General features: G+C 52.3%; 1 protein-coding gene across 1 annotated transcript; it reads right to left on the bottom strand.

Moving 5' to 3' along the window:
- Window positions 1-19,269: 19,269 nt before the first annotated feature.
- On the bottom strand, window positions 19,270-53,052 carry LOC140103534 (guanine nucleotide-binding protein G(t) subunit alpha). Its single transcript, XM_072126629.1, has 9 exons — window positions 52,801-53,052; window positions 44,639-44,681; window positions 41,097-41,238; window positions 40,858-41,015; window positions 22,923-23,051; window positions 22,661-22,790; window positions 22,184-22,337; window positions 21,907-22,101; window positions 19,270-21,179 (listed from the first exon to the last, which is right to left on the bottom strand). The coding sequence occupies exons 1-8, from the start codon at window positions 52,904-52,906 to the stop codon at window positions 21,911-21,913; spliced, it is 1,053 nt and encodes a 350-aa protein (XP_071982730.1). The 5' UTR covers window positions 52,907-53,052; the 3' UTR covers window positions 19,270-21,179; window positions 21,907-21,910.
- Between the last annotated feature and the right edge of the window lie 19,037 nt (window positions 53,053-72,089).

Raw genomic sequence — 72,089 nt, 5'->3', positions numbered from 1 at the left:
CTGTACAGTCTCCTCTCCCCGGGGTGTAATGGCTGATAACAGAGAGTAATAGATTGTATCCCCCCCTGTACAGTCTCCTCTCCCCGGGATGTAATGGCTGATAACAGAGAGTAATAGATTGTATCCCCCCTGTACAGTCTCCTCTCCCCGGGGGTGTAATGGCTGATAACAGAGAGTAATAGATTGTATCCCCCCCTGTACAGTCTCCTCTCCCCGGGGTGTAATGGCTGATAACAGAGAGTAATAGATTGTATCCCCCTGTACAGTCTCCTCTCCCCGGGATGTAATGGCTGATAACAGAGAGTAATAGATTGTATCCCCCCCTGTACAGTCTCCTCTCCCCGGGATGTAATGGCTGATAACAGAGAGTAATAGATTGTATCCTCCCCTGTACAGTCTCCTCTCCCCGGGGTGTAATGGCTGATAACAGAGAGTAATAGATTGTATCCCCCTGTACAGTCTCCTCTCCCCGGGATGTAATGGCTGATAACAGAGAGTAATAGATTGTATCCCCCCTGTACAGTCTCCTCTCCCCGGGGTGTAATGGCTGATAACAGAGAGTAATAGATTGTATCCCCCCCCCCCCTGTACAGTCTCCTCTCCCCGGGATGTAATGGCTGATAACAGAGAGTAATAGATTGTATCCCCCCTGTACAGTCTCCTCTCCCCGGGGTGTAATGGCTGATAACAGAGAGTAATAGATTGTATCCCCCCTGTACAGTCTCCTCTCCCCGGGATGTAATGGCTGATAACAGAGAGTAATAGATTGTATCCCTCCTGTACAGTCTCCTCTCCCCGGGATGTAATGGCTGATAACAGAGAGTAATAGATTGTATCCCCCCCCTGTACAGTCTCCTCTCCCCGGGATGTAATGGCTGATAACAGAGAGTAATAGATTGTATCCCCCTGTACAGTCTCCTCTCCCCGGGATGTAATGGCTGATAACAGAGAGTAATAGATTGTATCCCCCCTGTACAGTCTCCTCTCCCCGGGATGTAATGGCTGATAACAGAGAGTAATAGATTGTATCCCCCCCCTGTACAGTCTCCTCTCCCCGGGGTGTAATGGCTGATAACAGAGAGTAATAGATTGTATCCCCCCCTGTACAGTCTCCTCTCCCCGGGGTGTAATGGCTGATAACAGAGAGTAATAGATTGTATCCCCCCCTGTACAGTCTCCTCTCCCCGGGGTGTAATGGCTGATAACAGAGAGCAATAGATTGTATCCCCCTGTACAGTCTCCTCTCCCCGGGGTGTAATGGCTGATAACAGAGAGTAATAGATTGTATCCCCCCTGTACAGTCTCCTCTCCCCGGGATGTAATGGCTGATAACAGAGAGTAATAGATTGTATCCCCCCTGTACAGTCTCCTCTCCCCGGGGTGTAATGGCTGATAACAGAGAGTAATAGATTGTATCCCCCCTGTACAGTCTCCTCTTCCCGGGATGTAATGGCTGATAACAGAGAGTAATAGATTGTATCCCCCTGTACAGTCTCCTCTCCCCGGGGTGTAATGGCTGATAACAGAGAGTAATAGATTGTATCCCCCCTGTACAGTCTCCTCTCCCCGGGGTGTAATGGCTGATAACAGAGAGTAATAGATTGTATCCCCCCTGTACAGTCTCCTCTCCCCGGGATGTAATGGCTGATAACAGAGAGTAATAGATTGTATCCCCCTGTACAGTCTCCTCTCCCCGGGGTGTAATGGCTGATAACAGAGAGTAATAGATTGTATCCCCCCCCCCCCTGTACAGTCTCCTCCCCCCGGGGTGTAATGGCTGATAACAGAGAGTAATAGATTGTATCCCCCTGTACAGTCTCCTCTCCCCGGGGTGTAATGGCTGATAACAGAGAGTAATAGATTGTATCCCCCCTGTACAGTCTCCTCTCCCCGGGGTGTAATGGCTGATAACAGAGAGTAATAGATTGTATCCCCCTCCTGTACAGTCTCCTCTCCCCGGGGTGTAATGGCTGATAACAGAGAGTAATAGATTGTATCCCCCCTGTACAGTCTCCTCTCCCCGGGGTGTAATGGCTGATAACAGAGAGTAATAGATTGTATCCCCCCTGCACAGTCTCCTCTCCCCGGGATGTAATGGCTGATAACAGAGAGTAATAGATTGTATCCCCCCTGTACAGTCTCCTCTCCCCGGGATGTAATGGCTGATAACAGAGAGTAATAGATTGTATCCCCCCCTGTACAGTCTCCTCTCCCCGGGATGTAATGGCTGATAACAGAGAGTAATAGATTGTATCCCCCCCTGTACAGTCTCCTCTCCCCGGGATGTAATGGCTGATAACAGAGAGTAATAGATTGTATCCCCCTGTACAGTCTCCTCTCCACGGGGTGTAATGGTTGATAACAGAGAGTAATAGATTGTATCCCCCCTGTACAGTCTCCTCTCCCCGGGGTGTAATGGCTGATAACAGAGAGTAATAGATTGTATCCCCCCTGTACAGTCTCCTCTCCCCGGGGTGTAATGGCTGATAACAGAGAGTAATAGATTGTATCCCCCCCTGTACAGTCTCCTCCCCCCGGGGTGTAATGGCTGATAACAGAGAGTAATAGATTGTATCCCCCTGTACAGTCTCCTCTCCCCGGGGTGTAATGACTGATAACAGAGAGTAATAGATTGTATCCCCCCCTGTACAGTCTCCTCTCCCCGGGATGTAATGGCTGATAACAGAGAGTAATAGATTGTATCCCCCCTGTACAGTCTCCTCTCCCCGGGGTGTAATGGCTGATAACAGAGAGTAATAGATTGTATCCCCCTGTACAGTCTCCTCTCCCCGGGGTGTAATGGCTGATAACAGAGAGTAATAGATTGTATCCCCCCTGTACAGTCTCCTCTCCCCGGGGGTTAATGGCTGATAACAGAGAGTAATAGATTGTATCCCCCTGTACAGTCTCCTCTCCCCGGGGTGTAATGGCTGATAACAGAGAGTAATAGATTGTATCCCCCCTGTACAGTCTCCTCTCCCCGGGGGTTAATGGCTGATAACAGAGAGTAATAGATTGTATCCCCCTGTACAGTCTCCTCTCCCTGGGATGTAATGGCTGATAACAGAGAGTAATAGATTGTATCCCCCCTGTACAGTCTCCTCTCCCCGGGTTGTAATGGCTGATAACAGAGAGTAATAGATTGTATCCCCCCCTGTACAGTCTCCTCTCCCCGGGGTGTAATGGCTGATAACAGAGAGTAATAGATTGTATCCCCCTGTACAGTCTCCTCTCCCCGGGATGTAATGGCTGATAACAGAGAGTAATAGAATGTATCCCCCTGTACAGTCTCCTCTCCCCGGGATGTAATGGCTGATAACAGAGAGTAATAGATTGTATCCCCCCTGTACAGTCTCCTCTCCCCAGGGTGTAATGGCTGATAACAGAGAGTAATAGATTGTATCCCCCCCTGTACAGTCTCCTCTCCCCGGGGTGTAATGGCTGATAACAGAGAGTAATAGATTGTATCCCCCTGTACAGTCTCCTCTCCCCGGGATGTAATGGCTGATAACAGAGAGTAATAGATTGTATCCCCCCTGTACAGTCTCCTCTCCCCGGGGTGTAATGGCTGATAACAGAGAGTAAAAGATTGTACCCCCCCCTGTACAGTCTCCTCTCCCCGGGATGTAATGGCTGATAACAGAGAGTAATAGATTGTATCCCCCCCCTGTACAGTCTCCTCTCCCCAGGATGTAATGGCTGATAACAGAGAGTAATAGATTGTATCCCCCCTGTACAGTCTCCTCTCCCCGGGGTGTAATGGCTGATAACAGAGAGTAATAGATTGTATCCTCCCTGTACAGTCTCCTCTCCCCGGGGATGTAATGGCTGATAACAGAGAGTAATAGATTGTATCCTCCTGTACAGTCTCCTCTCCCCGGGGTGTAATGGCTGATAACAGAGAGTAATAGATTGTATCCCCCCCTGTACAGTCTCCTCTCCCCGGGATGTAATGGCTGATAACAGAGAGTAATAGATTGTATCCCCCTGTACAGTCTCCTCTCCCCGGGGTGTAATGGCTGATAACAGAGAGTAATAGATTGTATCCCCCCTGTACAGTCTCCTCTCCCCGGGATGTAATGGCTGATAACAGAGAGTAATAGATTGTATCCCCCCCTGTACAGTCTCCTCTCCCCGGGATGTAATGGCTGATAACAGAGAGTAATAGATTGTATCCCCCTGTACAGTCTCCTCTCCCCGGGGTGTAATGGCTGATAACAGAGAGTAATAGATTGTATCCTCCTGTACAGTCTCCTCTCCCCGGGGATGTAATGGCTGATAACAGAGAGTAATAGATTGTATCCCCCCTGTACAGTCTCCTCTCCCCGGGATGTAATGGCTGATAACAGAGAGTAATAGATTGTATCCCCCCTGTACAGTCTCCTCTCCCCGGGATGTAATGGCTGATAACAGAGAGTAATAGATTGTATCCCCCCCTGTACAGTCTCCTCTCCCCGGGGTGTAATGGCTGATAACAGAGAGTAATAGATTGTATCCCCCCTGTACAGTCTCCTCTCCCCGGGATGTAATGGCTGATAACAGAGAGTAATAGATTGTATCCCCCCTGTACAGTCTCCTCTCCCCGGGGTGTAATGGCTGATAACAGAGAGTAATAGATTGTATCCCCCCCTGTACAGTCTCCTCTCCCCGGGGTGTAATGGCTGATAACAGAGAGTAATAGATTGTATCCCCCCTGTACAGTCTCCTCTCCCCGGGATGTAATGGCTGATAACAGAGAGTAATAGATTGTATCCCCCTGTACAGTCTCCTCTCCCCGGGATGTAATGGCTGATAACAGAGAGTAATAGATTGTATCCCCCTGTACAGTCTCCTCTCCCCGGGGTGTAGTGGCTGATAACAGAGAGTAATAGATTGTATCCCCCTGTACAGTCTCCTCTCCCCGGGATGTAATGGCTGATAACAGAGAGTAATAGATTGTATCCCCCCCCCCCCCTGTACAGTCTCCTCTCCCCGGGGTGTAATGGCTGATAACAGAGAGTAATAGATTGTATCCCCCCTGTACAGTCTCCTCTCCCCGGGGTGTAATGGCTGATAACAGAGAGTAATAGATTGTATCCCCCCTGTACAGTCTCCTCTCCCCGGGATGTAATGGCTGATAACAGAGAGTAATAGATTGTACCCCCCCTGTACAGTCTCCTCTCCCCGGGGTGTAATGACTGATAACAGAGAGTAATAGATTGTATCCCCCCTGTACAGTCTCCTCTCCCCGGGGTGTAATGGCTGATAACAGAGAGTAATAGATTGTATCCCCCCCTGTACAGTCTCCTCTCGCCGGGATGTAATGGCTGATAACAGAGAGTAATAGAATGTATCCCCCCTGTACAGTCTCCTCTCCCCGGGATGTAATGGCTGATAACAGAGAGTAATAGATTGTATCCCCCCTGTACAGTCTCCTCTCCCCGGGATGTAATGGCTGATAACAGAGAGTAATAGATTGTATCCCCCCTGTACAGTCTCCTCTCCCCGGGGTGTAATGGCTGATAACAGAGAGTAATAGATTGTATCCCCCCTGTACAGTCTCCTCTCCCCGGGATGTAATGGCTGATAACAGAGAGTAATAGATTGTATCCCCCTGTACAGTCTCCTCTCCCCGGGATGTAATGGCTGATAACAGAGAGTAATAGATTGTATCCCCCTGTACAGTCTCCTCTCCCCGGGGTGTAGTGGCTGATAACAGAGAGTAATAGATTGTATCCCCCTGTACAGTCTCCTCTCCCCGGGATGTAATGGCTGATAACAGAGAGTAATAGATTGTATCCCCCCCCCCCCTGTACAGTCTCCTCTCCCCGGGGTGTAATGGCTGATAACAGAGAGTAATAGATTGTATCCCCCCTGTACAGTCTCCTCTCCCCGGGGTGTAATGGCTGATAACAGAGAGTAATAGATTGTATCCCCCCTGTACAGTCTCCTCTCCCCGGGATGTAATGGCTGATAACAGAGAGTAATAGATTGTACCCCCCCCTGTACAGTCTCCTCTCCCCGGGGTGTAATGACTGATAACAGAGAGTAATAGATTGTATCCCCCCCCTGTACAGTCTCCTCTCCCCGGGATGTAATGGCTGATAACAGAGAGTAATAGATTGTATCCCCCCCTGTACAGTCTCCTCTCCCCGGGGTGTAATGGCTGATAACAGAGAGTAATAGATTGTATCCCCCCTGTACAGTCTCCTCTCCCCGGGATGTAATGGCTGATAACAGAGAGTAATAGATTGTATCCCCCCTGTACAGTCTCCTCTCCCCGGGATGTAATGGCTGATAACAGAGAGTAATAGATTGTATCCCCCCCTGTACAGTCTCCTCTCCCCGGGGTGTAATGACTGATAACAGAGAGTAATAGATTGTACCCCCCCCTGTACAGTCTCCTCTCCCCGGGGTGTAATGACTGATAACAGAGAGTAATAGATTGTATCCCCCTGTACAGTCTCCTCTCCCCGGGGTGTAATGGCTGATAACAGAGAGTAATAGATTGTATCCCCCCTGTACAGTCTCCTCTCCTCGGGATGTAATGGCTAATAACAGAGAGTAATAGATTGTATCCTCCTGTACAGTCTCCTCTCCCCGGGATGTAATGGCTGATAACAGAGAGTAATAGATTGTATCCCCCCTGTACAGTCTCCTCTCCCCGGGGTGTAATGGCTGATAACAGAGAGTAATAGATTGTATCCCCCCTGTACAGTCTCCTCTCCCCGGGGTGTAATGGCTGATAACAGAGAGTAATAGATTGTATCCCCCCTGTACAGTCTCATCTCCCCGGGGGTGTAATGGCTGATAACAGAGAGTAATAGATTGTATCCCCCCTGTACAGTCTCCTCTCCCCAGGGTGTAATGGCTGATAACAGAGAGTAATAGATTGTATCCCCCCCTGTACAGTCTCCTCTCCCCGGGATGTAATGGCTGATAACAGAGAGTAATAGATTGTATCCCCCTGTACAGTCTCCTCTCCCCGGGGTGTAATGGCTGATAACAGAGAGTAATAGATTGTATCCCCCCCCCCTGTACAGTCTCCTCTCCCCGGGATGTAATGGCTGATAACAGAGATTAATATAGTGTATCCCCCCTGTACAGTCTCCTCTCCCCGGGATGTAATGGCTGATAACAGAGAGTAATAGATTGTATCCCCCCCCCCTGTACAGTCTCCTCTCCCCGGGGGTGTAATGGCTGATAACAGAGAGTAATAGATTGTATCCCCCTGTACAGTCTCCTCTCCCCGGGGTGTAATGGCTGATAACAGAGAGTAATAGATTGTATCCCCCCTGTACAGTCTCCTCTCCCCGGGGGTGTAATGGCTGATAACAGAGAGTAATAGAGTGTATCCCCCCCTGTACAGTCTCCTCTCCCCGGGGTGTAATGGCTGATAACAGAGAGTAATAGATTGTATCCCCCCCTGTACAGTCTCCTCTCCCCGGGATGTAATGGCTGATAACAGAGAGTAATAGGTTGTATCCCCCCTGTACAGTCTCCTCTCCCCGGGGTGTAATGGCTGATAACAGAGAGTAATAGATTGTATCCCCCTGTACAGTCTCCTCTCCCCGGGATGTAATGGCTGATAACAGAGAGTAATAGGTTGTATCCCCCCTGTACAGTCTCCTCTCCCCGGGATGTAATGGCTGATAACAGAGAGTAATAGATTGTATCCCCCCTGTACAGTCTCCTCTCCCCGGGGTGTAATGGCTGATAACAGAGAGTAATAGATTGTATCCCCCCTGTACAGTCTCCTCTCCCCGGGGTGTAATGGCTGATAACAGAGAGTAATAGATTGTATCCCCCCCTGTACAGTCTCCTCTCCCCGGGATGTAATGGCTGATAACAGAGAGTAATAGATTGTATCCCCCTGTACAGTCTCCTCTCCCCGGGGTGTAATGGCTGATAACAGAGAGTAATAGATTGTATCCCCCCTGTACAGTCTCCTCTCCCCGGGATGTAATGGCTGATAACAGAGAGTAATAGATTGTATCCCCCTGTACAGTCTCCTCTCCCCGGGATGTAATGGCTGATAACAGAGAGTAATAGATTGTATCCCCCCCCCCTGTACAGTCTCCTCTCCCTGGGATGTAATGGCTGATAACAGAGAGTAATAGATTGTATCCCCCCCCCCTGTACAGTCTCCTCTCCCTGGGATGTAATGGCTGATAACAGAGAGTAATAGATTGTATCCCCCCTGTACAGTCTCCTCTCCCCGGGATGTAATGGCTGATAACAGAGAGTAATAGATTGTATCCCCCCTGTACAGTCTCCTCTCCCCGGGGTGTAATGGCTGATAACAGAGAGTAATAGATTGTATCCCCCCTGTACAGTCTCCTCTCCCCGGGATGTAATGGCTGATAACAGAGAGTAATAGATTGTATCCCCCTGTACAGTCTCCTCTCCCCGGGGTGTAATGGCTGATAACAGAGAGTAATAGATTGTATCACCCCTGTACAGTCTCCTCTCCCCGGGATGTAATGGCTGATAACAGAGAGTAATAGATTGTATCCCCCTGTACAGTCTCCTCTCCCCGGGATGTAATGGCTGATAACAGAGAGTAATAGATTGTATCCCCCCCCCCCCTGTACAGTCTCCTCTCCCCCGGGGTGTAATGGCTGATAACAGAGAGTAATAGATTGTATCCCCCCTGTACAGTCTCCTCTCCCCCGGGGTGTAATGGCTGATAACAGAGAGTAATAGATTGTATCCTCCTGTACAGTCTCCTCTCCCCGGGGTGTAATGGCTGATAACAGAGAGTAATAGATTGTATCCCCCCTGTACAGTCTCCTCTCCCCGGGATGTAATGGCTGATAACAGAGAGTAATAGATTGTATCCCCCCCTGTACAGTCTCCTCTCCCCGGGGTGTAATGGCTGATAACAGAGAGTAATAGATTGTATCCCCCCTGTACAGTCTCCTCTCCCCGGGGTGTAATGGCTGATAACAGAGAGTAATAGATTGTATCCCCCCTGTACAGTCTCCTCTCCCTGGGATGTAATGGCTGATAACAGAGAGTAATAGATTGTATCCCCCTGTACAGTCTCCTCTCCCCGGGGTGTAATGGCTGATAACAGAGAGTAATAGATTGTATCCCCCCTGTACAGTCTCCTCTCCCCGGGATGTAATGGCTGATAACAGAGAATAATAGATTGTATCCCCCCTGTACAGTCTCCTCTCCCCGGGGTGTAATGGCTGATAACAGAGAGTAATAGATTGTATCCCCCCTGTACAGTCTCCTCTCCCTGGGATGTAATGGCTGATAACAGAGAGTAATAGATTGTATCCCCCCTGTACAGTCTCCTCTCCCCCGGGGTGTAATGGCTGATAACAGAGAGTAATAGATTGTATCCCCCCCCCCTGTACAGTCTCCTCTCCCCGGGATGTAATGGCTGATAACAGAGAGTAATAGATTGTATCCCCCCCTGTACAGTCTCCTCTCCCCGGGGTGTAATGGCTGATAACAGAGAGTAATAGATTGTATCCCCCCTGTACAGTCTTCTCTCCCCGGGGTGTAATGGCTGATAACAGAGAGTAATAGATTGTATCCCCCCTGTACAGTCTCCTCTCCCCGGGGTGTAATGGCTGATAACAGAGAGTAATAGATTGTATCACCCCTGTACAGTCTCCTCTCCCCGGGGTGTAATGGCTGATAACAGAGAGTAATAGATTGTATCCCCCCCTGTACAGTCTCCTCTCCCCGGGGTGTAATGGCTGATAACAGAGAGTAATAGATTGTATCACCCCTGTACAGTCTCCTCTCCCCGGGGTGTAATGGCTGATAACAGAGAGTAATAGATTGTATCCCCCTGTACAGTCTCCTCTCCCCGGGATGTAATGGCTGATAACAGAGAGTAATAGATTGTATCCCCCCCCCCCTGTACAGTCTCCTCTCCCCCGGGGTGTAATGGCTGATAACAGAGAGTAATAGATTGTATCCCCCCCCCCCCCTGTACAGTCTCCTCTCCCTGGGATGTAATGGCTGATAACAGAGAGTAATAGATTGTATCCCCCCCTGTACAGTCTCCTCTCCCCGGGATGTAATGGCTGATAACAGAGAGTAATAGATTGTATCCCCCCCTGTACAGTCTCCTCTCCCCGGGGTGTAATAATGGCTGATAACAGAGAGTAATAGATTGTATCCCCCCTGTACAGTCTCCTCTCCCTGGGATGTAATGGCTGATAACAGAGAGTAATAGATTGTATCCCCCCCCCCCCTGTACAGTCTCCTCTCCCCGGGATGTAATGGCTGATAACAGAGAGTAATAGATTGTATCCCCCCTGTACAGTCTCCTCTCCCCGGGGTGTAATGGCTGATAACAGAGAGTAATAGATTGTATCCCCCTGTACAGTCTCCTCTCCCCGGGGTGTAATGGCTGATAACAGAGAGTAATAGATTGTATCCCCCTGTACAGTCTCCTCTCCCCGGGGTGTAATGGCTGATAACAGAGAGTAATAGATTGTATCCCCCTGTACAGTCTCCTCTCCCCGGGATGTAATGGCTGATAACAGAGAGTAATAGATTGTATCCCCCTCCTGTACAGTCTCCTCTCCCCGGGGTGTAATGGCTGATAACAGAGAGTAATAGATTGTATCCCCCTGTACAGTCTCCTCTCCCCGGGATGTAATGGCTGATAACAGAGAGTAATAGAATGTATCCCCCTGTACAGTCTCCTCTCCCCGGGGTGTAATGGCTGATAACAGAGAGTAATAGATTGTATCCCCCCCTGTACAGTCTCCTCTCCCCGGGGTGTAATGGCTGATAACAGAGAGTAATAGATTGTATCCCCCCCCTGTACAGTCTCCTCTCCCCGGGGTGTAATGGCTGATAACAGAGAGTAATAGATTGTATCCCCCCCTGTACAGTCTCCTCTCCCCGGGATGTAATGGCTGATAACAGAGAGTAATAGATTGTATCCCCCCTGTACAGTCTCCTCTCCCCGGGGGTGTAATGGCTGATAACAGAGAGTAATAGATTGTATCCCCCCCTGTACAGTCTCCTCTCCCCGGGGTGTAATGGCTGATAACAGAGAGTAATAGATTGTATCCCCCTGTACAGTCTCCTCTCCCCGGGATGTAATGGCTGATAACAGAGAGTAATAGATTGTATCCCCCCCTGTACAGTCTCCTCTCCCCGGGATGTAATGGCTGATAACAGAGAGTAATAGATTGTATCCCCCTGTACAGTCTCCTCTCCCCGGGGTGTAATGGCTGATAACAGAGAGTAATAGATTGTATCCCCCCCCCCTGTACAGTCTCCTCTCCCCGGGGTGTAATGGCTGATAACAGAGAGTAATAGATTGTATCCCCCTGTACAGTCTCCTCTCCCCGGGATGTAATGGCTGATAACAGAGAGTAATAGATTGTATCCCCCCTGTACAGTCTCCTCTCCCCGGGGTGTAATGGCTGATAACAGAGAGTAATAGATTGTATCCCCCCCCCCCCTGTACAGTCTCCTCTCCCCGGGATGTAATGGCTGATAACAGAGAGTAATAGATTGTATCCCCCCTGTACAGTCTCCTCTCCCCGGGGTGTAATGGCTGATAACAGAGAGTAATAGATTGTATCCCCCCTGTACAGTCTCCTCTCCCCGGGATGTAATGGCTGATAACAGAGAGTAATAGATTGTATCCCTCCTGTACAGTCTCCTCTCCCCGGGATGTAATGGCTGATAACAGAGAGTAATAGATTGTATCCCCCCCCTGTACAGTCTCCTCTCCCCGGGATGTAATGGCTGATAACAGAGAGTAATAGATTGTATCCCCCCTGTACAGTCTCCTCTCCCCGGGGTGTAATGGCTGATAACAGAGAGTAATAGATTGTATCCCCCCTGTACAGTCTCCTCTCCCCGGGGTGTAATGACTGATAACAGAGAGTAATAGATTGTATCCCCCCCCTGTACAGTCTCCTCTCCCCGGGATGTAATGGCTGATAACAGAGAGTAATAGATTGTATCCCCCCTGTACAGTCTCCTCTCCCCGGGATGTAATGGCTGATAACAGAGAGTAATAGATTGTATCCCCCTGTACAGTCTCCTCTCCCCGGGGTGTAATGGCTGATAACAGAGAGTAATAGATTGTATCCCCCTGTACAGTCTCCTCTCCCCGGGGTGTAATGGCTGATAACAGAGAGTAATAGATTGTATCCCCCCCTGTACAGTCTCCTCTCCCCGGGGTGTAATGGCTGATAACAGAGAGTAATAGATTGTATCCCCCTGTACAGTCTCCTCTCCCCGGGATGTAATGGCTGATAACAGAGAGTAATAGATTGTATCCCCCCTGTACAGTCTCCTCTCCCCGGGATGTAATGGCTGATAACAGGGAGTAATAGATTGTATCCCCCCCCTGTACAGTCTCCTCTCCCCGGGGTGTAATGGCTGATAACAGAGAGTAATAGATTGTATCCCCCTGTACAGTCTCCTCTTCCTGGGTCAGTACTGGTGGATTTGGGTTAGTACTGTGGGTTCCTGGGTCAGTACTGGGCATCCTGGGTCAGTTCTGGGCATCCTGGGTCAGTTCTGGGCATCCTGGGTCAGTACTGGGCATCCTGGGTCAGTACTGGGCATCCTGGGTCAGTACTGGGCATTCTGGGTCAGTACTGTTGGTCTTGGGTTAGTACTGGGGTGTCTTGGGTCAGTACTGGGCATTCTGGGTCAGTACTGGTTGTCTTGGGATAGTTTTGTGGGTCCCTGCGTCAGTACTGTGGGTTCCTTGATAAGTTCTGTGGCTCCCTGGGTCAGTACTGTTGTTCTTGGGTCTATACTGTGGGTCCCTGGGTCAGTACTGGTGGTCTTGGGTTAGTACTGTAGGTTCCTGGGTCAGTACTGGCGGTCTTGGGTTAGGACTGTGGTTTCTGGGGGAGTACTGGTGGATTCTGGGTCAGTACTGGAGGCTTCTGGGTTAGTACTGTTGGGTCCCTGAGTCAGTACTGGTGGTCTTGGGTCTGGACTAGGGGCACCTAGGTCAGTACTGGTGGTCTTGGGTTAGTATTGTGGGTTCCTGGGTCAGCACTGGGCATCCTGGGTCAGCACTGGGCATCCTGGGTCAGCACTGGGCAACCTGGGTCAGCACAGGGCATCCTGCGTCAGTACTGGGCATCCTGCGTCAGTACTGGGCATCCTGGGTCAGTACTGGGCATCCTGGGTCAGTACTGGGCATCCTGGGTCAGTACTGGGCATCCTGGGGGAGTACTGGGGGTTTCTGGGTCAGTACTGGGGGTTTCTGGGTCAGTACTGGGGGATTCTGGTCAGTACTGGGGAGTTCTGGGTCAGTACTGGTGGTTTCGGGTTAGTACTGTGGGTCCCTGGGTCAGTACTGGTGGTCTTGGGTTAGTACTGTGGGTTCCTGGGTCAGTACTGATGGTCTTGGGTTAGTACTGTGGGTTCCTGGGTCAGTACTGGTGGTTTCGGGTTAGTACTGTGGGTCCCTGGGTCAGTACTGATGGTCTTGGGTTAGTACTGTGGGTTCCTGGGTCAGTACTGGTGGTCTTGGGTTAGTACTGTGGGTTCCTGGGTCAGTACTGATGGTCTTGGGTTAGTACTGTGGGTTCCTGGGTCAGTACTGTTGGTCTTGGGTTAGTACTGTGGGTTCCTGGGTCAGTACTGATGGTCTTGGGTTAGTACTGTGGGTTCCTGGGTCAGTACTGATGGTCTTGGGTTAGTACTGTGGGTTCCTGGGTCAGTACTGATGGTCTTGGGTTAGTACTGTGGGTCCCTGGATCAGTACTGGTGGTCTTGGGTTAGTACTGTGGGTTCCAGGGTCAGTACTGGTGGTCTTGGGTTAGTACTGTGGGTTCCAGGGTCAGTACTGGTGGTCTTGGGTTAGTACTGTGGGTTCCTGGGTCAGTACTGTTGGCTTTGGGTTAGTACTGTGGGTCCCTGGGTCAGTACTGGTGATCTTGGGTTAGTACTGTGGGTCCCTGGGTCAGTACTGTGGATTTCTGGGTCAGTACTGGTGGTCTTGGGTTAGTACTGTGGGTCCCTGGGTCAGTACTGATGGTCTTGGGTTAGTACTGTGGGTTCCTGGGTCAGTACTGATGGTCTTGGGTTAGTACTGTGGGTCCCTGGATCAGTACTGGTGGTCTTGGGTTAGTACTGTGGGTTCCAGGGTCAGTACTGGTGGTCTTGGGTTAGTACTGTGGGTTCCAGGGTCAGTACTGGTGGTCTTGGGTTAGTACTGTGGGTTCCTGGGTCAGTACTGTTGGCTTTGGGTTAGTACTGTGGGTCCCTGGGTCAGTACTGGTGATCTTGGGTTAGTACTGTGGGTCCCTGGGTCAGTACTGTGGATTTCTGGGTCAGTACTGGTGGTCTTGGGTTAGTACTGTGGGTCCCTGGGTCAGTACTGTTGGTCTTGGGTTAGTACTGTGGGTTCCTGGGTCAGTACTGTTGGTCTTGGGTTAGTACTGTGGGTCCCTGGGTCAGTACTGGTGGTCTTGGGTTAGTACTGTGGGTCCCTGGGTCAGTACTGTGGATTTCTGGGTCAGTACTGGTGGTCTTGGGTTAGTACTGTGGGTTCCTGGGTCAGTACTGGTGGTCTTGGGTTAGTACTGTGGGTCCCTGGGTCAGTACTGTGGATTTCTGGGTCAGTACTGGTGGTCTTGGGTTAGTACTGTGGGTTCCTGGGTCAGTACTGGGGGATTCTGGTCAGTACTGGGAGTCCTGGGTCAGTACTGTGGGTTTCTGGCTCAGTACTGGTGGTTTCGGGTTAGTACTGTGGGTCCCTGGGTCAGTACTGGTGGTCTTGGGTTAGTACTGTGGGTTCCTGGGTCAGTACTGATGGCCTTGGGTTAGTACTGTGGGTTCCTGGGTCAGTACTGGTGGTCTTGGGTTAGTACTGTGGGTTTCTGGGTCAGTACTGGTGGTTTCGGGTTAGTACTGTGGGTCCCTGGGTCAGTACTGGTGGTCTTGGGTTAGTACTGTGGGTTCCTGGGGCAGTACTGGTGGTCTTGGGTTACTACTGTGGGTTCCTGGGTCAGTACTGGTGGTCTTGGGTTAGTACTGTGGGTTCCTGGGTCAGTACTGGTGGTCTTGGGTTACTACTGTGGGTTCCTGGGTCAGTACTGGTGGTTTCGGGTTAGTACTGTGGGTTCCTGGGTCAGTACTGGTGGTTTCGGGTTAGTACTGTGGGTCCATGGGTCAGTACTGGTGGTTTCGGGTTAGTACTATGGCTCCCTGGGTCAGTACTGGTGGTTTCGGGTTAGTACTATGGCTCCCTGGGTCAGTACTGGTGGTCTTGGGTTAGTACTGTGGGTTCCTGGGTTAGTACTGGACATCTTGGGTTAGTACTGTGGGTTCCTGGGTCAGTACTGGTGGTCTTGGGTTACTACTGTGGGTTCCTTGGTGAATACTGGGGGATTCTTGGTCAGTACTGTGGGTTCCTGGGTCAGTATTGGGCGTCCTGGACAGTACTGTGAGTTTCTGGGTTCGTACTGTGGGTTCTTGGGTTAGTACTATGGGTTCCTGGGTCAGTACTGGGGGATTGTTGGTCAGTACTTGGGGTTTCTTGGTCAGTACTGGTGGTTTTCAGTCAGTACTTGTGATTTTTGGTTAGGACTGTTGGTTCCTGGATCAGTACTGGTGGTCTTGCGTTAGTAATGTGGGTTCCTGGGTCAGTACTAGGCATCCTGGGTCAATATTGTGGATTTCTTGGTCAGTACTGGTGGTCTTGGGTTAGTACTGTGGGTTCCTGGGTCAGTACTAGGCATCCTGGGTCAGTGCTGGGATATTCTGGGTCTCTACTGGGGAGTCCTGCATCAGTACTCTGGGTTTCTGGGTCAGTACTGGTGGTTTCGGGTTAGTACTGTGGGTCCATGGGTCAGTTCTGGTGGTTTTGGGTTAGTACTATGGCTCCCTGGGTCAGTACTGGGCATCCTGGGTCAGTACTGGGCATCCTGGGTCAGTACTGGGCATCCTGGGTCAGTACTGGGCATCCTGGGTCAGTACTGGGCATCCTGGGTCAGTACTGGGGATTTCTGGGTCAGTACTGTTGGTCTTGGGTTAGTACTGTGGGTTCTTGGGTCAGTGCTGGGATATTCTGGGTCTGTACTGGGGAGTCCTGCGTCAGTACTCTGGGTTTCTGGGTCAGTACTGTGGGTCCATGAGTCAGTACTGGTGGTTTCGGGTTAGCACTATGGCTCCCTGGGTCAGTACTGTTGTTCTTGGGTTAGTACTGTGGGTTCCTGGGTTAGTACTGGGCATCCTGGGTCAGTACTGTGGATTTCTGGGTCAGTACTGTTGGTCTTGGGTTAGTACTGTGGGTTCTTGGGTTAGTGCTGGGATATTCTGGGTCTGTACTGGGGAGTCCTGCGTCAGTACTCTGGGTTTCTGGGTCAGTACTGGTGGTTTCGGGTTAGTACTGTGGGTCCATGGGTCAGTACTGGTGGTTTCGGGTTAGTATTATGGCTCCCTGGGTCAGTACTGGTGGTCTTGGGTTAGTACTGTGGGTTCCTGGGTCAGTACTGGTGGTTTCGGGTTAGTACTGTGGGTCCATGGGTCAGTACTGGTGGTTTCGGGTTAGTACTATGGCTCCCTGGGTCAGTACTGGTGGTCTTGGGTTAGTACTGTGGGTTCCTGGGTTAGTACTGGGCATCTTGGGTTAGTACTGTGGGTTCCTGGGGGAGTACTGTGGGTTCCTGGGTCAGTTCTTGTGGTCTTGGGTTAGTACTGTGGGTTCCTTGGTGAATACTGGGGGATTCTTGGTCAGTACTGTGGGTCCCTATCTCAGTACTGATGGTCTTGGGATAGTATTGTGGGTCCCTGCGTCAGTACTGTGAATTCCTTGATCAGTTCTGTGGGTTCCTGGGTCAGTACTGGGCATCCCGGGTCAGTACTGGGCATCCCGGGTCAGTACTGGGCATCCCGGGTCAGTACTGGGCATCCCGGGTCAGTACTGGGCATCCTGGGTCAGTACTATGGGTTTCTGGGTCAGTACTGGTGGTTTTTGGTTAGTACTGTTGGTTCCTGGGCAATACTGGGGGATTCTGGGTCAGTACTGTGGGTTTCTTGGGTTAGTACTGGTGGTTTCGGGTTCGTACTGTTGTTCTTGGGTTAGTACTGTGAGTTCCTGGGTCAGTACTGTTGTTCTTGGGTCAGTAATGTGGGTTCCTGGGTCAGTACTGGGCATCCTGGGTCAGTAGTGTGGATTTCTGGGTCAGTACTGTTGGTCTTGGGTTAGTACTGTGGGTTCCTGGGTCAGTGCTGGGATATTCTGGGTCTGTACTGGGGACTCCTGCGTCAGTACTGTGGGTTTCTGGGTCAGTACTGTGGGTTTCTGGGTCAGTACTGGTAGTTTAGGGTTAGTACTGTGGGTCTATGGGTCAGTACTGGTGGTTTCGGGTTAGTACTATTGCTCCCTGGGTTAGTACTGTGGGTTCCTGGGTCAGTACTGGGAGATTCTGGTCAGTACTAGGGAGTCCTGGGTCAGTACTGTGGGTTTCTGGGTCAGTACTGGTGGTTTCGGGTTAGTACTGTGGGTCCCTGGGTCAGTACTGGTGGTCTTGGGTTAGTACTGTGGGTTCCTGGGGCAGTACTGGTGGTCTTGGGTTACTACTGTGGGTTCCTGGGTCAGTACTGGTGGTCTTGGGTTAGTACTGTGGGTTCCTGGGTCAGTACTGGTGGTCTTGGGTTACTACTGTGGGTTCCTTGGTGAATACTGGGGGATTCTTGGTCAGTACTGTGGGTTCCTGGGTCAGTATTGGGCGTCCTGGACAGTACTGTGAGTTTCTGGGTCAGTACTGTGGGTTCTTGGGTTGGTACTGTGGGTTCCTGGGTCAGTACTGGGGGATTGTTGGTCAGTACTTCGGGATTCTTAGCCAGAACTGGGGGGTCCTGGATCAGTACTGTGGGTTTCTGGGTCAGTACTGGGGGTTTTGGGTTAGTACTGTGGGTTCCTGGGTCAGTACGGGTTGTCTTGGGTTAGTACTGTGGGTTCCTGGGGGAGTACTGGGGGTTTCTGGGTCAGCACTGGTGGTCTTGGGTTAGTTCTGTGGGTTCCTGGGTCAGTACTGGTGGTCTTGGGATAGTGCTGGGGGCTCCTGGCTCAGTACTGGTGATCTTGGGATAGTACTGGGGGCTCCTGGGTCAGTACTGGTGGTCTTGGGATAGTGTGGGGGGCTCCTGGGTCAGTACTGGTGGTCTTGGGTTAGTACTAGGGGTCCCTGCGTCAGTACTGGTGGTCTTGGGTCTCTACTGAGGGCAGTACTGTGGGTCCCTGTGTCAGTACTGTTGTTTCTGGGTCAGCACTGGTTGTCTTGGGTTAGTACTGTGGGTTTCTGGGTCAGTACTGGTTGTCTTGGGTTAGTACTGTGGGTTTCTGGGTCAGCACTGTTAGTCTTGGGTTAGTACTGGAGGCTCCTGGGTCAGTACTGGTGGTCTTGGATTAGTACTGGGGGCTCTTGGGTCAGTACGGGTGGTCTTGGGTCTCTACTGGGGGCAGTACTGTGGGTCCCTGTGTCAGTACTGTTGTTTCTGGGTCAGCACTGGTTGTCTTGGGTTAGTACTGTGGGTTTCTGGGTCAGTACTGGTTGTCTTGGCTAAGTACTGTGGGTTTCTGGGTCAGCACTGTTAGTCTTGGGTTAGTACTGGAGGCTCCTGGGTCAGTACTGGGGGCTCTTGGGTCAGTACGGGTGGTCTTGGATTAGTACTGGGGGCTCTTGGGTTAGTACTGGAGGCTCCTGGGTCAGTACTGGGGGCTCTTGGGTCAGTACGGGTGGTCTTGGGTTAGTACTGGGGGCTCTTGGATCAGTACGGGTGGTCTTGGATTAGTACTTTGGGTCCCTGCGTCAGTACTGGTGGTCACTGGGGGCAGTACTGTGGGTCCCTGTGTCAGTACTGGTGGTTTTGGGTCAGTACATGCTCGGTATTCGGGCTGTGGGGTGCACACGGCAGATGCTCGGACCCCCACGTCCACCACACGGAGATCTGCTGCCATCTACTGTATAAGAAAGGAATCATCTCCTTATGCAGGTGGACAGAGGCCTTGCTTGTAGAATTGAGGATTCTGGGTAAGGACTATGCAAATAAGCTTTCCCACGTCACCAGTCTGGAGATATGAAGCGAAGACAACCACCTCCACTTTACCGGTCAGACCCCCTGTGGGCCGGACCCCCATCAGTAACCTGTCAGTGTGAGGGCTTCATGTCTGAGAATTAGTTGCACCCAGTGTGGGCCCACAACACGTGTATCCTAATTCAGGGTCCGGTGCAGGGGTCCGGTGCCGTGTACATCAGGGACCCCTGTGTTCTTCAATCTCTTGTTATCGATGGTCGGAGCAATAATGAGACCGGCACGGGCGAGGTTCCGCCTAACATTGGCATTTACTGTATGTGAAGCCTGACAGCTACCGACTACCTGTACAACAGACATGGACCCCAAATAGGGGCAGGGGGTTACTTATAAAAATACATAAAGAGAGAAACCGCAAGGGGTTAACCTCTAGGGGAGGGCTGCCCCACCCAAGTGATGGATCGCTGGAGCCGGATAGTGATGGGGCTCCTGTAGTATAATGACCGCACCAGGGATGTCGGGGGCCACACCTGCAGACGTTCTCCAGGCTGCTAAACCGAAAAGTACATGACAGACAGACTGGCAGCCCCCGGCATGGAGGTGACGGCGCCTGTGGGTGGTCACAGCTCTGGGGAGGGATACTCATTGTGGACGGGGGGATGGACACGACTTCAGGGGACATGTCCTGTGGGTGGTTACGGCTCTGGAGAGGGATACTCTTTGTGGACGGTCATGACTCTGGTGGTATGGACACGACTTTGGGGGACATGTTCTGTGGATGCTCACGGCTCTGGGGCGACGTGTCCTGTGGATGGTCACAGCTCTCGAGGGACACTAACTGTGGACGTTCATGACACTGGGAGAATGGTCACCGGGGGGATGTGTCCTGTGGATGGCCAGGGCTCCGATGGGACATGTCCTGTGGATGGTTACGGCTCTGGGGCGACGTGTCCTGTGGATGGTCACAGCTCTCGGGGGACACTCACTGTGGACGTTCATGACACTGGGAGAATAGTTACCAATGGGACATGTCCTGTGGATGGTCACGGCTCTGGGGGTGACGTCTCCGGTGGATAATCATGGTTATGGGACGACGTGTCCTGTGGATGGTTACGGCTATGGGGCGACATGTCCTGTGGATGGTCACGGCTATGGGGCGACATGTCCTGTGGATGGTCACGGCTCTAGGAGGACATCTCTCATGGATGGTCAGGGCTCCGAAGGGACATGTCCTGTGGATGGTCTCGGCTCTTGGAGGACATCTCTCATGGATGGTCAGGGCTCCGAAGGGACATGTCCTGTGGATGGTCTCGGCTCTTGGAGGACATCTCTCATGGATGGTCAGGGCTCCGAAGGGACATGTCCTGTGGATGGTCTCGGCTCTTGGAGGACATCTCTCATGGATGGTCAGGGCTCCGAAGGGACATATCCTGTGGATGGTCATAGGTCTAGGAGGACATCTCTCATGGATGGTCAGGGCTCCGAAGGGACATATCCTGTGGATGGTCACAGGTCTAGGAGGACATCTCTCATGAATGGTCAGGGCTCCGAAGGGACATATCCTGTGGATGGTCACGGCTCTAGGAGGACATGTCTCATGGATGGTCAGGGCTCCGATGGGACATATCCTGTGGATGGTCACAGGTCTAGGAGGACATCTCTCATGAATGGTCAGGGCTCCGATGGGACATGACCTGTGGATGGTCATGGCTCTAGGAGGACATGTCTTATGGATGGTCAGGGCTCTGGGGGACATGTCCTGTAGATGGTCACAGGTCTAGGAGGACATGTCTCATGAATGGTCAGGGCTCCGAAGAGACATATCCTGTGGATGCTCACGGCTCTAGGAGGACATGTCTCATGGATGGTCAGGGCTCTGGGGGATGTGTCCTGTGGTTGTCACTGCTCTGCAGCCGTCCAATCTTCTGCTGAGACAATGATGGAGGCATCTACTGCAGGATTCCTGCGGCCCGGGATCAGCGATGCTACGTGGTGGGGGGGCTGTATATGTGACGTGGCGGCGGGTGCTAGTGAGCTGTGTCTTCTCTACACCCCTAACATTTTTGGATTATACAATATGACGTGCAGTTTGATTCCTCCTTCTAGGAGGGAGACGCTTGAGTGCTCCGATGTTTATTGGGGTTGATGGGGTGAGAGGAAGCTGTGGGCAAAACCCTCGAAACAAATTCCGTGTGGATCTAGAATGGAAGAAACAAAAATATTACAAGACTGATGCCTCCACCTCCAGACCTAAGAGGACACAGAGGATGGTGTATGGGTTGTTATGCTCCAGTCACATCCAGAGCTGCAGCGCTGTGGAGTGCACTATGGTTGGATTTGACTCACGGTCCACATGCCTTGTCACCTAAATTGTGTAAATGTGTCCGCAGTTAGCGGGCGGCTTGTGTAATTGTGTTTTTCCTGATAGAAGAAGCTGTCCGGATCATTGTGTACCCAGATAACTGTGTGACTACAGCTCCCGTCACGTTCTGTTTGGCAGGACAGGATATTTGTATAAGATTAAAGAGGCCTCACAGGTCACCTGGGGTGGAGCGTCCTCTGGCGGACCTCTGAATGTACAGGGGAGAAGCTACAGCAATGGTGGTCCCAGCCCACCGTCCACTCATTCTGCTCATTTATAGGGGGATGTTTAGTCTCTTCTCAAGATTAATTCTCATTAATATCTGATCACTGATGGTCCAACACCAGGTCCTGGTCCATGGTCAGTCCTGTGCGTGGAGCAGGTCATTAAAGGTTCCCACATAAGCGAGTTGTAGAGCGTTAGACATCTGCACAGCATTGCCTTGTACGTGAAGTATAAATTTAAGGCAATCTCCACTAGTGACCCCATCTCCAACCATGGAGACCTCCCAGACATCCCACCCTCAGAAGACCATGTGCCGTGGAGGACCTGTGAGCTCTCACCTCCTTAGAACAGGCCGCAGTCCTTCAGGTTTTCTTTGATGATAATGTCTGTGACCGCGTCAAACACAAACTTGACGTTCTCTGTGTCGGTGGCGCAGGTCATGTGGCTGTAGATTTCCTTCACGTCTCGTCGCATGTTTAGCTCCAGGAACTGAGTCTTAATGTAGTTCCCGGCATCTTCATAGGTGTTTGGACCTGGATCACAACAAGAAAAATGACATGAAGGTGTGGGGTCATGATGGCAGCGTGGCCCCGTGGCCCCTTCCTTGCCCCTCACCATCATAGTCTGGGAAACAGATGCTCAAGTGGGCCTTTTTGATCTTCTCGGTGAAGACGTCTTTCTTGTTGAGGAAGAGTACGATGGAAGTGGTGGCAAAGTAGCGGTGGTTGCAGATACTGTTGAAGAGGTGCAAACTTTCGTGCATTCTATTCTGCAAGGAGAGAAAGAGAGCAGCATCTGGGGGGTTATCCACAAGGGTCCTACCACCAGGACCACTTCCACCAACACGTGGTTGTGTGCAGGACTCTCGCGCTGTGGGGTCTTTTAAACGGTTTGGTCATTTATGGCGTCCTTTCATGGACACATCTAAAACCATCCTGTGTGTACGGGCCTGGGGTACGGGAGGGAGTGGTTGGGCTGACTACACACTTCAGAACACATGCACACTCTGCCGCTCCCTTCAGGCGTGCATGTATGTAAGGGGAACAATCTGTGTAACATGTTTGGATCAGGACTTATAATCTGGTCATTTACCACTTCATCGTCCTCCACCAGGACCATATCGTACGCACTCAGGGCAGCAATGAAGATGATGCAGGTGACGCCTTCAAAGCAGTGGATCCACTTCTTGCGCTCGGATCGCTGTCCTCCCACATCAAACATCCTATAACAATGCCAAACATTGAGGGTCAACAAGGAACCCCCCAATAGTGGTTATCGGTGCCAGGGCTTGTATTCTGACCCGGGTGTCATCTGCCCATATTCTGTTCTATCACCTTCAATGTTGATAACCTACCTGAAATTGAGATCTTTGAGTCCAAATTGTGTTTCGATGATACCAGTGGTCTTCACTCTGGACCGGAGGACGTCCTGCTCTGTGGGAACATATCCTGGGGTAACCAGTCTTTCCAAGTCATTGAGATAACTGAAGAAGAAGAAGAAGAAGAACCCATCAGGAATCCCCTGGACCTTTTTCATATACACAAATCAGCCAAAACATGAAACCACAGAAGATTGAGAAGAGGTGTAAGGAAACACAAGACAAGATACCTCACTATGTATAGGGGACCCCTGACCACTGCTGGCTATGATAGAAAGGTGTCAGGACACACAGGACATGGCAGCTCGCTGTGTATGGGGGGTGTAGTCACAGAGAGGTCAGAGCACCCATGCTGACCCCTGACCACTGCTGGCTATGATAGAAAGGTGTCAGGACACAGGACATGGCAGCTCGCTGTGTATGGGGGATGTAGTCACAGAGGGGTCAGAGCGCCCATGCTGACCCCCTTACCACTGCTGGCTATGATAGAAAGGTGTCAGGACACACAGAACATGGCAGCTCGCTGTGTATGGGGGATGTAGTCACAGAGAGGTCAGAGCCCCCATGCTGACCCCTGACCACTGCTGGCTATGATAGAAAGGTGTCAGGACACACAGAACATGGCAGCTCGCTGTGTATGGGGGGTGTAGTCACAGAGGGGTCAGAGCACCCATGCTGACCCCTGACCACTGCTGGCTATGATAGAAAGGTGTCAGGACACACAGGACATGGCAGCTCGCTGTGTATGGGGGGTTTAGTCACAGAGGGATCAGAGCACCCATGCTGACCCCTGACCACTGCTGGCTATAATAGAAAGGTGTCAGGACACAGGACATGGCAGCTCGCTGTGTATGGGGGGTTTAGTCACAGAGGGGTCAGAGCGCCCATGCTGACCCCTGACCACTGCTGGCTATGATAGAAAGGTGTCAGGACACACAGGACATGGCAGCTCGCTGTGTATGGGGGTGTAGCCACAGAGGGGTCAGAGCGCCCATGCTGACCCCTGACCACTGCTGGCTATGATAGAAAGGTGTCAGGACACACAGGACATGGCAGCTCGCTGTGTATGGGGGGTGTAGTCACAGAGGGGTCAGAGCACCCATGCTGACCCCTGACCTCTGCTGGCTATGATAGAAAGGTGTCAGGACACAGGACATGGCAGCTCGCTGTGTATGGGGGGTGTAGTCACAGAGAGGTCAGAGCACCCATGCTGACCCCTGACCACTGCTGGCTATGATAGAAAGGTGTCAGGACACACAGGACATGGCAGCTCGCTGTGTATGGGGGGTGTAGTCACAGAGGGGTCAGAGCACCCATGCTGACCCCTGACCACTGCTGGCTATGATAGAAAGGTGTCAGGACACACAGGACATGGCAGCTCGCTGTGTATGGGGTGTGTAGTCACAGAGGGGTCAGAGCGCCCATGCTGACCCCTGACCACTGCTGGCTATGATAGAAAGGTGTCAGGACACACAGGACATGGCAGCTCGCTGTGTATGGGGTGTGTAGTCACAGAGGGGTCAGAGCGCCCATGCTGACCCCTGACCACTGCTGGCTATGATAGAAAGGTGTCAGGACACACAGGACATGGCAGCTCGCTGTGTATGGGGGGTGTAGTCACAGAGGGGTCAGAGCACCCATGCTGACCCCTGACCTCTGCTGGCTATGATAGAAAGGTGTCAGGACACAGGACATGGCAGCTCGCTGTGTATGGGGGGTGTAGTCACAGAGAGGTCAGAGCACCCATGCTGACCCCTGACCACTGCTGGCTATGATAGAAAGGTGTCAGGACACACAGGACATGGCAGCTCGCTGTGTATGGGGGGTGTAGTCACAGAGGGGTCAGAGCGCCCATGCTGACCACTGCTGGCTATGATAGAAAGGTGTCAGGACACGCAGGACATGGCAGATCGCTGTGTATGGGGGGTGTTGTCACAGAGAGGTCAGAGCGCCCATGCTGACCCCTGACCACTGCTGGCTATGATAGAAAGGTGTCAGGACACACAGGACATGGCAGCTCGCTGTGTATGGGGGGTGTAGTCACAGAGAGGTCAGAGCGCCCATGCTGACCCCTGACCACTGCTGGCTATGATAGAAAGGTGTCAGGACACACAGGACATGGCAGCTAGCTGTGTATGGGGGGTGTAGTCACAGAGGGGTCAGAGCGCCCATGCTGACCCCTGACCACTGCTGGCTATGATAGAAAGGTGTCAGGACACAGGACATGGCAGCTCGCTGTGTATGGGGGGTGTAGTCACAGAGGGGTCAGAGCGCCCATGCTGACCCCTGACCACTGCTGGCTATGATAGAAAGGTGTCAGGACACAGGACATGGCAGCTCGCTGTGTATGGGGGTGTAGTCACAGAGGGGTCAGAGCGCCCATGCTGACCCCTGACCACTGCTGGCTATGATAGAAAGGTGTCAGGACACAGGACATGGCAGCTCGCTGTGTATGGGGGGTGTAGTCACAGAGGGGTCAGAGCGCCCATGCTGACCCCTGACCACTGCTGGCTATGATAGAAAGGGGTCAGGACACACAGGACATGGCAGCTCGCTGTGTATGGGGGGTGTAGTCACAGAGGGGTCAGAGTACCCATGCTGACCCCTGACCACTGCTGGCTATGATAGAAAGGTGTCAGGACACACAGGACATGGCAGCTCGCTGTGTATGGGGGGTGTAGTCACAGAGGGGTCAGAGCGCCCATGCTGACCCCTGACCACTGCTGGCTATGATAGAAAGGTGTCAGGACACACAGGACATGGCAGCTCGCTGTGTATGGGGGGTGTAGTCACAGAGGGGTCAGAGCGCCCATGCTGACCCCTGACCACTGCTGGCTATGATAGAAAGGTGTCAGGACACACAGGACATGGCAGCTCGCTGTGTATGGGGGGTGTAGTCACAGAGGGGTCAGAGCACCCATGCTGACCCCTGACCACTGCTGGCTATGATAGAAAGGTGTCAGGACACAGGACATGGCAGCTCGCTGTGTATGGGGGGTGTAGTCACAGAGAGGTCAGAGCACCGATGCTGACCCCTGACCACTGCTGGCTATGATAGAAAGGTGTCAGGACACACAGGACATGGCAGCTCGCTGTGTATGGGGGGTGTAGTCAAAAAGGGTCAGAGCGCCCATGCTGACCCCTGACCACTGCTGGCTATGATAGAAAGGTGTCAGGACACGCAGGACATGGCAGATCGCTGTGTATGGGGGTGTAGTCACAGAGGGGTCAGAGCGCCCATGCTGACCCTTGACCACTGCTGGCTATGATAGAAAGGTGTCAGGACACACAGAACATGGCAGCTCGCTGTGTATGGGGGGTTTAGTCACAGAGGGGTCAGAGCGCCCATGCTGACCCCTGACCACTGCTGGCTATGATAGAAAGGTGTCAGGACACACAGGACATGGCAGCTCGCTGTGTATGGGGGTGTAGTCACAGAGGGGTCAGAGCGCCCATGCTGACCCCTGACCACTGCTGGCTATGATAGAAAGGTGTCAGGACACACAGGACATGGCAGCTCGCTGTGTATGGGGGGTGTAGTCACAGAGGGGTCAGAGCGCCCATGCTGACCCCTGACCACTGCTGGCTATGATAGAAAGATGTCAGGACACACAGGACATGGCAGCTTACTGTGTATGGGGGATGTAGTCACAGAGGGGTCAGAGCACCCATGCTGACCCCTGACCTCTGCTGGCTATGATAGAAAGGTGTCAGGACACAGGACATGGCAGCTCGCTGTGTATGGGGGGTGTAGTCACAGAGAGGTCAGAGCGCCCATGCTGACCCCTGACCACTGCTGGCTATGATAGAAAGGTGTCAGGACACACAGGACATGGCAGCTCGCTGTGTATGGGGTGTGTAGTCACAGAGGGGTCAGAGCGCCCATGCTGACCCCTGACCACTGCTGGCTATGATAGAAAGGTGTCAGGACACACAGGACATGGCAGCTCGCTGTGTATGGGGGGTGTAGTTACAGAGGGGTCAGAGCACCCATACTGACCACTGCTGGCTATGATAGAAAGGTGTCAGGACACGCAGGACATGGCAGATCGCTGTGTATGGGGGGTGTTGTCACAGAGAGGTCAGAGCGCCCATGCTGACCCCTGACCACTGCTGGCTATGATAGAAAGGTGTCAGGACAGGACATGGCAGCTCGCTGTGTATGGGGGGTGTAGTCACAGAGAGGTCAGAGCGCCCATGCTGACCCCTGACCACTGCTGGCTATGATAGAAAGGTGTCAGGACACACAGGACATGGCAGCTAGCTGTGTATGGGGGGTGTAGTCACAGAGGGGTCAGAGCGCCCATGCTGACCCCTGACCACTGCTGGCTATGATAGAAAGGTGTCAGGACACACAGGACATGGCAGCTCGCTGTGTATGGGGGGTGTAGTCACAGAGAGGTCAGAGCGCCCATGCTGACCCCTGACCACTGCTGGCTATGATAGAAAGGTGTCAGGACACACAGGACATGGCAGCTAGCTGTGTATGGGGGGTGTAGTCACAGAGGGGTCAGAGCGCCCATGCTGACCCCTGACCACTGCTGGCTATGATAGAAAGGTGTCAGGACACAGGACATGGCAGCTCGCTGTGTATGGGGGGTGTAGTCACAGAGGGGTCAGAGCGCCCATGCTGACCCCTGACCACTGCTGGCTATGATAGAAAGGTGTCAGGACACAGGACATGGCAGCTCGCTGTGTATGGGGGTGTAGTCACAGAGGGGTCAGAGCGCCCATGCTGACCCCTGACCACTGCTGGCTATGATAGAAAGGTGTCAGGACACAGGACATGGCAGCTCGCTGTGTATGGGGGGTGTAGTCACAGAGGGGTCAGAGCGCCCATGCTGACCCCTGACCACTGCTGGCTATGATAGAAAGGGGTCAGGACACACAGGACATGGCAGCTCGCTGTGTATGGGGGGTGTAGTCACAGAGGGGTCAGAGTACCCATGCTGACCCCTGACCACTGCTGGCTATGATAGAAAGGTGTCAGGACACACAGGACATGGCAGCTCGCTGTGTATGGGGGGTGTAGTCACAGAGGGGTCAGAGCGCCCATGCTGACCCCTGACCACTGCTGGCTATGATAGAAAGGTGTCAGGACACACAGGACATGGCAGCTCGCTGTGTATGGGGGGTGTAGTCACAGAGGGGTCAGAGCGCCCATGCTGACCCCTGACCACTGCTGGCTATGATAGAAAGGTGTCAGGACACACAGGACATGGCCGCTCGCTGTGTATGGGGGGTGTAGTCACAGAGGGGTCAGAGCGCCCATGCTGACCCCTGACCACTGCTGGCTATGATAGAAAGGTGTCAGGACACAGGACATGGCAGCTCGCTGTGTATGGGGGTGTAGTCACAGAGGGGTCAGAGCGCCCATGCTGACCCCTGACCACTGCTGGCTATGATAGAAAGGTGTCAGGACACAGGACATGGCAGCTCGCTGTGTATGGGGGTGTAGTCACAGAGGGGTCAGAGCGCCCATGCTGACCCCTGCTGGCTATGATAGAAAGGTGTCAGGACACACAGGACATGGCAGCTCGCTGTGTATGGGGGGTGTAGTCACAGACGGTTCAGAGCACCCATGCTGACCCCTGACCACTGCTGGCTATGATAGAAAGGTGTCAGGACACAGGACATGGCAGCTCGCTGTGTATGGGGGTGTACTCACAGAGGGGTCAGAGCGCCCATGCTGACCCCTGACCACTGCTGGCTATGATAGAAAGGTGTCAGGACACAGGACATGGCAGCTCGCTGTGTATGGGGGGGGTGTAGTAACAGAGGGGTCAGAGCACCCATGCTGACCCCTGACCACTGCTGGCTATGATAGAAAGGTGTCAGGACACACAGGACATGGCAGCTCGCTGTGTATGGGGGTGTAGTCACAGAGGGGTCAGAGCACCCATGCTGACCCCTGACCACTGCTGGCTATGATAGAAAGGTGTCAGGACACACAGGACATGGCAGCTCGCTGTGTATGGGGGGGTGTAGTAACAGAGGGGTCAGAGCACCCATGCTGACCCCTGACCACTGCTGGCTATGATAGAAAGGTGTCAGGACACACAGGACATGGCAGCTCGCTGTGTATGGGGGGTGTAGTCACAGAGGGGTCAGAGCGCCCATGCTGACCCCTGACCACTGCTGGCTATGATAGAAAGGTGTCAGGACACACAGGACATGGCAGCTCGCTGTGTATGGAGGGTGTAGTCACAGAGGGGTCAGAGCGCCCATGCTGACCCCAGACCACTGCTGGCTATGATAGAAAGGTGTCAGGACACACAGGACATGGCAGCTCGCTGTGTATGGGGGATTGTAGTCACAGAGGGGTCAGAGCACCCATGCTGACCCCTGACCACTGCTGACCCCTGACCACTGCTGGCTATGATAGAAAGGTGTCAGGACACAGGACATGGCAGCTTGCTGTGTATGGGGGGTGTAGTCACAGAGGGGTCAGAGCGCCCATGCTGACCCCTGACCACTGCTGGCTATGATAGAAAGGTGTCAGGACACACAGGACATGGCAGCTCGCTGTGTATGGGGGTGTAGTCACAGAGGGGTCAGAGCACCTTGCTGACCCCTGACCACTGCTGGCTATGATAGAAAGGTGTCAGGACACAGGACATGGCAGCTCGCTGTGTATGGGGGGTGTAGTCACAGAGGGGTCAGAGCGCCCATGCTGACCTCTGACCACTGCTGGCTATGATAGAAAGGTGTCAGGACACACAGGACATGGCCGCTCGCTGTGTATGGGGGGAGTAGTCACAGAGGGGTCAGAGTGCCCATGCTGACCCCTGACCACTGCTGGCTATGATAGAAAGGTGTCAGGACACACAGGACATGGCAGCTCGCTGTGTATGGGAGGTGTAGTCACAGAGAGGTCAGAGCGCCCATGCTGACCCCTGACCACTGCTGACTATGATAGAAAGGTGTCAGGACACAGGACATGGCAGCTCACTGTGTATGGGGGGATGTAGTCACAGAGAGGTCAGAGCACCCATGCTGACCCCTGACCACTGCTGGCTATGATAGAAAGGTGTCAGGACACACAGGACATGGCAGCTCGCTGTGTATGGGGGGTGTAGTCACAGAGGGGTCAGAGCTCCCATGCTGACCCCTGACCACTGCTGGCTATGATAGAAAGGTGTCAGGACACACAGGACATGGCAGCTCGCTGTGTATGGGGGGTGTAGTCACAGAGGGGTCAGAGCGCCCATGCTGACCCCTGCTGGCTATGATAGAAAGGTGTCAGGACACACAGGACATGGCAGCTCGCTGTGTATGGGGGGTGTAGTCACAGAGGGGTCAGAGCGCCCATGCTGACCCCTGACCACTGCTGGCTATGATAGAAAGGTGTCAGGACACACAGGACATGGCAGCTCGCTGTGTATGGGGGGTGTAGTCACAGAGGGGTCAGAGCGCCCATGCTGACCCCTGACCACTGCTGGCTATGATAGAAAGGTGTCAGGACACACAGGACATGGCAGCTCGCTTTGTATGGGGGGTGTAGTCACAGAGGGGTCAGAGCACCCATGCTGACCCCTGACCACTGCTGGCTATGATAGAAAGGTGTCAGGACACACGACATGGCAGCTCGCTGTGTATGGGGGGTGTAGTCACAGAGAGGTCAGAGCGCCCATGCTGACCCCTGACCACTGCTGGCTATGATAGAAAGGTGTCAGGACACACAGGACATGGCAGCTCCCTGTGTATGGGGGTGTAGTCACAGAGGGGTCAGAGCGCCCATGCTGACCCCTGACCACTGCTGGCTATGATAGAAAGGTGTCAGGACACAGGACATGGCAGCTCGCTGTGTATGGGGGGTGTAGTCACAGAGGGGTCAGAGCGCCCATGCTGACCCCTGACCACTGCTGGCTATGATAAAAAGGTGTCAGGACACACAGGACATGGCAGCTCGCTGTGTATGGGGGATGTAGTATCAGAAGGGTCAGAGCGCCCATGCTTACCCCTGACCACTGCTGGCTATGATAGAAAGGTGTCAGGACACACAGGACATGGCAGCTCGCTGTGTATGGGGGGTGTAGTCACAGAGGGGTCAGAGCGCCCATGCTGACCCCTGACCACTGCTGGCTATGATAGAAAGGTGTCAGGACACAGGACATGGCAGCTCGCTGTGTATGGGGGGTGTAGTCACAGAGAGGTCAGAGCGCCCATGCTGACCCCTGACCACTGCTGGCTATGATAGAAAGGTATCAGGACACAGGACATGGCAGCTCGCTGTGTATGGGGGGTGTAGTCACAGAGGGGTCAGAGCTCCCATGCTTACCCCTGATCACTGCTGGCTATGATAGAAAGGTGTCAGGACACACAGGACATGGCAGCTCGCTGTGTATGGGGGGTGTAGTCACAGAGGGGTCAGAGCGCCCATGCTGACCCCTGTCCACTGCTGGCTATGATAGAAAGGTGTCAGGATACACAGGACATGGCAGCTCGCTGTGTATGGGGGGTGTAGTCACAGAGGGGTCAGAGCACCCATGCTGACCCCTGACCACTGCTGGCTATGATAGAAAGGTGTCAGGACACACAGGACATGGCAGCTCGCTGTGTATGGGGGGTGTAGTCACAGAGGGGTCAGAGCGCCCATGCTGACCCCTGACCACTGCTGGCTATGATAGAAAGGTGTCAGGACACACAGGACACTGCAGCTCGCTGTGTATGGGGGGTGTAGTCACAGAGGGGTCAGAGCGCCCATGCTGACCCCAGACCACTGCTGGCTATGATAGAAAGGTGTCAGGACACAGGACATGGCAGCTCGCTGTGTATGGGGGGTGTAGTCACAGAGGGGTCAGAGCACCCATGCTGACCCCTGACCACTGCTGGCTATGATAGAAAGGTGTCAGGACACACAGGACATGGCAGCTCGCTGTGTATGGGGGATGTAGTCACAGAGGGGTCAGAGCGCCCATGCTGACCCCTGACCACTGCTGGCTATGATAGAAAGGTGTCAGGACACACAGGACATGGCAGCTCGCTGTGTATGGGGGGTGTAGTCACAGAGGGGTCAGAGCGCCCATGCTGACCCCTGACCACTGCTGGCTATGATAGAAAGGTGTCAGGACACACAGGACATGGCAGCTCGCTGTGTATGGGGGGTGTAGTCACAGAGGGGTCAGAGCGCCCATGCTGACCCCTGACCACTGCTGGCTATGATAGAAAGGTGTCAGGACACACAGGACATGGCAGCTCGCTGTGTATGGGGATGTAGTCACAGAGAGGTCAGAGCTCCCATGCTGACCCCTGACCACTGCCGGCTATGATAGAAAGGTGTCAGGACACACAGGACATGGCAGCTCGCTGTGTATGGGGGGTGTAGTCACAGAGAGGTCAGAGCACCCATGCTGACCCCTGACCACTGCTGGCTAAGATAGAAAGGTGTCAGGACACACAGGACATGGCAGCTCTCTGTGTATGGGAGGTGTAGTCACAGAGAGGTCAGAGCACCCATGCTGACCCCTGACCACTGCTGGCTATGATAGAAAGGTGTCAGGACACAGGACATGGCAGCTCCCTGTGTATGGGGGGTGTAGTCACAGAGGGGTCAGAGCGCCCATGCTGACCCCTGACCACTGCTGGCTATGATAGAAAGGTGTCAGGACACACAGGACATGGCAGCTCGCTGTGTATGGGGGTGTAGTCACAGAGGGGTCAGAGCGCCCATGCTGACCCCTGACCACTGCTGGCTATGATAGAAAGGTGTCAGGACACACAGGACATGGCAGCTCGCTGTGTATGGGGGTGTAGTCACAGAGGGGTCAGAGCCCCCATGCTGACCCCTGACCACTGCTGGCTATGATAGAAAGGTGTCAGGACACACAGGACATGGCAGCTCGCTGTGTATGGGGGTGTAGTCACAGAGGGGTCAGAGCGCCCATGCTGACCCCTGACCACTGCTGGCTATGATAGAAAGGTGTCAGGACACACAGGACATGGCAGCTCGCTGTGTATGGGGGTGTAGTCACAGAGGGGTCAGAGCGCCCATGCTGACCCTTGACCACTGCTGGCTATGATAGAAAGGTGTCAGGACACACAGGACATGGCAGCTCGCTGTGTATGGGGGGTGTAGTCACAGAGGGGTCAGAGCCCCCATGCTGACCCCTGACCACTGCTGGCTATGATAGAAAGGTGTCAGGACACAGGACATGGCAGCTCGCTGTGTATGGGGGGGTGTAGTCACAGAGGGGTCAGAGCGCCCATGCTGACCCCTGACCACTGCTGGCTATGATAGAAAGGTGTCAGGACACAGGACATGGCAGCTCGCTGTGTATGGGGGGTGTAGTCACAGAGGGGTCAGAGCACCCATGCTGACCCCTGACCACTGCTGGCTATGATAGAAAGGTGTCAGGACACACAGGACATGGCAGATTGCTGTGTATGGGGGGTGTAGTCACAGAGAGGTCAGAGCACCCATGCTGACCCCTGACCACTGCTGGCTATGATAGAAAGGTGTCAGGACACGCAGGACATGGCAGCTCGCTGTGTATGGGGGTGTAGTCACAGAGGGGTCAGAGCGCCCATGCTGACCCTTGACCACTGCTGGCTATGATAGAAAGGTGTCAGGACACACAGGACATGGCAGCTCGCTGTGTATGGGGGGTGTAGTCACAGAGGGGTCAGAGCGCCCATGCTGACCCTTGACCACTGCTGGCTATGATAGAAAGGTGTCAGGACACACAGGACATGGCAGCTCGCTGTGTATGGGGGGTGTAGTCACAGAGGGGTCAGAGCCCCCATGCTGACCCCTGACCACTGCTGGCTATGATAGAAAGGTGTCAGGACACAGGACATGGCAGCTCGCTGTGTATGGGGGGATGTAGTCACAGAGAGGTCAGAGCGCCCATGCTGACCACTGCTGGCTATGATAGAAAGGTGTCAGGACACACAGGACATGGCAGCTCGCTGTGTATGGGGGGTGTAGTCACAGAGGGGTCAGAGCGCCCATGCTGACCCCTGACCACTGCTGGCTATGATAGAAAGGTGTCAGGACACACAGGACATGGCAGCTCGCTGTGTATGGGGGGTGTAGTAACAGAGGGGTCAGAGCGCCCATGCTGACCCCTGAACGCTGCTGGCTATGATAGAAAGGTGTCAGGACACACAGGACATGGCAGCTCGCTGTGTATGGGGGGTGTAGTCACAGAGGGGTCAGAGCGCCCATGCTGACCCCTGACCACTGCTGGCTATGATAGAAAGGTGTCAGGACACACAGGACATGGCAGATCGCTGTGTATGGGGGGTGTAGTCACAGAGAGGTCAGAGCGCCCATGCTGACCACTGCTGGCTATGATAGAAAGGTGTCAGTACACAGGACATGGCAGCTCGCTGTGTATGGGGGGTGTAGTCACAGAGGGGTCAGAGCACCCATGCTGACCCCTGACCACTGCTGGCTATGATAGAAAGGTGTCAGGACACACAGGACATGGCAGATCGCTGTGTATGGGGGGTGTAGTCACAGAGAGGTCAGAGCGCCCATGCTGACCCCTGACCACTGCTGGCTATGATAGAAAGGTGTCAGGACACACAGGACATGGCAGCTCGCTGTGTATGGGGGTGTAGTCACAGAGGGGTCAGAGCGCCCATGCTGACCCTTGACCACTGCTGGCTATGATAGAGAGGTGTCAGGACACACAGGACATGGCAGCTCGCTGTGTATGGGGGGTGTGGTCACAGAGGAGTCAGAGCGCCCATGCTGACCCCTGACCACTGCTGGCTATGATAGAAAGGTGTCAGGACACACAGGACATGGCAGCTCTCTGTGTATGGGGGGTGTAGTCACAGAGGAGTCAGAGCGCCCATGCTGACCCCTGACCACTGCTGGCTATGATAGAAAGGTGTCAGGACACACAGGACATGGCAGCTCGCTGTGTATGGGGGGTGTAGTCACAGAGGGATCAGAGCACCCATGCTGACCCCTGACCACTGCTGGCTATGATAGAAAGGTGTCAGGACACAGGACATGGCAGCTCGCTGTGTATGGGGGGTGTAGTCACAGAGAGGTCAGAGCACCCATGCTGACCCCTGACCACTGCTGGCTATGATAGAAAGGTGTCAGGACACACAGGACATGGCAGATCGCTGTGTATGGGGGTGTAGTCACAGAGGGGTCAGAGCACCCATGCTGACCCCTGACCACTGCTGGGTATGATAGAAAGGTGTCAGGACACACAGGACATGGCAGCTCGCTGTGTATGGGGGGAGTAGTCACAGAGGGGTCAGAGCGCCCATGCTGACCCCTGACCACTGCTGGCTATGATAGAAAGGTGTCAGGACACACAGGACATGGCAGATCGCTGTGTATGGGGGGTGTAGTCACAGAGAGGTCAGAGCGCCCATGCTGACCCCTGACCACTGCTGGCTATGATAGAAAGGTGTCAGGACACACAGGACATGGCAGCTCGCTGTGTATGGGGGGTGTAGTCACAGAGGGATCAGAGCGCCCATGCTGACCCCTGACCACTGCTGGCTATGATAGAAAGGTGTCAGGACACACAGGACATGGCAGCTCGCTGTGTATGGGGGTGTAGTCACAGAGGGGTCAGAGCACCCATGCTGACCCCTGACCACTGCTGGCTATGATAGAAAGGTGTCAGGACACAGGACATGGCAGCTCGCTGTGTATGGGGGTGTAGTCACAGAGGGGTCAGAGCGCCCATGCTGACCCCTGACCACTGCTGGCTATGATAGAAAGGTGTCAGGACACACAGGACACGGCAGCTCGCTGTGTATGGGGGGTGTAGTCACAGAGGGGTCAGAGCGCCCATGCTGACCCCAGACCACTGCTGGCTATGATAGAAAGGTGTCAGGACACAGGACATGGCAGCTCGCTGTGTATGGGGGGTGTAGTCACAGAGGGGTCAGAGCACCCATGCTGACCCCTGACCACTGCTGGCTATGATAGAAAGGTGTCAGGACACACAGGACATGGCAGCTCGCTGTGTATGGGGGATGTAGTCACAGAGGGGTCAGAGCGCCCATGCTGACCCCTGACCACTGCTGGCTATGATAGAAAGGTGTCAGGACACACAGGACATGGCAGCTCGCTGTGTATGGGGGGTGTAGTCACAGAGGGGTCAGAGCGCCCATGCTGACCCCTGACCACTGCTGGCTATGATAGAAAGGTGTCAGGACACACAGGACATGGCAGCTCGCTGTGTATGGGGGGTGTAGTCACAGAGGGGTCAGAGCGCCCATGCTGACCCCTGACCACTGCTGGCTATGATAGAAAGGTGTCAGGACACACAGGACATGGCAGCTCGCTGTGTATGGGGATGTAGTCACAGAGAGGTCAGAGCTCCCATGCTGACCCCTGACCACTGCCGGCTATGATAGAAAGGTGTCAGGACACACAGGACATGGCAGCTCGCTGTGTATGGGGGGTGTAGTCACAGAGAGGTCAGAGCACCCATGCTGACCCCTGACCACTGCTGGCTAAGATAGAAAGGTGTCAGGACACACAGGACATGGCAGCTCTCTGTGTATGGGAGGTGTAGTCACAGAGAGGTCAGAGCACCCATGCTGACCCCTGACCACTGCTGGCTATGATAGAAAGGTGTCAGGACACAGGACATGGCAGCTCCCTGTGTATGGGGGGTGTAGTCACAGAGGGGTCAGAGCGCCCATGCTGACCCCTGACCACTGCTGGCTATGATAGAAAGGTGTCAGGACACACAGGACATGGCAGCTCGCTGTGTATGGGGGTGTAGTCACAGAGGGGTCAGAGCGCCCATGCTGACCCCTGACCACTGCTGGCTATGATAGAAAGGTGTCAGGACACACAGGACATGGCAGCTCGCTGTGTATGGGGGTGTAGTCACAGAGGGGTCAGAGCCCCCATGCTGACCCCTGACCACTGCTGGCTATGATAGAAAGGTGTCAGGACACACAGGACATGGCAGCTCGCTGTGTATGGGGGTGTAGTCACAGAGGGGTCAGAGCGCCCATGCTGACCCCTGACCACTGCTGGCTATGATAGAAAGGTGTCAGGACACACAGGACATGGCAGCTCGCTGTGTATGGGGGTGTAGTCACAGAGGGGTCAGAGCGCCCATGCTGACCCTTGACCACTGCTGGCTATGATAGAAAGGTGTCAGGACACACAGGACATGGCAGCTCGCTGTGTATGGGGGGTGTAGTCACAGAGGGGTCAGAGCCCCCATGCTGACCCCTGACCACTGCTGGCTATGATAGAAAGGTGTCAGGACACAGGACATGGCAGCTCGCTGTGTATGGGGGGGTGTAGTCACAGAGGGGTCAGAGCGCCCATGCTGACCCCTGACCACTGCTGGCTATGATAGAAAGGTGTCAGGACACAGGACATGGCAGCTCGCTGTGTATGGGGGGTGTAGTCACAGAGGGGTCAGAGCACCCATGCTGACCCCTGACCACTGCTGGCTATGATAGAAAGGTGTCAGGACACACAGGACATGGCAGATTGCTGTGTATGGGGGGTGTAGTCACAGAGAGGTCAGAGCACCCATGCTGACCCCTGACCACTGCTGGCTATGATAGAAAGGTGTCAGGACACGCAGGACATGGCAGCTCGCTGTGTATGGGGGTGTAGTCACAGAGGGGTCAGAGCGCCCATGCTGACCCTTGACCACTGCTGGCTATGATAGAAAGGTGTCAGGACACACAGGACATGGCAGCTCGCTGTGTATGGGGGGTGTAGTCACAGAGGGGTCAGAGCGCCCATGCTGACCCTTGACCACTGCTGGCTATGATAGAAAGGTGTCAGGACACACAGGACATGGCAGCTCGCTGTGTATGGGGGGTGTAGTCACAGAGGGGTCAGAGCCCCCATGCTGACCCCTGACCACTGCTGGCTATGATAGAAAGGTGTCAGGACACAGGACATGGCAGCTCGCTGTGTATGGGGGGATGTAGTCACAGAGAGGTCAGAGCGCCCATGCTGACCACTGCTGGCTATGATAGAAAGGTGTCAGGACACACAGGACATGGCAGCTCGCTGTGTATGGGGGGTGTAGTCACAGAGGGGTCAGAGCGCCCATGCTGACCCCTGACCACTGCTGGCTATGATAGAAAGGTGTCAGGACACACAGGACATGGCAGCTCGCTGTGTATGGGGGGTGTAGTAACAGAGGGGTCAGAGCGCCCATGCTGACCCCTGAACGCTGCTGGCTATGATAGAAAGGTGTCAGGACACACAGGACATGGCAGATCGCTGTGTATGGGGGGTGTAGTCACAGAGAGGTCAGAGCGCCCATGCTGACCACTGCTGGCTATGATAGAAAGGTGTCAGTACACAGGACATGGCAGCTCGCTGTGTATGGGGGGTGTAGTCACAGAGGGGTCAGAGCACCCATGCTGACCCCTGACCACTGCTGGCTATGATAGAAAGGTGTCAGGACACACAGGACATGGCAGATCGCTGTGTATGGGGGGTGTAGTCACAGAGAGGTCAGAGCGCCCATGCTGACCCCTGACCACTGCTGGCTATGATAGAAAGGTGTCAGGACACACAGGACATGGCAGCTCGCTGTGTATGGGGGTGTAGTCACAGAGGGGTCAGAGCGCCCATGCTGACCCTTGACCACTGCTGGCTATGATAGAGAGGTGTCAGGACACACAGGACATGGCAGCTCGCTGTGTATGGGGGGTGTGGTCACAGAGGAGTCAGAGCGCCCATGCTGACCCCTGACCACTGCTGGCTATGATAGAAAGGTGTCAGGACACACAGGACATGGCAGCTCTCTGTGTATGGGGGGTGTAGTCACAGAGGAGTCAGAGCGCCCATGCTGACCCCTGACCACTGCTGGCTATGATAGAAAGGTGTCAGGACACACAGGACATGGCAGCTCGCTGTGTATGGGGGGTGTAGTCACAGAGGGATCAGAGCACCCATGCTGACCCCTGACCACTGCTGGCTATGATAGAAAGGTGTCAGGACACAGGACATGGCAGCTCGCTGTGTATGGGGGTGTATTTACAGAGGGGTCAGAGCACCCATGCTGACCCCTGACCACTGCTGGCTATGATAGAAAGGTGTCAGGACACACAGGACATGGCAGCTCGCTGTGTATGGGGGGTGTAGTCACAGAGGGGTCAGAGCGCCCATGCTGACTCCTGACCACTGCTGGCTATGATAGAAAGGTGTCAGGACACACAGGACATGGCAGCTCGCTGTGTATGGGGGGTGTAGTCACAGAGAGGTCAGAGCACCCATGCTGACCCCTGACCACTGCTGGCTATGATAGAAAGGTGTCAGGACACACAGGACATGGCAGATCGCTGTGTATGGGGGTGTAGTCACAGAGGGGTCAGAGCACCCATGCTGACCCCTGACCACTGCTGGGTATGATAGAAAGGTGTCAGGACACACAGGACATGGCAGCTCGCTGTGTATGGGGGGAGTAGTCACAGAGGGGTCAGAGCGCCCATGCTGACCCCTGACCACTGCTGGCTATGATAGAAAGGTGTCAGGACACACAGGACATGGCAGATCGCTGTGTATGGGGGGTGTAGTCACAGAGAGGTCAGAGCGCCCATGCTGACCCCTGACCACTGCTGGCTATGATAGAAAGGTGTCAGGACACACAGGACATGGCAGCTCGCTGTGTATGGGGGGTTTAGTCACAGAGGGATCAGAGCGCCCATGCTGACCCCTGACCACTGCTGGCTATGATAGAAAGGTGTCAGGACACACAGGACATGGCAGCTCGCTGTGTATGGGGGTGTAGTCACAGAGGGGTCAGAGCACCCATGCTGACCCCTGACCACTGCTGGCTATGATAGAAAGGTGTCAGGACACAGGACATGGCAGCTCGCTGTGTATGGGGGTGTAGTCACAGAGGGGTCAGAGCGCCCATGCTGACCCCTGACCACTGCTGGCTATGATAGAAAGGTGTCAGGACACACAGGACATGGCAGCTCGCTGTGTATGGGGGTGTAGTCACAGAGGGGTCAGAGCACCCATGCTGACCCCTGACCACTGCTGGCTATGATAGAAAGGTGTCAGGACACAGGACATGGCAGCTCGCTGTGTATGGGGGTGTAGTCACAGAGGGGTCAGAGCGCCCATGCTGACCCCTGACCACTGCTGGCTATGATAGAAAGGTGTCAGGACACACAGGACATGGCAGCTCGCTGTGTATGGGGGGAGTAGTCACAGAGGGGTCAGAGCTCCCATGCTGACCCCTGACCACTGCTGGCTATGATAGAAAGGTGTCAGGACACACAGGACATGGCAGCTCGCTGTGTATGGGGGGAGTAGTCACAGAGGGGTCAGAGCTCCCATGCTGACCCCTGACCACTGCTGGCTATGATAGAAAGGTGTCAGGACACACAGGACATGGCAGCTCGCTGTGTATGGGGGGTGTAGTCACAGAGGGGTCAGAGCGCCCATGCTGACCCCTGACCACTGCTGGCTATGATAGAAAGGTGTCAGGACACACAGGACATGGCAGCTCGCTGTGTATGGGGGTTGTAGTCACAGAGGGGTCAGAGCACCCATGCTGACCCCTGACCACTGCTGGCTATGATAGAAAGGTGTCAGGACACAGGACATGGCAGCTCGCTGTGTATGGGGGTGTAGTCACAGAGGGGTCAGAGCGCCCATGCTGACCCCTGACCACTGCTGGCTATGATAGAAAGGTGTCAGGACACACAGGACATGGCAGCTCGCTGGGTGTAGTCACAGAGGGGATAGAGTATCCATGCTGACCCCTGACCTCTTCTGGTTATGTTAGAAAGGTCATCTCATAGGTTACAGGTTGTACTGGATCTGCTGCTGATAGTCTAGTGGCTCGGGGCAGCTCTTCAGGGTTAATGCCGCCGTAGGGTCAGAGGTGATTTTACTGCATGACATATCAGGCAGATATATTAGGAGACCACCCTTCAGGCAGATCAGGTGGTCCGCGTGTGGCCCCCAGTAATGACTTACTATCCTGCTGAATCGTTCAGCTGATATTCGGATGCGCGATCGAAGCAAGCCTTGATCCCCGTGTCCTTCCACAGCCGTCCTATGATGTCGGACATCTCTTTGGGCATGGTCCCCTCGTCAATGGTGTCTGCCAGGTGCATGAGTTTTCGTGCATCATCCTAAAGATGAGAGACAGTGGTGACCCCTCATTGTACTGGCCGGCAGTGGACCCCCTACAGGGTCAGTGGTGTTCTTCTCACCTGTCGGGCAGGGTCACCGTACTGGATGTTCAGTGTGTTCATGGCTCTGACAATGGCCAACATGGACTGAAGCGTGTTACCATAGATGATGGCGATGAACTCCAGGCATTCTTCAAGGGAGTAACCATCCTGATGGATAATTCTGCAGAGAATGGAGTCATTACACAGGAGATGGAGAGAACTAGTCATAAATGGATGGATACATAGATGGATGGATGGATGGGTAGACGTATGGATGGATGGATGAGTAGATAGATGGATGGATGAGTAGATAAATGGATGGATGAGTAGATAAATGGATGAATGAGTAGATAAATGGATGGATGAGTAGATAAATGGATGGATGGATACATAGATTGATGGATACATAGATGGATGGATGGGTAGGTAGATGGATGGATACATAGATAGATGGATGGATGGATACATAGATAAATGGATGGATAGATACATAGATGGATAGATACATAGATGGATGGATACATAGATGGATGGATGGGTAGGTAGATGGATGGATACATAGATAGATGGATGGATGGATACATGGATGGATGGATACATAGATGGATGGATGGGTAGGTAGGTAGATGGATGGATACATAGATACATGGATGGATGGATACATAGATGGATGGATGGGTAGGTAGGTAGATGGATGGATACATAGATAGATGGATGGATGGATACATAGATAAATGGATGGATAGATACATAGATGGATGGATACATAGATGGATGGATGGGTAGGTAGATGGATGGATACATAGATAGATGGATGGATGGATACATGGATGGATGGATACATAGATGGATGGATGGGTAGGTAGGTAGATGGATGGATACATAGATACATGGATGGATGGATACATAGATGGATGGATGGGTAGGTAGGTAGATGGATGGATACATAGATAGATGGATGGATGGATACATAGATAAATGGATGGATAGATACATAGATGGATGGATACATAGATGGATGGATGGGTAGGTAGATGGATGGATACATAGATACATGGATGGATGGATACATAGATGGATGGATGGGTAGGTAGATGGATGGATACATAGATAAATGGATGGATGGATACATGGATGGATGGATACATAGATGGATGGATGGGTAGGTAGATGGATGGATACATAGATAGATGGATGGATGGATACATGGATGGATGGATACATAGATGGATGGATGGGTAGGTAGGTAGATGGATGGATACATAGATACATGAGTGGATGGATACATAGATAAATGGATGGATGGATACATGGATGGATGGATACATAGATGGATGGATGGGTAGGTAGATGGATGGATGGATACATAGATAAATGGATGGATGGATACATGGATGGATGGATACATAGATGGATGGATGGGTAGGTAGATGGATGGATACATAGATAGATGGATGGATGGATACATAGATAAATGGATGGATGGATACATGGATGGATGGGTAGGTAGATGGATGGATGGGTAGGTAGATGGATGGATACATAGATAGATGGATGGATGGATACATAGATAAATGGATGGATGGATACATGGATGGATGGGTAGGTAGATGGATGGATGGGTAGGTAGATGGATGGATACATAGATGGATGGATGGGTAGGTAGATGGATGGATACATAGATAGATGGATGGATGGATACATAGATAAATGGATGGATGGATACATGGATGGATGGGTAGGTAGATGGATGGATACATAGATAGATGGATGGGTAGGTAGATGGATGGATGGGTACATAGGTGGATGGATGGGTAGGTAGATGGATGGATACATAGATGGATGGATGGGTAGGTAGATGGATGGATACATAGATAGATGGATGGATGGATACATAGATAAATGGATGGATGGATACATAGATGGATGGATGGGTAGGTAGATGGATGGATACATAGATAGATGGATGGGTAGGTAGATGGATGGATGGGTACATAGGTGGATGGATAGATAGAAAGGTGATACAGGATGGATGGGTAGACAGATGGATAGATAGTCAGATGGGTAGATAGATGGATACATGGATGGATGGATGGGTAGGTAGGTAGATGGATGGATACATAGATAGATGGATGGGTAGGTAGATGGATGGATGGGTACATAGGTGGATGGATGGGTAGGTAGATGGATGGATGGGTAGGTAGATGGATGGATACATAGATAGATGGATGGATGGATACATAGATAAATGGATGGATGGATACATAGATGGATGGATGGGTAGGTAGATGGATGGATACATAGATAGATGGATGGGTAGGTAGATGGATGGATGGGTATATAGGTGGATGGATAGATAGAAAGGTGATACAGGATGGATGGGTAGACAGATGGATAGATAGTCAGATGGGTAGATAGATGGATACATGGATGGATGGGTTGATAGATTGATGGATGGATGAATACATCGATGGATGGATGGGTAGACGTATGGATGGATGGATGAGTAGATAGATGGATGGATAAGTAGATAGATGGATGGATAAGTAGATAGATGGATGGATAAGTAGATAGATGGATGGATGGATGAGTAGATAAATGGATGGATACATGGATGGGTTGATTGATGGATGGATGGGTAGATGGATGGATATGTAGATAGATGGATGGATGGATACATAGATGGATGGATACATAGATGGATGGATGGATACATGGATGGATACATAGATGGATGGATGGATACATAGATGGATGGATGGATACATAGATGGATGGATGGGTACATAGGTGGACGGATAGATAGAAAGATGATACAGGATGGATGAGTAGATAAATGGATGGATGAATACATGGATGGATGGGTAGGTACATGGATGGATGGATACATAGATGGATGGATGAATACATGGATGGATGGATACATAGGTGGATGGGTAGATAGATAGATGGATGGATACATAGGTGGATCAGTAGATAGATGGATGGATACATGGATGGATGGATGGATAGGTAGATGGATGGATGGATACATAGATAAATAGATGGGTAGATGGATGGGTAGAAAGATGGATAGATGGATGGATGGATACATAGATGGATGGATGGGTAGATAGATGGATGGATGGATGGATACATAGATGGATTGATAGATAGAAAGATGATGCATGGATGGATAGGTAGACAGATGGATAAGATAGACAGATGGATGGATGGATACATAGATGGATGGATGGGTAGACATATGGATGGGTGGATGAGTAGATAGATGGATGGATGAGTAGATAAATGGATGGATACATGGATGAATGGGTAGGTAGATGGATGGACAGATAGGTGGATGGATGGGTACATAGATGGATGGATAGATAGAAAGATGATGTATGGATGGATAGATAGACAGATGGATAGATACATAGATGGATGGATGGGTAGACGTATGGATAGATACATAGATGGATGGATACATAGATGGATGGATGGGTAGACGTATGGATGGATGGATGGGTAGATGGATGGATATATGGATGGAGGGATAGATAGATAGATAGATGGATGGATGAGGCGTGTGTTGTACTCACTTCATCTGTTTTACGATGGTGCTTTTTCCCGATTCTCCGGCTCCTGGAACATTGAGAATAGGAAAATGTCAGATACATCTGGGGGATAATTCAGTCTCCATTTGGGCCACATTGTACATTGTGCCTGGTACCATCTTTGTTATGTTTTAGACACTCTCCGCGCTGTTTTTGACAAGTGGGGGTGGCTTTGTGGGAAGGGGTGTGTCCTACTTGGCTTAAAATGAATCAAAATGTAAAGTAGAATAGAAGGAGTGAAGTTATTACCGAGTGTAAGCTGTGATCTCTGCGCCGCCCTTGTGTTTGGGTTAATCTTAGGATTTGGCTTCTCAGGATGGAGCGGGTTTAATGGGATAGAAGAAATGCATCCCGGATCAGCGCCAGGAAGACTCCGCCTCCATTATATAGTGACAGGGGGGGTTATAGGGGGGTGTCCTCTGTAATTCTGTATCATTTCTGCGCCCATTGCCTTCTATGGGGGACGTGTGTACGGCCAGAAGCCTGCGGCTGTACATGTGTCCCCCATACGGTCGTGTGAACGCCGCCTTAGGCAGATTTTTTAACCCTTTGAACGCTGCATAGTAATTAAAACAAAATGGAGGTGAGATTCCGAATTGTCTCATTTTGTCGGTTATACTTTCTTTTAGCCCTAAAATTTACACATTTCCAAAAAATAAAAAGAGAAAACCCATCTTAAAATGTGTTATGTAATTTATGTACGGAGCCCCCCCGAGATGTGGCTGTTACCTGTAGTGGGGGGCACAGCGCTGCGCAGGGGGAAAGGAGCGCCCTGCAGTTCTATAGACATTGAGCCCTTTTGTAGGATATAAAGTCGTAGTTTTCCCGTTATTGGGGTCTTGTGGGGGAAATTATTTTGCGGGATGAGACGCATTTTCCAGTGATACCATTTTGGGGTTGCTATGCCCTAATGTACAAAACATAATGGGGCTCATTTACTAAGAGTCGCGCTGGACTTTTGTCGGACTGTGACCTTTTTGGGGATTACACGTCTTGCACAGATATAAGAAGTGTCTGCGCTGAGGTTGTGGCGCATGCGCTGCTTCCATGCGACACAAATTAGGACTGATTCGGACCGAGCGCGGTTTAACATTCAAATTGTGTCTTACCTTCCCGAAACTGCACGGGGGGCCGTTAATGGGGCCAAGTTAAATGCTGTGGTCGCGCTGACCTCGGCATTTAACAGGTTAAACACCCAAGATTGAAGATCCGTGTTTTATGATGCCGGCATCAGCTCTGCGTCCAATATATCGGATTGTGAGCGTTACAGCCCAGCGTCCTATAGATCGGATGAAGGAGATGATATTGGAAGTGCAGGAGGTCACGGACTCTTCTTCTTCTTGGATCCACAGCTTGTAATCGAGCCCGGAGCCCCTGAGGCTCATTTCCATAATTTTTAATCCCTTTTTCTTGTAAAAACCAGGATCCTGCCAGAGGGGGCGCTCACCAGTATGTCAGTGTCAGCGCTTGGTTTACAATCCTTCATCCTGGTGGTAGATTTCCTTTAAAGCTGTCTACAACCCTCATGGCTTCCCCTAGGAGCGGGATCCTGGTGAGATCTCTCCAGGGACGCAGACAGGGTGGGGGAAGACTCCCAAATACTCCACTAACTGCAGAATCCTCTGCTCCACCACCAGAGATGATTGACCAAGAATCCCCAGCGTGGAGGAAGCGGTGGCTCCATAACGAGACCCCCGGATGGTTATGGAAAGGTTCCCCTATTGTCTGTTCGGATCATAGTTAAATGGGGATGAGATGTCCTAGGGGCTGAGGAGTCCTGTGTTGCCCGGGTCGGTTCTGTTGTACCTAATCCTTGCTCTCGGTGTCGATAAGAATCTCATCTTTCACTAGTTTGATGGAGTCCTTGTAACCTGAGGGATTCCTGGAATATCCCAGTCTGCAGAGCTATTCCTGGAGCCACATGACGTCCATCCAAGCAATCGCCATGGGGTCCATTATACACAGAAGGGAGGACGCTGGTGTGGACAAAGCCTAATGACTGCCTTCAGACACTTCAGTCCTGCTTCGTTCTGGTGGGGTTAAGGATCAGACATGTTGAAGCACCACATGCCCCATTCTGGAGGATCTGGGACATGTCTTACACTTTGCGTTTCTGTTGGGATTGGCTTCTCCTCGTGTATCACACATGACGCGTCGGGCTCCGCGTGACACCATTGTCATCTGTCTGTATGAAGAGGTCGACGTAACGTAACAGAGAACCAGACAGGAAACCCAAGAAGGTTCTATGTAGTATACGGGGAGATTCTATAGGTGACACTACAAGGTATAATGAGCTGAGATTACTGGCCCAAGGTGTCTCCTCCATAACATGGGGCGGCTCGGCCTGTAATCTGTGTGTAAACCAGGAGCTAAGCAGAGGATTAGAGTCCTAACCCAAATCTCCCAGACTAAGGAATGAACACCGGGGGGCACAAACTATAGGACGGGGGCAGATACCGAACAACGCAACCAGAAGCCGCACGGGGAAGGAAGATACAAAGGACATTACATATAACACAAAGATTAAGAGGAGCTCCATAGACATGAGGGGGATACAAAATATATATCCGACAGATAAGAGGGGGATACAAAATATATATCCGATAGATAAGAGGGGGATACAAAATATACATCCGATAGATAAGAGGGGGATACATCGGATGGATAAGAGGGGGATACATCGGATGGATAAGAGGGGGATACATCGGATAGATAAGAGGGGGATACATCGGATGGATAAGAGGGGGATACACCGGATGGATAAGAGGGGGATACACCGGATAGATAAGAGGGGGATACACCGGATGGATAAGAGGGGGATACACCGGATAGATAAGAGGGGGAGACATCAGATAGATAAGAGGGGGAGACATCAGATAGATAAGAGGGGGATACATCGGATGGATAAGAGGGGGATACATCGGATGGATAAGAGGGGGATACATCGGATGGATAAGAGGGGGACACACCGGATAGATAAGAGGGGGATACATCGGATAGATAAGAGGGGGATACAAAATATATATCCGACAGATAAGAGGGGGATACATCAGATATATAAGAGGGGGATACACCGGATGGATAAGAGGGGGATACACCGGATAGATAAGAGGGGGATACACCGGATAGATAAGAGGGGGATACACCGGATAGATAAGAGGGGGATACACCGGATAGATAAGAGGGGGATACACCGGATAGATAAGAGGGGGATACATCAGATATATAAGAGGGGGATACACCGGATGGATAAGATGGGGATACACCGGATAGATAAGAGGGGGATACACCGGATAGATAAGAGGGGGATACACCGGATGGATAAGAGGGGGAGACATCGGATAGATAAGAGGGGGATACATCGGATGGATAAGAGGGGGATACATCGGATGGATAAGAGGGGGAGACATCCGATAGATAAGAGGGGGATACATCGGATGGATAAGAGGGGGATACATCGGATGGATAAGAGGGGGATACATCGGATGGATAAGAGGGGGATACATCGGATGGATAAGAGGGGGATACATCGGATGGATAAGAGGGGGAGACATCGGATAGATAAGAGGGGGATACACCGGATGGATAAGAGGGGGATACAAAATATATATTTGATAGATAAGAGGGGGATACATCGGATAGATAAGAGGGGGACACATCGGATAGATAAGAGGGGGATACATCGGATGGATAAGAGGGGGAGACATCGGATAGATAAGAGGGGGAGACATCAGATAGATAAGAGGGGGAGACACCGGATAGATAAGAGGGGGAGACACCGGATAGATAAGAGGGGGAGACACCGGATAGATAAGAGGGGGAGACATCGGATAGATAAGAGGGGGATACACCGGATAGATAAGAGGGGGATACATCAGATATATAAGAGGGGGATACATCGGATAGATAAGAGGGGGATACACCGGATAGATAAGAGGGGGATACACCGGATGGATAAGAGGGGGAGACATCGGATAGATAAGAGGGGGAGACATCAGATATATAAGAGGGGGATACATCGGATAGATAAGAGGGGGATACACCGGATGGATAAGAGGGGGATACATCGGATGGATAAGAGGGGGATACATCGGATGGATAAGAGGGGGATACATCGGATGGATAAGAGGGGGATACATCGGATGGATGAGAGGGGGATACATCGGATGGATGAGAGGGGGAGACATCGGATAGATAAGAGGGGGATACAAAATATATATCTGATAGATAAGAGGGGGATACACCGGATAGATAAGAGGGGGATACAAAATATACATCCGATAGATAAGAGGGGGATACATCGGATGGATAAGAGGGGGATACATCGGATGGATAAGAGGGGGATACATCGGATGGATAAGAGGGGGATACATCGGATAGATAAGAGGGGGATACATCGGATGGATAAGAGGGGGATACACCGGATGGATAAGAGGGGGATACACCGGATAGATAAGAGGGGGAGACATCAGATAGATAAGAGGGGGAGACATCAGATAGATAAGAGGGGGATACATCGGATGGATAAGAGGGGGATACATCGGATGGATAAGAGGGGGATACATCGGATGGATAAGAGGGGGACACACCGGATAGATAAGAGGGGGATACATCGGATAGATAAGAGGGGGATACAAAATATATATCCGACAGATAAGAGGGGGATACATCAGATATATAAGAGGGGGATACACCGGATGGATAAGAGGGGGATACACCGGATAGATAAGAGGGGGATACACCGGATAGATAAGAGGGGGATACACCGGATAGATAAGAGGGGGATACACCGGATAGATAAGAGGGGGATACACCGGATAGATAAGAGGGGGATACATCAGATATATAAGAGGGGGATACACCGGATGGATAAGATGGGGATACACCGGATAGATAAGAGGGGGATACACCGGATAGATAAGAGGGGGATACACCGGATGGATAAGAGGGGGAGACATCGGATAGATAAGAGGGGGATACATCGGATGGATAAGAGGGGGATACATCGGATGGATAAGAGGGGGATACACCGGATAGATAAGAGGGGGATACACCGGATAGATAAGAGGGGGATACATCGGATGGATAAGAGGGGGAGACATCCGATAGATAAGAGGGGGATACATCGGATGGATAAGAGGGGGATACATCGGATGGATAAGAGGGGGATACATCGGATGGATAAGAGGGGGATACATCGGATGGATAAGAGGGGGAGACATCGGATAGATAAGAGGGGGATACACCGGATGGATAAGAGGGGGATACAAAATATATATTTGATAGATAAGAGGGGGATACATCGGATAGATAAGAGGGGGACACATCGGATAGATAAGAGGGGGATACACCGGATGGATAAGAGGGGGAGACATCGGATAGATAAGAGGGGGAGACATCAGATAGATAAGAGGGGGAGACACCGGATAGATAAGAGGGGGAGACACCGGATAGATAAGAGGGGGAGACACCGGATAGATAAGAGGGGGAGACATCGGATGGATAAGAGGGGGATACACCGGATAGATAAGAGGGGGATACATCAGATATATAAGAGGGGGATACATCGGATAGATAAGAGGGGGATACACCGGATAGATAAGAGGGGGATACACCGGATGGATAAGAGGGGGAGACATCGGATAGATAAGAGGGGGAGACATCAGATATATAAGAGGGGGATACATCGGATAGATAAGAGGGGGATACACCGGATAGATAAGAGGGGGATACATCGGATGGATAAGAGGGGGATACATCGGATGGATAAGAGGGGGATACATCGGATGGATAAGAGGGGGATACATCGGATGGATGAGAGGGGGATACATCGGATGGATGAGAGGGGGAGACATCGGATAGATAAGAGGGGGATACAAAATATATATCTGATAGATAAGAGGGGGATACACCGGATGGATAAGAGGGGGATACACCGGATAGATAAGAGGGGGATACACCGGATGGATAAGAGGGGGATACACCGGATGGATAAGAGGGGGATACACCGGATAGATAAGAGGGGGACACATCGGATAGATAAGAGGGGGATACATCGGATGGATAAGAGGGGGAGACATCGGATAGATAAGAGGGGGATACATCGGATGGATAAGAGGGGGATACACCGGATGGATAAGAGGGGGATACACCGGATGGATAAGAGGGGGATACACCGGATGGATAAGAGGGGGATACACCGGATGGATAAGAGGGGGATACACCGGATAGATAAGAGGGGGACACATCAGATATATAAGAGGGGGATACATCGGATGGATAAGAGGGGGATACACCGGATGGATAAGAGGGGGATACACCGGATGGATAAGAGGGGGATACATCGGATGGATAAGAGGGGGATACACCGGATGGATAAGAGGGGGATACACCGGATAGATAAGAGGGGGATACACCGGATGGATAAGAGGGGGATACATCGGATGGATAAGAGGGGGATACATCGGATAGATAAGAGGGGGATACATCGGATGGATAAGAGGGGGATACACCGGATGGATAAGAGGGGGATACATCGGATGGATAAGAGGGGGATACATCGGATGGATAAGAGGGGGATACATCGGATGGATAAGAGGGGGATACATCGGATAGATAAGAGGGGGATACATCGGATAGATAAGAGGGGGATACAAAATATATATCTGATAGATAAGAGGGGGATACATCAGATATATAAGAGGGGGATACATCGGATGGATAAGAGGGGGATACATCGGATGGATAAGAGGGGGATACACCGGATAGATAAGAGGGGGATACATCGGATGGATAAGAGGGGGATACACCGGATGGATAAGAGGGGGATACACCGGATGGATAAGAGGGGGATACACCGGATGGATAAGAGGGGGATACACCGGATGGATAAGAGGGGGATACATCGGATAGATAAGAGGGGGATACATCGGATAGATAAGAGGGGGATACATCGGATGGATAAGAGGGGGATACACCGGATGGATAAGAGGGGGATACACCGGATAGATAAGAGGGGGATACACCGGATAGATAAGAGGGGGATACATCGGATAGATAAGAGGGGGATACACCGGATGGATAAGCGGGGGATACACCGGATGGATAAGAGGGGGATACATCGGATGGATAAGAGGGGGATACACCGGATAGATAAGAGGGGGATACACCGGATAGATAAGAGGGGGATACATCGGATGGATAAGAGGGGGATACATCGGATAGATAAGAGGGGGATACATCGGATAGATAAGAGGGGGATACACCGGATAGATATGAGACGAGATATTGGGTAAATAGGAGAAGCTCGATAGAAAGGTGTAACATCCATGAGATGAGAGATGAACAGGAGACGCTGGATGGATATGAGGGAGATATAACAAGGAGATGGAGTGGGGGGGGGTAGATTTTGGATATATTTGACATGAATATTGGTTACCTATGAGACTGATACAAAAGTGTAAGTTATATGAGAGCGATAGATGATAGATGGATGACCTGATATGAGATGAGTGAACACCCGACATAACAAGGATAGACAAGATATCGGGAAATACAAATAGATTTGGCCACAAGTTGATACATTGGGGCAGATTTACTTACCTGGTCCAGTTGCGATCCTGCGGTGCGTTATACGACAAGGATTCAGGTTCGGTGCAATTCACTGACATTGTGCGCCCGAGTTCCTGCATCCGTCGTTTCTGCCCCGGGGTCCGCCGGAGTTCCCCTTCTTCGTCCCGGTGCATGTGAGTGCTTGATCTTGCGACACAAATCCTTTTTTAAATTCCACGGTTTGTCCGAATCTGTCGGGTTGTCTGACGGCCATGCCCCCTCCCATTTCTGTTGTGTGCAAGCCAGCACCGATTTGAATTTGATCGGGAAACCTGACGAAAGTGCGGCTGCGGAGCCCTTAGTAAATGAGCCCCATTGTGTTGGATGTATCAGTATTGAGGCTCTACGTGCAGAGTGCGGCAGATTATTGAACACCGGAGCGTGGGCAAGTGATTATGTCCGGGCTTCTGCCATGAATGTGGCCACCGGTGCGAATCATCACCACAACCTCCCATGACACAAAACTGACCCAAACGCTTCATACATACACGTGCACCTGCGGCGCCGGTATCGCTGGATCCGATTATCGCACTCACCCAGTAGGAGAAGCTTGACCGTCCTGGCGTCCTTCTCCGCATCTTCCTTCAGCTTCTTCTCCAGTTCCCGGGAATGCTTCTCCTCGGCGCTGGCTCCGGCTCCCATGTTTTATGTTTCCCAAGGTGGAAGAGTCGGCAGTGGAGAAGGCTGGTGCCTCGGGCGTCCTCCTTACAGGGGGATATGTGACCACCACCAGGACTGCCGGAGCAATGACTCCTGTCCCCCTGCCCTCCTTCCAAATCTCATCTGCTCTAATTCTCAATAGGATTTTACAGCCATAACTTGTCACGTGCCTCCCCGGGGCCTATCGTAGCCAAGGACAGGTAAAGGGGTGACACAGGTGTGAGTGTTGCTGAGCTCAGCGATAACCCCTCACAGAAGTTGTCTTATCCAGGGAAGAGGTTTATCTTAAATCTCTGTATACGCTGAGTCCAGGGAGGAAAGACTTACATTGATCCTACTGTATCCTGGAGCTTCACCAACACGTCTACAAATAGAGCTGTAGTATGGGGATACACAATACACACATATACACACATGGCAGCTCTGTACACATTACACACATATACACACATGACAGCTCTGTACACATTACACACATATACACACATGGGAGGTCTGTACACATTACACACATGGCAGCTCTGTACACATTACGCACATATACACACATGGCAGCTCTGTACACATTACACACATATACACACATGGGAGGTCTGTACACATTACACACATATACACACATGGGAGGTCTGTACACATTACACACATGGCAGCTCTGTACACATTACACACATGGCAGCTCTGTACACATTACACACATATACACACATGGCAGCTCTGTACACATTACACACATGGGAGGTCTGTACACATTACACACATATACACACATGGCAGCTCTGTACACATATACACACATGGCAGCTCTGTACACATTACACACATGGGAGGTCTGTACACATTACACACATGGCAGCTCTGTACACATTACACACATATACACACATGGGAGGTCTGTACACATTACACACATATACACACATGGGAGGTCTGTACACATTACACACATATACACACATGGGAGGTCTGTACACATTACACACATGGCAGCTCTGTACACATTACACACATATACACACATGGGAGGTCTGTACACATTACACACATGGCAGCTCTGTACACATTACACACATATACACACATGACAGCTCTGTACACATTACACACATATACACACATGGCAGCTCTGTACACATTACGCACATATACACACATGGGAGGTCTGTACACATTACACACATGGCAGCTCTGTACACATTACACACATGGCAGCTCTGTACACATTACACACATATACACACATGACAGCTCTGTACACATTACACACATATACACACATGGCAGCTCTGTACACATTACACACCTATACACACTTTCTGTAACACCGGGGATTTGGAGCCCAGTGGTTCATTTATTAAGCCCTGAATCTGGATTTGTGGACCAACAAATCGCTTCATTGGGAGCAGTTTCTAATTAGTAAAAGTTAATTCAGAAAGTTCCAGAGACAAGGACCCACAACACCAGGTCACTGACTATTCCGCCATTAGTGTGATTTTATACATTATAAGACCTTCCTCCCACCATTCCAATATACAGTTGTGGGGGTTCATCACAGCCGCTCATGCATCAGCCTATAATAGCACCACCGCCGCTCCGCCCGACTCCCTGCTAGCCGTGCCCACCCTCTGGCGTATGATACCCCCACCGTGCCCCCCTCCAGCATATGACAGCCCCGTCGCTGCTCCGGCCCACTCCCTGCTAGCCGTGCCCACCCTCCGGCGTATGATACCCCCACCGTGCCCCCCTCCAGCATATGACAGCCCCGTCGCTGCTCCGGCCCACTCCCTGCTAGCCGTGCCCACCCTCCGGCGTATGATACCCCCACCGTGCCCCCCTCCAGCATATGACAGCCCCGTCGCTGCTCCGGCCCACTCCCCGCTAGCCGTGCCCACCCTCCGGCGTATGATACCCCCACCGTGCCCCCCTCCAGCATATGACAGCCCCGTCGCTGCTCCGGCCCACTCCCTGCTAGCCGTGCCCACCCTCCGGCGTATGATACCCCCACCGTGCCCCCCTCTAGCATATGACAGCCCCGTCGCTGCTCCGGCCCACTCCCCGCTAGACGTGCCCACCCTCCGGTGTATGATACCCCCACCGTGCCCCCCTCCAGCATATGACAGCCCTGTCGCTGCTCCGGCCCACTCCCTGCTAGCCGTGCCCACCCTCCGGCGTATGATACCCCCACCGTGCCCCCCTCTAGCATATGACAGCCCCGTCGCTGCTCCGGTCCACTCCCCACTAGCCGTGCCCACCCTCTGGCATATGACCACACAGCTGCTGCTCTGGCACAGCCAGATACATCCAGAAACTCCGTCCCACTCCCCGCTAGCCTTGCCCACCCTCTGGCGTATGACAGCCCCGTCGCTGATCCAGCGCAGCCGGATACATCAAGAAGCTTCCCACCCACTCCCCGCTAGCATCCCACCCACCTGCCGGCTGTGCCCCCTCTTCATGCCACCTCCACATCCACCAGTTGGCGGAAAGGGAAAAATAATCGTAAAAGCTAGCAATAAACTTTCGTGGTGCGGAGGCCCTGATGTAGACCCCCATAATTTGTATGTATGAAACCCTTTTTCTAGGCATGACGCCCCGGATTTCGTGGTGAACCATGCCTTGAGACCTACAACTTTCAACGCTCCAGAGAATGGCTACAGAAGATTTTCCCACGAGCTGGTGTCTACCAGAGAACAGTCCGCAATCCTGAAGGAAGAAGGGTAACAGAGGACGATTGTCTGTCCATGTGTCCACTGGTAACATCGGGAAGTAAGAGTTCTCCCTACAGGGACTTTGCCAATTAAAGGGGTTTTCCCACGAACTAAAGTTAGGCCCTGTCAGGGCTCGGGGTTAGTGAACGCCCTGGACCACCGGAGACAATGAAACAAGCCGACACCTGGGACTGGAATCTAAGTGGCACCTGGTCTTCACCAGAGCCCGCCGCAAAGCAGGATGGTCTTGCTGTGGCATGGTGCCACCAGGTTGTTCCACAGGTGCAACTTGTCCCCGGTGGCAGCCAAGGTCCAGCTACAGGAACGCTAGGCAATCTCATGGGCGAGGACAGGCAGATAATCAGGACAGGTGGCAATGGTGCAGAATCGGGAACGTAGCAGGAGGTCAAGGCTGGCAGCGAAGGAGCAAGGTCAGGGTCAAGTCCAAAGTCACAACAGAAGGTCAGGATACGAGGAATACGCAGCTGAAGCTTTCTCAATGGCATATAGTTCAAAGATCCCCCGGTGGGTTCCTGGGAGAAGCCGGCTTTTCAAGAATCCCAGGAGTAGCTAGCGTCAAACAGCGGCGCTCTGGCCCTTCAAATTTGCGAGTGCCGGCGCATACGCCCTAGGGAGTAGGAACACACGCGCTGGCCAGCTGGGATGGGTGCAGGAAGAGGGAAACATGAATGAGCCAGGGACTGGGCGCCGCCACGGATTGTGTGTCTGCGATCCGATACGTGGATCGCAGGGACACCTGTGACAGTTCCCCTCCTTCGGCCTCCCCCTCTTCTTGGTCTGGAGAATTTTTTGTAGGAGGCCACGGTCCAGAATATTGCAGGATCTCTTCTCAGGCCCGAACCCCTTCCAGTCAACAAGGAAAAACCGCTTACCCCTCACGGTCTTCATGTCCAGTACCTCCTTAACTTCGTAGATGTCCGTGGAGTCAGCCTCTGGAGCAGGAGGAGGAGATTGCTGTGAGAAGCAGTTCAAGATGACAGGTTTCAGGAGGGAGACATGGAAGGAGTTTGGGATGGGCATTGTAGGAGGAAGGCGGAGTTTATACGCTTGATCACCTCAAAAGGTCAGATAAAACGGGGACCAAGCTTGTAGCTAGGTATCTTCAGCCGGACGTATCTGGAAGATAACCACACCTTGTCACCCGGAGAGAAGACAGGAGGAGTCTTACGCTTCTTATCAGCCTGGGTCTTAGTGCGAGCAGTGGCCCAGAGAAGAGACTGATGGGTCTGTTCCCAAATAGATTTCAGGTTCTAGGTAGATACCTTTTTCCAGGGCAAGCTTGATGGCAAATAGTTCTCTATCTCCTATGGAGTCATTTCTCTCTGTGGGAGAAAGTCTTAGAGAAAAATCTGCAAGTGAGACTACGGCCTTTAGACCCTTTCTGAGTGGTCAATCTCAAGATGAAAGGGCTTCTCCATGTCATGCCTAGAGAGAACTGGAGCCGAGGCAAAGGCAGTGTCACGGGTGCCCCTCGGTGTGCGGGTGTCCCCGCAACCCGGCATGTGCACACCAATGCCTCCCCACAGCCCCTGGCTTCCCTCCATACATTACCTGTCTGCGTTTCTGCTCCGACAGCACTAGAGGATTTAAAGGGCCAGCGCACCACTGATTGGTGCTGGCCATTTCCAGGAAACTGATTTAAGCCGGCCTCTCCCAGCTTTCCCCACCAGATCGCTGTGCCTTGTGCCTTAGAGAAAGCTTTGTCTGATGCCCTGCGCTGGAGATTATATAGCCGAGGGAAGGAAGGCTCCGTTGGTGAAACTGACATTTCTCAAACTAGGCGTAGAGACGTTTAGCCTGAAGGTGGCTAAAAACTTGCCGTACGTGGAACTGGTGGGTCTCAAGGTCTGTGGGGAACACCAAGATGTGGAGAAAACCATGACACACGTATACAGCAGATCTCTGAAGATGTCATTGACAAATTCCTGGAAGACAGCTGGAGCATTACACAGTCCAAATGGCATCACAAGATACTCGAAATGTCCAACATGAGTGTTAAATGCTGTCTTCCATTCATCACCTTTGCAGATCCGGATGAGATTGTAGGCCCCATGAAGGCCAAGCTTGGAGAAAACCTTGGAACCCGCAAAGGTGGTCAAAGACTGGTGCGTGGTGTTACAGCCACGGGAGACCCAGCAGGAGAGATGAGGTGGAGCATGGCAGCACGTAAAAGGACAGTCTTTCCTTGTGAAGGGCTTCTATTTGCAGAGAGACAGGTTCCGTGAGGTACCAGACCAGTTCGGAAAGAATATGTCCGCTGACTGAGGAGACGACGAGAGGCTTCTTGAGAGGAACCACCAGAATGTGATGCCGGGAGACCAGAGCGGCATCCACAAAGTTCCCCGCAGAGTCCAATAAAGCTGAAACCTGAACCGGAGTGCGGGAGCTGAAACTGAGGAGCACAGGAATAGTCAGGCGTGGAGAAGCTTTGCTCACACCTAGGGACACTTCTCCCAAGAACCCTAGGTGCTGGCGTTTTCCGGACGCTGGGGATGGACAGGACAAACCCCAATGAAGAGCTTCGGACTGGCACAATACAGGCAAAGATTCTCCAGACTTTGCCTGGAACGTTCCTGGAGGGACAGTCTGGATCTGTCCACCTGCATAGGTACCTCTTCAGACAGTACGGCCAGAGGCTGGAGCGGCCCTTGGAAGGCAGGTGCCAGACGAGGTAGACGTCGAGGATGGACCTGTGGATGCTCATGATGTAACTCCTTGGCGCGCTCCATAAACCGCACATCTGTCCAAGTGGCTAGTGTGATGAGACCACGAGCGGCCAATGCGTCCTTAACTTGAGGCAAAAGTCCTTTCTTAAAGGTCGTATCATTCCATAAGAGTTCAGAGGCCAGGGTATGGAACTGAACAGCATACTCTCCCACGGATGAGTCTCCTTGGCGCAGGTTCAGTAGCGCCATCTCAGCTGAGGAGGCTCGTGCAGGTTCTTCGAACACCGACCGGAATTCTACCAGGAATGCAATGTGGGTAGCCGTGACCGGATTGCCTATCCCACAGTGGGGTTGCAAAGGCCAGGGCTTTCCCATAGAGGAGGCTGACAATGAATGCCACTTTGGAGCATTCAGTGCCAAACTGGGAAGGCAATGTGCAAAGAGCACTGCATAATAAAGCCCCTGCACAGCTTGGGGTCCCCATCATACTTGTCAGGCATAGACAGTCTTAGCCTTAGTTCTGCGGCAGGGAGACAAGCCAGGGTAGCAGGAGAACTCGCAGGAGACTGAGGCTGATACTGAGTGGCAAGCAACTGTTGCAGCATGGTGGAAACTTGTCCTAGCTGTTCTCCTTGCGAGGCAATCTGCTGGGACTGCTGGACCACAATGGTCGTAAGATCAGCCGGTTTAGGAAGCGGCACCTTGGCTGGGTCCATGGCCGGATCTTACTGTCGGGGCTCGGGGTTAGTGAACCCCCTGTACCACCACGGATGATGACACAAGCCGACACCTGAGACCAGAATCTAAGTGGCACCTGATCTTCACCAGAGCCTGCCGCAAAGCAGGATGGTCTTGCTGTGGCGTGGTGCAATATCATGGTCAGGGACATTCAGGACAGGTTTGCAATGGTGCAGAATCGGGACGGATGTGCCTGTGATCCGATACGTGGATCGCAGGGACACCCATGACAGGTCCTATAGCTTGCTGATCAGTGGGGGTCTCAGTGCTGAAATCGTGAAAAGGAGGGGTCCGTTCTCAGGTGCCTAAGGGCCAATTGCCTATGCCAAGCTCGAGAAGCGCCTATTTCACCAAAAGAGTCTTCCTTTACTCAGGTACATCATCTCTGACAAGGGACTTCAAATGGATCCTGCCAAGTTATCTGCAGTATTCCAGTGGCCTCTCCCAGTAGGACTACTATCCAGAGCTTCCTGGGCTTCGCTTACTCGTGTCTCCCATCGTGGCACTGACTAAGAAAAACACTGATCCAAAACTCTGGCCTCCGGCGGCTGGAGAAGCTTTTTCCAAGCTGAAGTCTTCCTTTGCCTCTGCTTCCATTCTCAACCGGCCTGATACTGAGACCGTTCCTGCTAGAGGTTGACGCCTCATCGGTTGGTGCTGGAGCCGTTCTCACCCAGAAGGGGCCCAAAGGTCAAACCCTCACTTGCGGCTTCTTCTCCAAGACCTTCTCTGCCGCAGAGAGGTATTATTCCATTGGTGATCGGGAGCTTCTGGCCATAAAGCTTGCTTTAGAAGAATGGCGTTATCTTCTGGTGCTCATCATCCAGTCTGTATCTACACAGACCACAAGAATCTCCTATATCTCCAGACTGCTCAGCTCCTCAATCCTCAACAGGCTCATTGGTCCCTTTTCTTCTCCCGCTTCAACTTCATGATTCATTTTTGTCCTGCAAAGAAAAATATTAAGGCTGATGGCTCCCCCGCGCCTCTGATGTAATTGGTGAAGAATCGGTTCCTAGGCATATTGGGGCAGATTTACTTACCCAGTCCTGTTGCGATCCTGCGGTGCATTGTCTGACGAGGATTCGGGTCCGTCGCGATTCACTAAGCTCCTGCGCCCGAGTTCCTGAATCCGTTGCTTCACCGCCGAGGTCCGCCGGAGTTCGCTTTCTTCTTCCCGGTGCATGTAAGTGTGTGTCTTGCGACATATTTCTAATTGTTAAATCCTGCGCATTGTCCAAATCCGTCAGGTTGTCCGACGGCCACCCCCCGATTTCTGTTGCGTGCAAGCAGGCGCCGGTGCGTCAAAATCCGATTGCATGCATCAAAATCCTGGGGCAAGTCGGCGCAAAACGGAAATCATCGGGAAACCCGACAAAAATGCGTCCGACCCTTAGTAAATGATCCCCATTGGGGCTTTTTTTACTAAGGGTCCCGTGGTCGCACTTTCCTTGGATATTCCAACGTTTTCAGGGATTGCGCCGCTGGGACAAGTATTTAGAAGAGGATTGTGTTCCACGCAAACAGATTTTGGCGCAATCGCGCCAACTTTCATGCAACAGAAATCAGGGTGCAGGCCATCGGAAGCACCTTTTTTTGGGAACTCCGTCAGCCGGGTAAGTAAATGTGCCCCGTTGTTCCTCCTCAACGACTGGTTGTTGCTGTTCCTGTGGACCTACGGCAGGTTCCTCCTGGCAAAACTTACATCCGACCTGCTCGTCGAAGGAGGATACTGACTTGGGGACATTGCTCTTGTGTGGCTGGGCACCCTGGGGTGCAGAGATCTGCCACTCTCATATCTCATTTCTACGAGTGGCCAGATCTGGTCTAGGATGTACAAGATTTTGGGGGTTCCTGCACTTTCTGTGCCCGTAACAAGTCATTACGTCTCAAGCCAGCAGGTCTGCTCCTGCCTTTGCCGATATCCAGTTGCCCGTGGACTCACAAAGCCATGGACTTGGTTACAGATCTTCCACGGAAATACCGTTATCTGGGTTGTCACAGACCGGTTTTCTAAGATGTCCCATTTCGTTCCTCTGCCTGGTCTACCATCATCTCTTTGTTTTGCCAGCCTGTTCTTCCTACATATCTTCCAGTTCCATGGTCTCCCTCTACATATTGTATCGGACCGAGGGGTCCAGTTTGTTTCACGGTTTTGGCGTTCTCTATGTAGCCAACATCAAGTGAAACTAGACTTCTCTTCGTCGTACCATCCTCAGTTGAAAGGAGAAGATGAGACGGTTAATCAGACTCTGGGTTGCTATCTCCGCTCGACAGGACGACTGGTCCACCCTGTTGCCGTGGGCAGAGTTTTCTTATAATTCCTTGGATTCTGAACTTGCCGGTTCCGCCCCCTTCTTCATTGTCTTTGGACAGCATCCACATCCACCTCTTCCATACCGATTACTGTAGAGTCCGGATTGCTGAGAGTGGTCATGGAGAGTGATCCTTAGGAGTAGATTCACCAGCCTGGTAGTAGGTGCAGGCTGGGAGGAAGCTGTGTCCAGGTATGGAAGCTGCAGCTTTAATCCTGGGTGTTCTGTGTGAGGCACTAGAGGTGTACAACACACTGGGGCTCATTTACTAAGGGTCCGAATCGTGCATTTTCATCGGGTTTCCGACTTGCACCAAATTGCCTCGGGATTTTGGCGCACACGATCGGATTGTGGCACATCGGCGACAGAAATGGGGGGGTGTGGCCGTCGGAAAACCTGACGGTTTCGGAAATATTGCGGAATAGCACTCACATACAAAGAGATGGAGAAGGTGAACTCCGGCGGACTTCAGCGCAGTGAATCCCGCCAGAACCCGAATCAGCGTTGGAGAACGCACCGCTGGATCACGACTGGACCGGGTAAGTAAATCTGCCCCACTATCTCTGGTCACTCAGTGTTGTAGAAGATGTCTGCTCTCTAGGGGAGCTGGGCCTTAAGAGCTGCTCATGAGGTTAGAGCTCAGCACTAAGAGGTGCTCCTCAGTCAGGACTGGGCCTAAAGAGAGCTTGTCACTTCCTATCCAGGGGTTTTGTTATTCCCTGGTCAGGTGGTATCACTCTCCAATCACACTCCAGTTACAAAGGTGGAATATCATTGGATATTAAATACAGATTTAACCCTTGCCTGTCCAGGCAGTATCTACCGCTGCTAATTACCTCTATCTGACTATATGACTCAGAAGTGAGTTGTACAGGCTCACCTACTGGGGACACACAGACAAAGGGGCTTATTCGCAACTACTCCTCTGCCTATGCATCGGCAGGGGTGTTGCATACCCCCGGGGCAATTGAAAGAGCCGCCCACGGCTCGGCTATGGACCACATGGGAGAAGAAAAACTAGTGCTGGCCAGCAGCAGATGGTCTCCAGAGGTTCCAGGTGTATTACAGCCGGTAGGGGTGTGGATGGATGTATAGGTTACACTCTCGAGGAAGTGCTGGCTATGTGCAGTGTAGGGGACAAACCGCCCATGGCCCTGGAGGCAGGCACCTGGGTGGTGTTGGACTGGATACACAAAGATACAATGAATATATATGTGGCAGTTGGTAGCTAACGCCTTTAAACCAACTGTATAGTAGGGAAAGGTGTTGTGTCATGTCCTGTAATCCACTCCTTGCACCAAGGCCTGACTATTTGTTTGAAAACTCTTCATCCCTGGCGACAAATATAATGCACATTATAGTACATGTAGTGCATACAATACAGTTTTACCTGCCGTCTGACTGTCTTACCCTGAGTGTACGGTGTCTAGGTGCTACTGGATGAACATCCCCGTAGCATCCCATAAGGACCCGCAGTTTACAGATGCCATACTGTACGGAGCTCCAATTCTAGGTGTAAGCCTGCGGTCAGGATTAACATACAAAGACGGTCCGAAACAGCCTCAACTACAGGCCTGCAAAGCCTATGAAATGGTTAAGTGTAAACTGACTGGCAATAACTGACAGTTGTGCAAACATCATGTCAAACACACATTGGCTTTAGCAGCCCAATGGGTAACTGTCTTGAACGTGATAACGTTACAAAATAACTACTCATAATAGTGATTGCAAAAATGGCCAATTTTCCTGTGGATAAAAAGGCAGAGAATACGCAAACAGAATGTCCGTTCCTGAAAATGAAAGGCATTCAGTGCAAAACATCAAAATAGCAACTTTTTCCTTGGAAGTAGGTGGCAAAAGTCTCTCAGAAGGCATTACGGAAAAGTCCAGATTCTGGGTGCAGCCCTTGGTGTGGGGAAAAAGTGCCGAAAAACAAAGGGTCTCCTCATGATGGGGAGGGACAGAATGTAGTAACTCTGCGTCAGCAGAGGTTGATGCTAACATAGCACATATAGATGAGTGTCAGTTCAAGAAAAGTCTCTTGACTTGTGATAAATAGGGGAAGAGTCTCAGGAAGTCTCTGGCTCAGAGGATAGATATGGGCGCAGCCCAACTGGGAGTAAGCAAACAGCAAAGTCACATATTCACAATATTTACAAGATGAAAGTACCTGTTAAGGGCTACAGCCCATCAGGGGTTACTCTGTATCAGAGTAAGCAAGATCAGGATCCGGGACCAAATCGGGATCCTGTGAAGAAGTAGTAACAGCCGGCTGAGGACACCCAGTGGCAGCTTCAGGAACTGCAGGCTCCTCAGCATCCTCCTGACATGCAGGGGGAGGGGCGCTGTACTCCGGGGTGTCAGCTGCTCCAGACGGGGGCTCAATAGAGCCTGGGACCATGGAGGGGTCCAATAACAAATAAATAGGAGCCTGCGGCAGCGCAGCAGCTCCCTCCAGCTCCAGATCTTCTGGGGCCGGGTCATCACCTCACTGGTAGGCCGCGGGGACCTTCCTGCAGGGAGAACTCAATCCACTCACCAGCCCTCAGATTGTGGAGTCGTTCCGGCATATCAAAATGTGGGGAAGTAGGGGAGACAAGGAGAGACAAAAGAGCGCTCCTATAGTGTGTTGCCCTTGTTATATTTGGATTTATTGTGATGTAGTGATCCACTCACCTTTTAGAGCAGTGATGGCGAACCTATGGCACTGGTGGTGGAGGTGGCACTCGGAGCCCTTTCTGTGGGCACTCAGGCTATCACCAGAACTGACTCCAGGTATCTTCCTGCAGTCTCAGACAGCCCAGGACTTGCTGTACACAGAGCCATTTTAAAGTGACAGCTCTACCTGGGACTATTTTCTGCTTTATTGGTGCCTCAGGTGCTGGTATCAATGAAAACTGTGACAGAGAAGGGAGTATAAATCACTAATTACATTTCTGTGTTGGCACTTTGCGATAAATAAGCGGGTCTTTGTTGTAGTTTGGGCACTCGGTCTCTAAAAGGTTTGCCATCACTGTTTTAGAGTTTTGCAGGTAGGGCACAACTCCTATTGATGCTTGGTATGAGACTCAATGCCGCTGCCTCGTTTCGCTGCTGGCTCCCCAAAGGTCCATGTGCAGTAACTAGAAGAATAAACGAATAGCATCCAGGAAGGGTGCGATACTCTCCTATTTGGAACGTTTGTAAAGGAATCGGCGCTGGCTTGCTCAAAAAGGACGTTTTTTTAGGGTAAAAAGTTTCTTTTATTTAAGCCAATTACGGCAATAAAATATAAAAGAATTAAAACAATAAAAGGAATAACGCGTTTCGCGCTCGTGCTGAGCGCTTCACCAGATTGTTTTAATTCTTTTATATTTTATTGCCGTAATTGGCTTAAATAAAAGCGAAGCCGAAACCCTGCTGCCGGTCGAAGCAGTGGACCTGCCTTCCTTGGAGCGGCCTGCCATGAACCGCTGGGCCTCTTTCTCTCGTTGTTGTTGGTCCGAGGCAACGTCCTGTTGGTGCCAGAAGAGGGCCTCACCTCGGCCCTGAGGCTGCCGGGGTGCCGTTGCTGCAGGTTGTCTCTCCGGAACAGGCTCCGGCTTCACAGGTGGTCGGGCAGGTGCCGGAACTGGAGCAGGAGCAGCCGGAGGATCGTGACAGCAGAAGGAACAGTCGGATGGTCGGCAGCTGCAGTAGGCCTAGGCACTAGTTCGGTAGGAGTTGGAGCCTCCCCACGTGGTGCCGCGGTACCAGCATGGTAGCCGGGAGAGGCAGCAGGAAACAACTCACCCACTGGAGGTAGGTCCTCATAACAGAGGCTCGGGTCAATCTTGGATGCAACCATTGTCCTGTCTCCAATGCTTCCCGGAACTCTGGTGCCTCAGCTGAGGGTAGAGCACCCTTTGTGCTGACCTCTCTGCACAAAGTCCACAGGAGTTCTGGCGTTTTGATCAGGTGTGACAGGAAGTCCGCTTCGCACCAGAGGGTAGTGTCAGTCCCTGCCCTGCCAAGGCTCTACATCACAGTAGGCGGGGTTCGCGCATGGGTGGAGCTTGGTGAGTCACCTGGATTTCCAGCCAGTGAAGGTTTTGGCGGGCTGGAGCTCCTTTCTGCGCCACAATCTTCTGAGGTTAACACTTTGGTGCTGCAGCGCCTGATGTAGCAGAGCTAACAAACCTCCTGAGTGCTGGAGCGGAGCTCGACAGCATGTGGCAATGCAGAACACAGTCTAGGTTTTAGAGCACAAATCACTTTGGCCTAAACACGGATGGAAGCAGGGTAAGGCAGCACAATCTTTTCAATAAAGGACAGTCTATAGCGCCAGTATAAGGCACAGAAGTCTATATCCTGTTCGTGACGCCAGTTGCAATATCCCCCACCGGGGCCTAGCCTTTTCTTGGGGCCTGGAGGCAGTCGGGGCCCAGAATACCGGAGTGGCTGGCAGTTGTGGCCCAGGGCACGCTGTGGTCACAGTGCTTGGTATGGGGACCGGAGGGCTGTCCTACAGCCTGGCAGCTCTCCAGCAAGTGGTGTGTGCAAGAAATTAAATGAGGGAGAGGCTGATGTACTAGTTCTCCCTGGGGCAACCCCTTAGATGTCCGTAGTATGAGTCCCTGAGTAATGGTGTAACATAATACACCCCCTGCACATAATGCACACCCTGCATAATAGACACCGCACATAGTACACACCCTGCACATAGTACACACCGCACAGAGTACACCCCCTGCACATAGTGCACAGGACCCTGTACATAGTACACACTGCACATAGTGCACAGAACACTGCACATAGTACACCCCCCTGCACATAGCACACAGGACATTGCACATAGTACACAGGACACTGCACATAGTACACCCTGCATATAGTACACACCCTGCATATAGTACACAGGACACTGCACATAGTACACCCTGCATATAGTACACCCTGCACATAGTACACCCTGCATATAGTACACCCTGCACATAGTACACACTACTCTGGTTTTGATGAGGGCCACATTGTTGCTGAATCTCATGGGAATCCTAGGGGCAATGTAGATTGTATGATATCAATATGAGACCACCGAGGTTGTCACATGAAATCCACCATTCTGCCTGTTGTCGGGGTCATGGACGCCCCTGAGATCTGAGGTGACTCTGGGAAGTGGAGGAATTCTCCATGTTTCGGGTGCTGAGCTGTAGTTCCCTCTGTGGACACCAGGAGGCGGCAGAGTCTTATCTTTACGATTTTCCTACCAGATTTATGAAAAGTTTCTGTAATTATAAGTTTCTACTCGGAGAGAAAATCCATAAAAGATAAAAAATGATAAAAGCACAAAAAGTAAAAGCCAGAAATCCGTAAGTGGCGGCCGCTCTGTGGTGGGAAAACAGGAGACTTCCTCCAGATCTCCGGCCTCACAGCAAGATGCAGGAATACTGATGGGAAGGGGAAAGACGGTCTCCTGCCCGAAAAGAATGGGGTGCAGGGGATGTGCAGGGACAATGGCGCTGCCCCCAGATCTATGGCATAGACAAAGCACCGGCTCTCTCTGCGGAGCTGAACATATGAGGACTGGACCCCAACATTACAGGGAAGAGAAGACCTAGGACTGGACCCTGAGGGACCCCAACATTACAGGGAGGAGAAGACCTAGGACTGGACCCTGAGGGACCCCAACATTACAGGGAGGAGAAGACCTAGGACTGGACCCTGAGGGACCCCAACATTACAGGGAGAAGAGAAGACCTAGGACTGGACCCTGAGGAACCCCAACATTACAGGGAGGAGAAGACCTAGGACTGGACCCTGAGGGACCCCAACATTACAGGGAAGAGAAGACCTAGGACTGGACCCTGAGGGACCCCAACATTACAGGGAAGAGAAGACCTAGGACTGGACCCTGAGGGACCCCAACATTACAGGGAAGAGAAGACCTAGGACTGGACCCTGAGGGACCCCAACATTACAGGGAAGAGAAGACCTGGGACTGGACCCTGAGGGACCCCAACATTACAGGGAAGAGAAGACCTAGGACTGGACCCTGAGGGACCCCAACATTACAGGGAGAAGAGAAGACCTAGGACTGGACCCTGAGGGACCCCAACATTACAGGGAGAAGAGAAGACCTAGGACTGGACCCTGAGGAACCCCAACATTACAGGGAGGAGAAGACCTAGGACTGGACCCTGAGGGACCCCAACATTACAGGGAAGAGAAGACCTAGGACTGGACCCTGAGGGACCCCAACATTACAGGGAAGAGAAGACCTAGGACTGGACCCTGAGGGACCCCAACATTACAGGGAAGAGAAGACCTAGGACTGGACCCTGAGGGACCCCAACATTACAGGGAAGAGAAGACCTAGGACTGGACCCTGAGGGACCCCAACATTACAGGGAAGAGAAGACCTAGGACTGGACCCTGAGGGACCCCAACATTACAGGGAAGAGAAGACCTAGGACTGGACCCTGAGGGACCCCAACATTACAGGGAAGAGAAGACCTAGGACTGGACCCTGAGGGACCCCAACATTACAGGGAAGAGAAGACCTAGGACTGGACCCTGAGGGACCCCAACATTACAGGGAGAAGAAGACCTGGGACTAGACCCTGAGGGACCCCAACATAACAGGGAAGAGAAGACCTAGGACTGGACCCTGAGGGACCCCAACATTACAGGGAAGAGAAGACCTAGGACTGGACCCTGAGGAACCCCAACATTACAGGGAGGAGAAGACCTAGGACTGGACCCTGAGGAACCCCAACATTACAGGGAGGAGAAGACCTAGGACTGGACCCTGAGGGACCCCAACATTACAGGGAAGAGAAGACCTAGGACTGGACCCTGAGGAACCCCAACATTACAGGGAGAAGAAGACCTAGGACTGGACCCTGAGGGACCCCAACATTACAGGGAGGAGAAGACCTAGGACTGGACCCTGAGGAACCCCAACATTACAGGGAGAAGAAGACCTAGGACTGGACCCTGAGGAACCACAACATTACAGGGAAGAGAAGACCTGGGACTGGACCCTGAGGGACCCCAACATTACAGGGAAGAGAAGACCTAGGACTGGACCCTGAGGAACCCCAACATTACAGGGAGGAGAAGACCTAGGACTGGACCTTGAGGAACCCCAACATTACAGGGAGGAGAAGACCTAGTACTGGACCCTCAGGAACCCCAACATTACAGGGAGGAGAAGACCTAGGACTGGACCCTCAGGAACCCCAACATTACAGGGAGGAGAAGACCTAGGACTGGACCCTGAGGGACCCCAACATTACAGGGAAGAGAAGACCTAGGACTGAACCCTGAGGAACCCCAACATTACAGGGAGGAGAAGACCTGGGACTGGACCCTGAGGGACCCCAACATTACAGGGAGAAGAAGACCTAGGACTGGACCCTGAGGAACCCCAACATTACAGGGAGAAGAAGACCTAGGACTGGACCCTGAGGGACCCCAACATTACAGGGAAGAGAAGACCTAGGACTGGACCCTGAGGAACCCCAACATTACAGGGAAGAGAAGACCTAGGACTGGACCCTGAGGGACCCCAACATTACAGGGAGGAGAAGACCTAGAACTGGACCCTCAGGAACCCCAACATTACAGGGAGGAGAAGACCAAGGACTGGACCCTGAGGGACCCCAACATTACAGGGAAGAGAAGACCTAGGACTGGACCCTGAGGGACCCCAACATTACAGGGAGGAGAAGACCTAGAACTGGACCCTCAGGAACCCCAACATTACAGGGAGGAGAAGACCTAGGACTGGACCCTGAGGAACCCAACATTACAGGGAGAAGAAGACCTAGAACTGAACCCTGAGGGACCCCAACATTACAGGGAGGAGAAGACCTAGGACTGAACCCTGAGGAACCCCAACATTACAGGGAGGAGAAGACCTAGGACTGGACCCTGAGGAACCCCAACATTACAGGGAAGAGAAGACCTAGGACTGGACCCTGAGGGACCCCAACATTACAGGGAAGAGAAGACCTAGGACTGGACCCTGAGGAACCCCAACATTACAGGGAGGAGAAGACCTAGGACTGGACCCTGAGGAACCCCAACATTACAGGGAGGAGAAGACCTAGGACTGGACCCTGAGGGACCCCAACATTACAGGGAGAAGAAGACCTAGGACTGGACCCTGAGGAACCCCAACATTACAGGGAAGAGAAGACCTAGGACTGGACCCTGAGGGACCCCAACATTACAGGGAGGAGAAGACCTGGGACTGGACCCTGAGGGACCCCAACATTACAGGGAGAAGAAGACCTAGGACTGGACCCTGAGGAACCCCAACATTACAGGGAAGAGAAGACCTAGGACTGGACCCTGAGGGACCCCAACATTACAGGGAGAAGAAGACCTAGGACTGGACCCTGAGGGACCCCAACATTACAGGGAGAAGAAGACCTAGGACTGGACCCTGAGGAACCCCAACATTACAGGGAGAAGAAGACCTAGGACTGGACCCTGAGGAACCCCAACATTACAGGGAAGAGAAGACCTAGGACTGGACCCTGAGGGACCCCAACATTACAGGGAGAAGAAGACATAGGACTGGACCCTGAGGGACCCCAACATTACAGGGAGGAGAAGACCTAGGACTGGACCCTGAGGCACCCCAACATTACAGGGAGGAGAAGACCTAGGACTGGACCCTGAGGGACCCCAACATTACAGGGAAGAGAAGACCTAGGACTGGACCCTGAGGGACCCCAACATTACAGGGAAGAGAAGACCTAGGACTGGACCCTGAGGGACCCCAACATTACAGGGAAGAGAAGACCTAGGACTGGACCCTGAGGAACCCCAACATTACAGGGAGAAGAAGACCTGGGACTAGACCCTGAGGGACCCCAACATTACAGGGAGGAGAAGACCTAGGACTGGACCCTGAGGAACCCCAACATTACAGGGAGGAGAAGACCTAGGACTGGACCCTGAGGGACCCCAACATTACAGGGAGGAGAAGACCTAGGACTGGACCCTGAGGGACCCCAACATTACAGGGAGGAGAAGACCTAGGACTGGACCCTGAGGGACCCCAACATTACAGGGAAGAGAAGACCTAGGACTGGACCCTGAGGAACCCCAACATTACAGGGAAGAGAAGACCTAGGACTGGACCCTGAGGGACCCCAACATTACAGGGAAGAGAAGACCTAGGACTGGACCCTGTGGAACCCCAACATTACAGGGAAGAGAAGACCTGGGACTGGACCCTGAGGGACCCCAACATTACAGGGAGGAGAAGACCTAGGACTGGACCCTGAGGGACCCCAACATTACAGGGAAGAGAAGACCTAGGACTGGACCCTGAGGAACCCCAACATTACAGGGAAGAGAAGACCTGGGACTGGACCCTGAGGGACCCCAACATTACAGGGAAGAGAAGACCCAGGACTGGACCCTGAGGGACCCCAACATTACAGGGAGGAGAAGACCTAGGACTGGACCCTGAGGAACCCCAACATTACAGGGAAGAGAAGACCTAGGACTGGACCCTGAGGGACCCCAACATTACAGGGAGGAGAAGACCTAGGACTGGACCCTGAGGAACCCCAACATTACAGGGAAGAGAAGACCTGGGACTGGACCCTGAGGGACCCCAACATTACAGGGAGGAGAAGACCTAGGACTGGACCTTGAGGGACCCCAACATTACAGGGAGAAGACCTAGGACTGGACCCTGAGGCACCCCAACATTACAGGGAGGAAAAGACCTAGGACTGGACCCTGAGGGACCCCAACATTACAGGGAGGAGAAGACCTAGGACTGGACCCTGAGGGACCCCAACATTACAGGGAGGAGAAGACCTAGGACTGGACCCTGAGGGACCCCAACATTACAGGGAAGAGAAGACCTAGGACTGGACCCTGAGGGACCCCAACATTACAGGGAGGAGAAGACCTAGGACTGAACCCTGAGGAACCCCAACATTACAGGGAGGAGAAGACCTAGGACTGGACCCTGAGGGACCCCAACATTACAGGGAGGAGAAGACCTGGGACTGGACCCTGAGGGACCCCAACATTACAGGGAGGAGAAGACCTAGGACTGGACCCTGAGGGACCCCAACATTACAGGGAAGAGAAGACCTAGGACTGGACCCTGAGGAACCCCAACATTACAGGGATGAGAAGACCTAGGACTGGACCCTGAGGAACCCCAACATTACAGGGAAGAGAAGACCTAGGACTGGACCCTGAGGAACCCCAACATTACAGGGAAGAGAAGACCTAGGACTGGACCCTGAGGGACCCCAACATTACAGGGAAGAGAAGACCTAGGACTGGACCCTGAGGGACCCCAACATTACAGGGAAGAGAAGACCTAGGACTGGACCCTGAGGAACCCCAACATTACAGGGAAGAGAGGACCTAGGACTGGACCCTGAGGGACCCCAACATTACAGGGAGGAGAAGACCTAGGACTGGACCCTGAGGAACCCCAACATTACAGGGAAGAGAAGACCTAGGACTGGACCCTGAGGGACCCCAACATTACAGGGAAGAGAAGACCTAGGACTGGACCCTGAGGGACCCCAACATTACAGGGAGGAGAAGACCTAGGACTGGACCCTGAGGAACCCCAACATTACAGGGAAGAGAAGACCTAGGACTGGACCCTGAGGGACCCCAACATTACAGGGAAGAGAAGACCTAGGACTGGACCCTGAGGGACCCCAACATTACAGGGAGAAGAAGACCTAGAACTGGACCCTGAGGGACC

The sequence above is a fragment of the Engystomops pustulosus genome, chromosome 10 (genome assembly GCF_040894005.1).
Source record: "Engystomops pustulosus chromosome 10, aEngPut4.maternal, whole genome shotgun sequence".
Taxonomy (NCBI): Eukaryota; Metazoa; Chordata; class Amphibia; order Anura; family Leptodactylidae; genus Engystomops; species Engystomops pustulosus.
Note: the sequence above shows the minus strand (reverse complement) of the source record. Positions and strands in the feature narration are given on the sequence as shown.

Bases quoted from the DNA above. Each gene is read 5' to 3' on its own strand.
- LOC140103534 (XM_072126629.1), bottom strand. From the start codon at position 52,906: ATGGGAGCCGGAGCCAGCGCCGAGGAGAAGCATTCCCGGGAACTGGAG. The intron at 41,239-44,638 runs GTGAGTACAACA...CATTCTCTGCAG, and splicing joins ACCATCGTAAAACAGATGAA to AATTATCCATCAGGATGGTT. The intron at 22,791-22,922 runs GTAGGTTATCAA...GCATTGTTATAG, and splicing joins CTCAAAGATCTCAATTTCAG to GATGTTTGATGTGGGAGGAC.